The sequence below is a fragment of the Pleurodeles waltl genome, unplaced genomic scaffold, assembly GCF_031143425.1.
Source record: "Pleurodeles waltl isolate 20211129_DDA unplaced genomic scaffold, aPleWal1.hap1.20221129 scaffold_400, whole genome shotgun sequence".
Lineage (NCBI taxonomy): Eukaryota > Metazoa > Chordata > Amphibia > Caudata > Salamandridae > Pleurodeles > Pleurodeles waltl.
In genome coordinates, this window is record NW_027150108.1 from 31,838 (window position 1) to 93,000 (window position 61,163).

Genomic DNA, 61,163 nt, shown 5'->3' on the forward strand with positions numbered 1-61,163 from the left:
GACCGACGAATTTGTATCTCTTAGCCTCGAGAACGAAGAAGAAGAGATACCAATAGAAAAGAAAAGTTTTATGGACACTATTGATTGAAAGGGTGATAAATGACATTGCTTGCTATAATCTAACGTGATACAACCAGCTGAGACATTGCTAAACCGGATGAGACATTTGCTAACTTGATAAGACTTTGATAACCTGATTGACTCTTAAACCCGATTTGAGACAACGTTGCTAACTGATAAAAGACTGAGTTATTGCCGAATTGAGACAAATGCTGCTAACCGATAAGTGACTGGGCTCCTGAAGAAAACTGTGTGAACATTGCGCTCGTTCAGCTTTGTAACTAATTGCTAAATCGTTTCTTTATAAGTGCTTCTAGCTCTCTGATTCTATACAGATCATGACTAAGTACGCTACACAAAATAGTAGAGTGAAATATTGTAAATATGCGTGTATAGGCTTGATAACTGCATGTGTACTAATAATAATGGCAATAGTGCTTGCAATGCGTGGTAAGGGTGAGAATGAGAAAGGTGATGCTTCTACTTCTGCTCCTGTTACTGTCACTGAACTAACCGCATTGAAAAGACTAGAATTAGATGAGAGACACTTGCATGATAAGAAGGAACTTTCGTATAATGTTTTCTATCGCCTACTAACAGAATATGTTGAGACTATGGACGCGAAAGATTGTTATGTGTGTACACAGATACCGACATCGGTAACGGAAGGGGTGACTTATCACCACATGCCTCTTACATATGGGATTACATGTAGTTTAGTAACTTCTAGATTTTATGGTCAAACTAACATACAGTATTTTTATTCAAATTATGATGTTACCTTTGCATATGTTCCTATAATAACGCAACTAAGCCAGATTGCTAAAGATTGGGATGCTAAAATAATGAGGGAATTTTTCGAGCCAATGCAACCTTTTGAAACAGCTCCCGCTCATAGGGAAAACCTTACCTGCTCGCTTTCTGCAGTAGAAATAAGCTTTTTAGATCGCACAGATGTTAGAAGGGCACAAATGAATGTGAAATTAGAAAAAGAGCTAAGTAAGAGGACTTCAGTAGATAATTATGCTTTTGCCGCAATCAAAACACACGGAAAAACAGCTTTAGACGCTTGGCATGTAGGGAAATTTTGTATATATCGTGGTGAATCTTATTATGATAACATTTTCGTGGGAGCGAGTGAATGTAAACATACGTTTATCTTTAAGGCCAAATGGACATTCATGCTGAACGGACTTGACCCTGTCATACCTGGTGTATATTACATTTGTGGGCATAATGCCTATTATCGTCTTCCAAAGGGATGGTGGGGGAAATGTTATTTGGGTATAGTGTTCCCAAAGGTTTATCAACTGGATGACCTATTGGTGATTCCAAAGACGTCTGGATCTCATCATATCCAGAAAAGAGAGACCGCAGCTGCTGTGGTAGGAGATATATTTGGAGCCATGATTCCTTCATTGGGAGTTGTGTTGAATTCCATCAAAATAAGAAAGTTGTCTACTGTAGTGGATAACATGTTGACAAAGTTTTCAGGTGCTATAATCCTGATGGATGCTGAACTTGCAGCAGAGAGAGCTATGACTCTTCAAAACAGGCTTGCCCTAGACATTCTTTTAGCAAAGGATGGCGGCGTTTGCAAAATGCTTGGTGCGCGTCACTGTTGCACGTATATACCAGACAACAGTGTGAAGATTAAAACAATGCTTGCAAATCTAACAAAAGAGAGTGCAGACTTGAAGGAATTGAAAGAACCAGGAGTTTGGGAGAAGGTTGGAAAGGGAGTTGCTTCAGTGGGAAATTGGCTTGCTGGCATTTGGAATGGAATATTACTAAAAATAATACAGGGAATACTAATAGTACTAATTTGCATTTTTGGGATTTGGGGAATAAAGAGGGGAATACTAATGATCATGGCAAGAATTAAGAGAAGGAAGGAAGAGAAAATAATGAAAAGAATGGCAGAAGAATACAAGGCAAGAACAAGGGGAACTAAAAGGCAAAGAGAACTGACAGAATTTTAATGGAATAAAATTTGGGGGAATAGTTTTGTGTGATGACAAATAGTCATCAGAGGAGGGATTGATGACGCAGAAATGAAGGTTTTACATTTATTAGCGCATAAACGTAGTGCCGCAATAATCAAGTGTGACTTTAACCGAACTCATAAAGATTGTACGGGGACAAATGTGCCCTCAGAGTAGTTCGCCAACATTTATAAGCGTGCTTTATATAACGTGATGTATTAGAATTGTACTAATCTGACATAACCGTAAACGTGTGCCATGATTTGCTTGTTTGAAATGTTTTAACTTAGCATAACTTTAGTGGAGGCTTCGGCCTAGTTGCCTTGTCTCACGGTTTAGATGCTCGTGTTTTTCTAATGAGCTAATAAAACGTGTATTCCTGCTTGAAGCTGTACTTTTCCAGTGAGATCGGTTCACATGCTTATCTTTAAGGTTTCGTGCCAGCCTGGCATCTTCCTCTTTGCTCCAAGGTCAATCTGCAGGTGCAGACAATGGAAGCTCTGAAAGTGAGTTAATTGGTAAAATATGTTGCAACTTACGTTCCCGACTCCAAGGATAATGTATGCCTAGGTAGACGCTTGTAAATTGCTGTTTTTGATTGGACAGTTTGAAGCCAACCTATGAACCCTCCAATGGAAGACCCTACTGGATTTGAACTGTTGTTTATTTAAACCTGGTGCACAAGAAGAAAGCGGCCATTACCCGCCATTTGCAGGACATTAACCATTCCATTGCAGCCATTATGGCCCATCTTGCAGACCTCGTCATTTTGCCATCTTCTACGATGCCAATTGATGTTCGACGCCATTTTGAATGAGACTTTGATGCTTTCTCTAATCGAGAGAAAGAGACTTTAAGTAATTCTCGCCCTAGAGACTTTAACTTTGATTCGTCCCTTTACATAAAGTAGTAGTTTTGTCCTTTTATCTTGCCGCTGTGAGGCAATTGCCCTGTCCACCCTGCCCCCTTTGCCCCGTCCCATGCTGATCGAAACCGGTACCTGTGAGACGAAGACTTCCTTGAATGCTGATTGAATTTGGTAAATATGAAAGGAAAATGTACAATTGCATTGTGTTTCTTTTTAGGTAACCAACTGCTGATTTTTGATAAGAGCCCTAGTTAGGAGTTTTCCAAATCAATGTTGCTAAATTGTTTTTGCATGAAGTCCCACATGCAGATGCTAATTTGAGGTTAGATGAGGATTCATTTGTTGCACGATGCAATTTGAGACCTTGTTATGCTGACTAATGTATGCAATTAGCCCATTACAGATTATAGTTTTAGTGGTTTGCGTTGCTATTATCGAATGCATTGTTATTCAAATGCTGCATAGATTGTATCTTTTTCGCCGTTATGGACAGCTATTAATGTTCATTTACATATATCATTTGGTGTTGAGACACATTTATATCGTGCTAGCTTTGTTAATATAGGGAAATAAATTCATTAACTTTGAATGAACTGGTGTGGTTATTCATGGCCGAAAGGTCATGGTTCGCCGAAATGTTTTCTGGATTAATTGTGAAGTGTTATGTTGATCAGGGCATTGCTTATGTTCGTTATTGATTATTGATTTGATTAAATTGACTAATCTCGGGTGAAGAGAGCCCCACTTGGTCAAAAGATTCATCGACCCAAGAGCGTCCAAATACAGGTAATTTATTAGTACGGAACGCTCTATCAGTAGATGGTAGCAGAGGACGGTTTCGACTTTTGGGACCCCACTCGAGAGGACGGTTTCGACTTTTGGGACCCCACTCGGGAGAACGGTTTCGCCCTTTGGGACCCCACTCGAGAGGTAATGGTTTCGTCCTTTGGGACCCCACTCGAGAGGTAACGGTTTCGCCCTTTGGGACCCCACTCGAGAGGTATATGGTGTTGAATTAGATTTTTCTTGGGTAAAACAGATTGAGAGAATGATGATGCCCTAAGACCCCCGCGACTTTCCCGGGATCTCGGAGCTTGCGAATGGAGAGAATGGAGGTGTGAAATCGGCGTTGGCGGTACTAGTGACGGTATGAGTGAAGTCAGGGTTTTGCGCTTGCACAGCTTATTGCCGCAGATTGTTTGAAAAGGTTGCGAGGATTTTAGAGAATAGCGGAGATGCGACTCCGAGTGTGAGAGTAGGGAAGTCGTCGAACTTCATGTGCATGTGGCGCTTTGTGCAGAAAAAGGTCCACGTGGTTGTTGTTGTTGAGACGGGCCCTGCGAGGTCAAGAGACTCCGGAGTATGTTGAAAAGTGTATGAGACACTTGTTTTATGTTGTGGTCTGGTCGGTTTAATAGGTTGACCGGGCGTGGTCAACGAGTCGGTACATGTGTTAAGGGAGTGAAAGAAAACTTCGACTTCGGGCTTTGACAAATTCTAAGTGCACTAGAATAGATCATTGACAAGTTGAGAGCAGAGTCTGCGGGTCAGGATTTGCTTGCGAATGTGGGGACCGAGAAAGATGGAATAACTGCCGAGGCTAGTGAAAAATCCCTAAGGTCCTGAAGCGATTGTGTTACCCTTCCTGTAGTAAACCGACAGATCTGTTTTATTATTATTTGGTTGCTCGCGATACATGCCAGAAGTTGTTACGAGAGGAGCGGAGTGAAGGAGGACAAGCCGCGAGGCTTTGTCAGCCGCAGTGTGTGTGAGTGTGACGTCACTAGGAGCCGCGCTGGGATAGGTTGGTTGCAAAGAAGGGCCGCGCTCGGATTGGACGCAGTCCGTGGGGCTCGATTGGAAGGGGAAAGGCAAGCGAAGAGTATTCCGGGAATTAAAGTCACTTATTGATTACAAACTTTGTGAAATAAAAGACGAGAAAATGAAATTTTTTAAAGCATTAAAGAGTGCGATGAAGGGGGAGTCTTACATTAAAGCGAGCGTAGGAGAGGAGACGCCACCTGAAGGTACACCAGCTTACATTGTAATGGAGGAAAAGGGGGTAGCTCCGTGCCTTTGGCTAAAGCAATGGCACAAGCTGACAGAGAAACATGGGAGCGTAGCGTTCCCGATCCATGGGACATTCAATATAAGGATCCTAGAGAATTTGAGATTCGCGATGTACGACATGAAGGTACCTCCAAGGCCAGCACAGTTTGAGGCTCTAGCGATTTGGGAACTAATGGCTAGACAGCAACAGCAAAAGAAGTTCGAGACCAGGATAAGAAAGGTAGAAAAGGCACTAGCGGACGCTAGGTGAGATAATGCACAGAAGGTGTGGAGGTCAGATATATTGCAGGGGATAAAATTGTTTCCCGCAATTGCTAAGGAAGAAGAGGCGACAGGCAAGAAAGCTACCTGTAAGACAAACAGGAGGTGTTCCAAAGATAGAGAGGACGAGGAAAAGTTAAGGAGAGAAGAGGAGTCAGAGGATGAGGAGTTCATCATGCAATTGCTGAACGACCGTCCACCACCTTATGCAGAGAGTGAACAAGGTCCAAGTACCAGTTCTGCCCCTCCGGCACCGGTACAGAATAATGAAACTCCGAGTTCAGAAACGCCATCGGGATCTAAGGACCCGAGTTTACTGTTCACCCTGCAGATACAGCAGGTTAGGAGAATATATCCAGATGTGCCTATATTGAAAACAGCAGAAAATTATCAGCCGCAGGTCCCAAGGTACTACAGCAGTGACAACAGTACGGGAATGATTCTAGATCCAACCGTAATGGGAGTACAGAATGGTCGCAACCCAACATTGGCACAAGCTGAATCAACCCAGTTTTTGATGCCTCAAAAGCAGATGCAGGGGGGAACCGCACATGCTCAGATGACGGGGAGTCAGACGGGCATGCCGGCAATGATGACCCATAGTGTGGGAATGAACATGCCTCAGAACCTGGGGAATGGACAGAACCCAGATGCGATATCCCTACCCATTACTGTAGGTCCACCGGTACCTTTGTACATTCAGCCTAACTCAGGTATGAGCGGTCAAGGATCAATGGTACAGAGTGGGACGGAAAGGAGGTACATAGAAAACACTCCAGAGACAACTCCGATAGCGGCTCTGCCAACTGGATCTGGGTCCTTGATGGAGTTTAGCCCCATATGTGCTCAGTCAACAGTGGTGAGGTCGAGTCCCCCACTGATGATACCGCTATCATCGAACACTGAAAAGTTGCCGCAACCATCAATGGCAGTCGATGTGAATGCTACACTGATGGGGTTGAATGCGCAACAGCTGACACAGTGGTTCAACAGTCTGAATTCCACACAAAGCTCAGCCAGTGGGAAGGGAGAAGACTTATCTGAATAAGGTCAGGTTGAACATGGAAGCAGAAGAATTGGTGGAAGGGACTATGGGTTTGAATAGGTTAGAGTCCTACTCGGAAGAAGAGCTGAGGTATCTATGTCCTAGGATTACGAGAGAAGTGAACAAGGTACATAGAAGGTTGCAAGAAATAGCTGACAAAAACGGGGTTGAGATAGACAAGACAAAACACTTGAGCAGGAGCTATAGATTGGATTTCGGGACCACAGACTTTGAACACATGAGGTCAGCAGGCATGAAAACGCACCTTAGAGAATTGCTGCAGAGTGCACAAGTGTGAGGTGCTTAGACAAATGGGAAAGCAGATGGGCAAAGAAAAAGGAAAAGAGGAAAGACAGTGTCCCAGAGCATAAGGAGAAAAGACCGCAGAGTAGTGATGCAATAACCATGTTACCAATGAGGGAGACAGCAGGGGGAAAATTAATACATGTACCGTGGCACAGAAGCGACATTCAGTCTTTTACGGATGATTTTCCCAAACTGAGAGAGAAACCGATTGAATGGTATCAACAGACTGATAGGTTTGTGAAGCTTGCAAAATGTCTTTGGGAAGACCTGAACACCCTCTTTGAGATTGTGGTTCCGGCAGATTTGTGGGAAGACTGCAAAAGGGCTGTAGGTTGGCCGACAAGTGAACCAGAGAGAGACAGGGATACGGGTGCACCATCACCTATGGTAATGAGCTTGTACTATAAGGTGATTGAGCATTTGAAGACGAAGGTTGCCACGAAAAATGTGGATTGGCAGAAGATTGATCGAACTGCCCAAGAGACTAAAGAGTCGATTCATGGTTACTATGAGAGGTTGTTGAAGGCGTTCAAGAACTACAGTGGCACGGAAACAATAGAGGCGAAGGACATGCTTCATTTTGTGTTTAGATTTGTGGAAGGGCTGAGACCAGAGATAAGTCAGATGATAAAGACGCATTTGATTTGTTGGCAGTCGAAACCTATTGATGAGGTGTTGAATTATGCGAAATACTGTAGCGACGAAATTGAAGTGAAACAGAAAAGGTTGAAAGAGAAAGTGATGGTGATGCAACTTAAAGCAGCTCAGACAGGTCTGCAAGGGTTGCAAGGGTTCCAACAGCAGATACCGCAGCCGCAGGGAAATATGGTGTTTCAGCCACAGGCGAGAGGCAGAGGCAGAGGAGGCTTTGGGAGTAATGGTCCGGATTTGAACACTGTTGCAATTCCGAATGGTGTGCAGGCAATGAAAAGGGTGATGCCGTGTCACGTGTGCGGAATCGTCGGACATTGGAAACGCGAGTGCCCGATGGTGATGCAGGAAGGTGCAGGTGTTGGTCAGCAAAACAATGATGTCAATGCATTCCAGACAATGAGGGGACCGAAAATGAGAGGTCCAAACCCAAATTTTCAGACCATAAATCAGCTGCAGGGATTACAGCCCATGCAGCTGCAGCAGATGCAGATGCCCCGTATGCAGATGACGCAAATGCAGCCAATGCAACAGCAGTTTCCCATGGTACCTAATCAGCAAATGCAAATACCTTTGGCACCAGTGAGTCAGCAGCAAGTGATGGTTCCTCCACAGGTCTCGGGTCAGGTGATGAATACAAATGGCACCGTACAACAGTTCCCATTACACAGTGAGAATGGAATAAACAATGTATGGGAGAGTGAAAGTTCAGATGAGGAGGGAAATTGTGTTCTTGCAGCATCTTTAGAAGTTGATCAAAAGGGTCCATATGTGGAGGGAAGTGTTATGGGTCATCGTGTTTCATTCTTGGTTGACACAGGAGCCACACGTTCAACTGTTAGGAGCATTAAAGTACCACATTTGCCACTCTCAGGGAGAACAGTTCAAGTAGTGGGAGTAGCAAACAGGCACCTGACGAACCCAATCACAGATCCAGTACAAGTCAGAATTGGTAACTATCAAGGGTTACATAAATTTGTGGTATGTGACTCAAGCCCGATAGCACTGTTAGGGAGAGACCTATTGTGCAAATTGGGATGTTCGATTATGTGTTCGAACGATGGAATTAGAATTCAGACGAGCAGTGATGGGGAAGAAGAGGACAGTGTAGAAGGGGATGAGATGGAAACTGTCGATGAAGAATATCCTCTGATTAACCTTTTTCCGATGATAACTGAAGAAGATATTCCAGCTGAATTACGGGAAACAGTCGGAAAGGAAGTGTGGGATATGACAGGAAAAGAGGTGGGATTGGTGAAAGGAGTGGAACCAGTGAAAGTGACCGTAAAACCCAATGTAACCTTTCCCCAGACCCCACAATACCACATGGCACAAGACACCCTCATGAAAGTCGCCCAACTCATTGACGAGTTTGTAAAACAGGGAGTACTGAAAGAAGTGTTAAGCAGTCCATGTAATTCACCAATCATGGGACTAATAAAGCCGAGTGGAAAGGTCCGAATCGTGCAGGACTTGAGGAAAATAAATGACATCATAATTAAATGCTGCCCTGTAGTACCGAATCCAGCTGTGATAATGTTTCAAGTCCCTTGCGATGCCGAGTGGTTCTCAGTCATTGACTTGTCACAAGCATTCTTTTCGGTGCCTCTTCATGAGGACAGCCAATTTCTCTTTTGTTTCAAATTCTTAGACAGAGTTTACAGTTGGTGTCGAATTCCTCAAGGGTTTTCGGAGTCACCGTCAATTTTCAATCAGATTCTAAAGAAAGACTTGGAAGCGTTAGAATTGCCATTCGAGTCAACCCTAGTACAGTACATCGATGACTTACTGATTGCATCTAAGACAGAAAGTGGCTGCACAGCCGACACCATTGCTCTACTGAACCATTTGGGAAGGAATGGACACAAGGTGTCTCCTTCAAAGTTGCAGTTCTGTCAGAAGAAAGTAAAATACTTGGGTCATCAAATAGAGAAAGGGTCACGGAGAATAATGAAGGAAAGAATAACAAGTGTACTTCAAATGAGTCCACCAAAGACGAGGAGGGAGGTGAGGAAGTTTTTGGGGATGGTGAGCTACTGTCGCCAGTGGATTCCCAACTTTTCAACTCTAGCAAAGCCTTTACTGAAACTGACCCAGAAGGATGCCTTGGATGAAATTGAGCTGAAAGGAGATGAGATGGATGCTTTTATTGAATTGAAAGAATGCATGTGCAGGGCTCCAGCTTTAGGTATGCCTGATTACACAAAGCTTTCACATTGTTTTGTCATGAACGTGATGCATGTTCTTTGTCTGTCTTGACCCAAGCCCATGGTGGCATAAACAGACCAGTAGCGTATTTTTCAGCTACTTTGGATCCGGTCGCAGCAGCACTGCCAGGGTGTTTGCGCGCCGTAGCAGCAGTTGGTATCAGCCTCACTCAGAGTGAAGGAATAGTGATGGGACACCCATTAACAGTCATGGTCCCTCACTCAGTTGAGATACTTTTGACCCGCTCCCGAACGCAACACATGACTGGAGCAAGACTCACAAGGTATGAAACAATAATTCTGGGCTCACCGAATGTGCAGCTGAAAAGGTGCACTACGTTGAATCCAGCAACCTTGCTTCCCGGTGAAAATGCTGAAATTGAGAACGCTGAAGACGTCGAGCACGACTGCCTTCAGGTGACTGAATTTTGCACAAAACCCCGACCTGACATTAAGGATACTAAGCTTGATGAAAATGACCAAATTGTTTTTGTTGATGGGTCATGTTTAAGAGATGCATTGGGAATTTTGAAAGCAGGATATGCTGTATGTACTGTAACAGGTGTCTTGGAAGCATCCTGGCTTCAAGGAGTCTATTCCGCACAAGTAGCAGAGCTTGTAGCCCTTACAAGAGCATGCCAACTGTCTACATTGATGAAGGTTACCATTTACACTGACAGTCAGTACGGGTTTGGAATTGTGCACGACTTTGGGCAACTATGGTCAAAGAGAGGTTTCCTGACCTCTTCAGGGTCCCCAGTGAAAAACGGGGAGAGAATAAGGGAATTGTTACACGCCATTCAGATGCCAGCCAAAATTGCAGTGGTAAAGTGTAGTGCTCATACAAAAGGACAGGACTATGTTTCTCTGGGAAATGCATATGCGGATCAAGTCGCAAGATTTTGTGCCTTGAACTGTATATTGCTCAGGGATGAATGGAATTTGATAAGTGAACCAGAACTCGAACCAGCTGAAGCATTTGCCTTGAAGGTCGTGGATACAATGGATGAACTAAAAGCATTACAGAATAGCGTCAGGGAGGATGAAAGAGTTTCCTGGATTAAGTCACAATGTACAAGGAGACCAGATGAGTTATGGGTTTCAAATGAAGGAAAATTTGTTTTACCAAATAGTCTCTTATCGCAGCTAGCGCGGTTCTATCATGGGCAGGCTCACCTAGGGAGAGGTGCCATGATAAGATTGTTCAAAACTGATTGGTTTAACCCCAGATTCCGTCAAGTTGCAGAAGCAGTTTGCCATCGTTGTGTCATTTGTCAGCAGATGAACCCAGGAAAGGGAACGGTTGTGAACGTGAGCCACATTGGTAGGGCGGGTGGCCCGTTCAGCAGAATGCAGATGGACTTTATTGAGATGCCTGTGCATGGAGGTCTGAAGTATGTGTTAGTGATTGTGTGCATTTTTAGTCACTGGATTGAAGCATACCCCACACGTAGAAATGACAGCCTTACAGTTGCAAAACTATTGTTGAGGGAGTTGATACCACGTTTCGGATTCCCGATCTCTTTAGAATCGGATAGAGGAAGTCACTTCAATAACGAGGTGATAAAGTTACTTTGCGCAGCGCTGAACATTGAGCAAAAACTGCATTGTAGCTATCGCCCTGAAGCCTCAGGACTGGTGGAACAGATGAATGGTACACTGAAATCAAGAATGGCGAAAATATGTGCATCGACAAATTTGAAATGGCCTGACGCATTGCCTTTGGTGTTAATGTCAATGAGAAACACCCCTGACAGAAAGACTGGATTGCCCCCGCACGAAATTCTCATGGGCAGGGCCATGAGACTTCCTGCAGTTCCCGCAAACGCGCTTTTGAATATTACAGATGATATGGTGTTAGACTACTGCAAAGGTCTGGCTGACGTGGTTCGCTCTTTCTCTCACCAGGTGGAAGCAACCACCTTGTCACCGATCCAAGGTCCAGGACACACACTGAAAGCAGGTGACTGGGTCGTGATAAAGAAGCACGTGAGGAAGTCGTGTCTGGAACCCCGTTGGAAAGGCCCTTTCCAAGTGATCCTGACGACCACTACCGCTGTGAAGTGTGCGGGAGTTCCCAACTGGATTCACGCCAGTCATACAAAGAAGGTGTTGTGTCCCACAGATGAGGAAGTTGAAGCGCTGAAACTGCCAGTACCTGATAACAAAGTGCCGAGCGCTGAGACAGAGCAAAACAGAACTAGGAGCGAACAGGCAGAAATAGAAGAGAGAGAAATATTCTCTGAGGACGAAACAACCGATTCACTTGGGGAAGACCAAGGAGAAACCTCAGACAGCGACGAAGCAGCTGAAGGTAGCAAAGAGCCTGAAGCAGCTGAAGGTAGCAAAGAGCCTGAAGCAGCTGAAGGTAACAAAGAGCCTGAAGAAAGTAACGGGGACAAAGGGCTCGAAAGAGGTGAAGAAGCAGGAGAGCCTGATCAGAGGAGGGCTTTCCCAGAAGCAGACGGTACAGAAAAAGAAAAGAAAAACCTGATTGACTCCCCAGAAGGAGGGGACAAGGCAGAACAGAACGAAACTGTTCAAACTTCCTCAGAAGAGATCGCAGGTCCATCAAGTGGACACAGTGCAAAGAGAAGACCAAGTATATCACCAGTAAAACTAAGAACTAGAGAAACGTTGAACGACAGTGAAGGGCCAAGAGTGAAAGAGAAAAGAAAGGAAGTGTCTGTCGTGGTACCAACATCAAGTGAAGAAAAAGACTTGGCCAAAGAGGAAAGTACCAGTGAGGCAGAATCGAAGAGAGATGCAAAATTGAAAAGGAAAAGGATACCAAACAGGAGATATTCCGGTCCAGAATGGGCATATGTAGTCAATGACGATTGGACCGACGAATTTGTATCTCTTAGCCTCGAGAACGAAGAAGAAGAGATACCAATAGAAAAGAAAAGTTTTATGGACACTATTGATTGAAAGGGTGATAAATGACATTGCTTGCTATAATCTAACGTGATACAACCAGCTGAGACATTGCTAAACCGGATGAGACATTTGCTAACTTGATAAGACTTTGATAACCTGATTGACTCTTAAACCCGATTTGAGACAACGTTGCTAACTGATAAAAGACTGAGTTATTGCCGAATTGAGACAAATGCTGCTAACCGATAAGTGACTGGGCTCCTGAAGAAAACTGTGTGAACATTGCGCTCGTTCAGCTTTGTAACTAATTGCTAAATCGTTTCTTTATAAGTGCTTCTAGCTCTCTGATTCTATACAGATCATGACTAAGTACGCTACACAAAATAGTAGAGTGAAATATTGTAAATATGCGTGTATAGGCTTGATAACTGCATGTGTACTAATAATAATGGCAATAGTGCTTGCAATGCGTGGTAAGGGTGAGAATGAGAAAGGTGATGCTTCTACTTCTGCTCCTGTTACTGTCACTGAACTAACCGCATTGAAAAGACTAGAATTAGATGAGAGACACTTGCATGATAAGAAGGAACTTTCGTATAATGTTTTCTATCGCCTACTAACAGAATATGTTGAGACTATGGACGCGAAAGATTGTTATGTGTGTACACAGATACCGACATCGGTAACGGAAGGGGTGACTTATCACCACATGCCTCTTACATATGGGATTACATGTAGTTTAGTAACTTCTAGATTTTATGGTCAAACTAACATACAGTATTTTTATTCAAATTATGATGTTACCTTTGCATATGTTCCTATAATAACGCAACTAAGCCAGATTGCTAAAGATTGGGATGCTAAAATAATGAGGGAATTTTTCGAGCCAATGCAACCTTTTGAAACAGCTCCCGCTCATAGGGAAAACCTTACCTGCTCGCTTTCTGCAGTAGAAATAAGCTTTTTAGATCGCACAGATGTTAGAAGGGCACAAATGAATGTGAAATTAGAAAAAGAGCTAAGTAAGAGGACTTCAGTAGATAATTATGCTTTTGCCGCAATCAAAACACACGGAAAAACAGCTTTAGACGCTTGGCATGTAGGGAAATTTTGTATATATCGTGGTGAATCTTATTATGATAACATTTTCGTGGGAGCGAGTGAATGTAAACATACGTTTATCTTTAAGGCCAAATGGACATTCATGCTGAACGGACTTGACCCTGTCATACCTGGTGTATATTACATTTGTGGGCATAATGCCTATTATCGTCTTCCAAAGGGATGGTGGGGGAAATGTTATTTGGGTATAGTGTTCCCAAAGGTTTATCAACTGGATGACCTATTGGTGATTCCAAAGACGTCTGGATCTCATCATATCCAGAAAAGAGAGACCGCAGCTGCTGTGGTAGGAGATATATTTGGAGCCATGATTCCTTCATTGGGAGTTGTGTTGAATTCCATCAAAATAAGAAAGTTGTCTACTGTAGTGGATAACATGTTGACAAAGTTTTCAGGTGCTATAATCCTGATGGATGCTGAACTTGCAGCAGAGAGAGCTATGACTCTTCAAAACAGGCTTGCCCTAGACATTCTTTTAGCAAAGGATGGCGGCGTTTGCAAAATGCTTGGTGCGCGTCACTGTTGCACGTATATACCAGACAACAGTGTGAAGATTAAAACAATGCTTGCAAATCTAACAAAAGAGAGTGCAGACTTGAAGGAATTGAAAGAACCAGGAGTTTGGGAGAAGGTTGGAAAGGGAGTTGCTTCAGTGGGAAATTGGCTTGCTGGCATTTGGAATGGAATATTACTAAAAATAATACAGGGAATACTAATAGTACTAATTTGCATTTTTGGGATTTGGGGAATAAAGAGGGGAATACTAATGATCATGGCAAGAATTAAGAGAAGGAAGGAAGAGAAAATAATGAAAAGAATGGCAGAAGAATACAAGGCAAGAACAAGGGGAACTAAAAGGCAAAGAGAACTGACAGAATTTTAATGGAATAAAATTTGGGGGAATAGTTTTGTGTGATGACAAATAGTCATCAGAGGAGGGATTGATGACGCAGAAATGAAGGTTTTACATTTATTAGCGCATAAACGTAGTGCCGCAATAATCAAGTGTGACTTTAACCGAACTCATAAAGATTGTACGGGGACAAATGTGCCCTCAGAGTAGTTCGCCAACATTTATAAGCGTGCTTTATATAACGTGATGTATTAGAATTGTACTAATCTGACATAACCGTAAACGTGTGCCATGATTTGCTTGTTTGAAATGTTTTAACTTAGCATAACTTTAGTGGAGGCTTCGGCCTAGTTGCCTTGTCTCACGGTTTAGATGCTCGTGTTTTTCTAATGAGCTAATAAAACGTGTATTCCTGCTTGAAGCTGTACTTTTCCAGTGAGATCGGTTCACATGCTTATCTTTAAGGTTTCGTGCCAGCCTGGCATCTTCCTCTTTGCTCCAAGGTCAATCTGCAGGTGCAGACAATGGAAGCTCTGAAAGTGAGTTAATTGGTAAAATATGTTGCAACTTACGTTCCCGACTCCAAGGATAATGTATGCCTAGGTAGACGCTTGTAAATTGCTGTTTTTGATTGGACAGTTTGAAGCCAACCTATGAACCCTCCAATGGAAGACCCTACTGGATTTGAACTGTTGTTTATTTAAACCTGGTGCACAAGAAGAAAGCGGCCATTACCCGCCATTTGCAGGACATTAACCATTCCATTGCAGCCATTATGGCCCATCTTGCAGACCTCGTCATTTTGCCATCTTCTACGATGCCAATTGATGTTCGACGCCATTTTGAATGAGACTTTGATGCTTTCTCTAATCGAGAGAAAGAGACTTTAAGTAATTCTCGCCCTAGAGACTTTAACTTTGATTCGTCCCTTTACATAAAGTAGTAGTTTTGTCCTTTTATCTTGCCGCTGTGAGGCAATTGCCCTGTCCACCCTGCCCCCTTTGCCCCGTCCCATGCTGATCGAAACCGGTACCTGTGAGACGAAGACTTCCTTGAATGCTGATTGAATTTGGTAAATATGAAAGGAAAATGTACAATTGCATTGTGTTTCTTTTTAGGTAACCAACTGCTGATTTTTGATAAGAGCCCTAGTTAGGAGTTTTCCAAATCAATGTTGCTAAATTGTTTTTGCATGAAGTCCCACATGCAGATGCTAATTTGAGGTTAGATGAGGATTCATTTGTTGCACGATGCAATTTGAGACCTTGTTATGCTGACTAATGTATGCAATTAGCCCATTACAGATTATAGTTTTAGTGGTTTGCGTTGCTATTATCGAATGCATTGTTATTCAAATGCTGCATAGATTGCATCTTTTTCGCCGTTATGGACAGCTATTAATGTTCATTTACTTATATCATTTGGTGTTGAGACACATTTATATCGTGCTAGCTTTGTTAATATAGGGAAATAAATTCATTAACTTTGAATGAACTGGTGTGGTTATTCATGGCCGAAAGTTGATAATTTCCAAAGTTTCATATCTTATGATGTGCTTTTTTGCCGTTAATCCTCCTTTCTTCTTTTATTGAATACTCTGTTTTATGCTGCAATGGTATTTTTGGATTATTTGAAAAGAGAATGAAACTGCTTTGACAGTAGTTCAGACTTCCCATTTCTTGACTTGCTAATTTGCTCCCGAAATTAGCTTATACAAGTGACATGAACAGGGCCTTGACCTAAGCACGTACCTGAAAGCCTGTCACCACCTCTAGAAATAAAATTCACAGCAGCTAAAACAATCATTTTGAAAGAGAATATTTCAAGTGAGTCCAAGTTTAATTTCAATAAAGAAAGCTGTATAAAATGACACGCTGCACATTTGGGTAACCAGCATGACTCTTTTCAGTGAAGAAGTAGAATGGTTCTTTTGCAATATACTATCACCCTGGCAAGCTGCTACGAGGAAGAGTAAACAATATGATTAGGTTTCAGCAAAAATGTATTAGTTCAGGGTGTGCACCTCAGATAGACTTAAACTTACACACCCTGGTCTGTGAGAGTAGTGCCCTATTCATTGCGGCATTGAGAGTAATCTGCAAGACAGAGCTCCAAAATCATCCTTTCATCTCAGTTCATGGCCACATACAGTATTTCTGCAGTCATCCATTTCACTTTTCTGTCTTTAACTAAACTGACCATTTTAAACCTCTGCCAACCACCACTTCAATCTTACCATTTTTCTGCTATCATAGGGCCTTGAAACTTTTGGCAAGTGGACAGAAGCAGTCAGAGAACCACATCACAATACATACTCCTTTCCCTGATACCTTTCACAACAAACTGCTCTTGGAAAAAGACGTTAACCGGTCCTTGCTCTCAGACAGACACAGAAAGCCTATCACCACCTCTACGAACATATTTCAATCAAACCAATATATATCATTCAACAATTATGCCTCTGTATCAATATAACTACAACTCGAGACAGAAAGGAATTTAAAAAACAATCTGCCCATTTGAATAACCAGCAGAGTTTTAAGGATGTACAAATTGAATGTGACAATTTCAGAGTTCCTTAATCATAAGAAGTCTGTGAGGTAGTATCTCAGAAAGATCTCAAGTTTATAGCAAAAATGGTTGTAAGGGTAATTTATACCACACAATTGCAACTAGGTGCCTCAGTCTGCAAGAGACCAGTCCTTGACAGATTACACAATTGGGGCAACAACAAAGGCAGCAATTGTGTCAATCCTTTATGATTCTTCTCCAGTACTATACATTTTCTGAGGGACAATTTGCAGTATTCCTGGAGAAAATCATAGAGCTTCTACGCATGCATAGTTTCTGCTTTCTGCACGCACACACACTCCCGGCACTGAATCTACCCACAGTTCTGTTCAGAATGATTGTGCAATGTCATATTGTTGTATACGTATTGGATATCCGTGGCATTTATGAAGAGGTACTTTGGTATGGCAGAAAGACAGAAAAGTAGCAATGCTGAAGGTATAATGTGACTGATTGTGCAGTTTGCATTGGGCTTTCTTAATGAGTGAGAGTGAAAGGAGTATTGTAAGAGTGTGCCTCCAGTTTGTATGTAAAGATAAGTTGGGTGCTGTGAGAAAAAGACTCAACCATGAAGGGACTCGAACCCTCAATTTTGTGATCCGAAGTCAGACGCCTTATCCATTAGGCCACATGGTCACTGACTGCAATGTGTTTGGGTGTTTAGGGTTAGGTGGTATGAATGGATGTGGAACATATCAATTACAGGTGCGCAGGACAAGATCCCATAACGTTCTTCATCTTCTTTCCATCAAAGGAGTTTTTTCAAACAATATCTTGATAATTTCCAAAGTTTCATATCTTATAATGTGCTTTTCTGCCGTTAATCCTCCTTTCTTCTTTTATTGAATACTCTGTTTTATGCTGCAATGGTATTTTTTGATTATTTGAAAAGAGAATGAAACTGCTTTGACAGTAGTTCAGACTTCCCATTTCTTGACTTGCTAATTTGCTCCATGAATTAGCTTATACAAGTGACATGAACAGGGCCTTGACCTAAGCACGTACCTGAAAGCCTGTCACCACCTCTAGAAATAAAATTCACAGCAGCTCAAAACAATAATTTTGAAAGAGAATATTTCAAGTGAGTCCAAGTTTAATTTCAATAAAGAAAGCTGTATAAAATAACACGCTGCACATTTGGGTAACCAGCATGACTCTTTTCAGTGAAGAAGTGGAATGGTTCTGTTGCAATATACTATCACCCTGGCAAGCTCCTACGAGGAAGAGTAAACAATATGATTAGGTTTCAGCAAAAATGTATTAGTTCAGGGTGTGCACCTCAGATAGACTTGAACTTACACACCCTGGTCTGTGAGAGTAGTGCCCTATCCATTGCGGCATTGAGGGTAATCTGCAAGACAGAGTTCCAAAATCATCCTTTCATCTCAGTTCATGGCCACATATAGGGGCATATTTATACTCCGTTTGCGCCGGAATTGCGTAGTTTTTTTGACGCAATTTCGACGCAAAACTAACTCCATATTTATACTTTGGCGTTAGACGCGTCTAGCGCCAAAGTCCATGGAGTTTGCGTCATTTTTTTGCGTGGACACCTACTTTGCGTTAATGAGATGCAAGGTAGGCGTTCACGTCTAAAAAATCGACTCCGAGGCATGTGCGTCGGATTTATACTCCCGGGCAAAATTCACGCCCGGGAGTGGGCGGGTCAAAAAAAATGACGCACGGCCGCTTTTGCGCCGTTTTTTAGCGCCTGCAAAAGGCAGGCGTTAAGGGACCTGTGGGCTCTTAAGGAGCCCAGAGGTGCCCTCCCATTCCCCCAGGGACACCCCCTGTCACCCTTGCCCACCCCAGGAGGACACCCAAGGCTGGAGGGACCCATCCCAGGGACATTAAGGTAAGTTCAGGTAAGTGTTTTTTTTTTTTTTTTTTTGTGGCATAGGGGGGCCTGATTTGTGCCCCCCTACATGCCACTATGCCCAATGACCATGCCCAGGGGACATAAGTCCCCTGGGCATGGCCATTGGGCAAGGGGGCATGACTCCTGTCTTTGCTAAGACAGGAGTCATTTCTATGGGGGTTGGGAGTGAAAAAAAATGGCGCAAATCGGGTTGTGGCGAAAAAATTGCCTCAACCTGACTTGCCCCATTTCTTGACGCCCAAGCTCCATTTTCCCCTACGCCGGCGCTGCCTGGTGTATGTCGTTTTTTTTAACGCACACCAGACGGTGCCGGCGGCTAACGCCGCTAACGTCATTCAATGAATACGGCGCCCGCATGGCGCCTCAGAATGGCGTTAGCCGGCGCTAATTTTTTTGACGCAAAACTGCGTTAGCGCAGTTTTGCGTCAAAAAGTATAAATATGGGCCAGAGTATTTCTGCAGTCATTCGTTTCACTTTTCTGTCTTTAATTAAACTGACCATTTTAAACCTCTGCCACCCACCACTTCAATCTTACCGTTTTTATGTTATAAAAGGGCCTTGGAACTTTTGGCAAGTGGACAGAAGCAGTCAGAGAACCACATGACAATACATACTCCTTTGCCTGATACCTTCTACAACAAATTGCTCTTGGAAAAAGACGTTAACCGTTCCTTGCTCTCAGACAGACACAGAAAGCCTATCACCACCTCTACGAACATATTTCAATCAAACCAATATATATAATTCAACAATTATGCCTCTGTATCAATATAACTACAACTAGAGACAGAAAGGAATTTAAAAAAGAATCTGCCCATTTGAATAACCAGCAGAGTTTCAAGGACGTACAAATTGGAATGTGACAATTTCAGAGTTCCTCATTCATAAGAAGTCTGTGAGATAGTATCTCAGAAAGATCTCAAGTTTATAGCAAAAATGGTTGTAAGGGTGATTTTTACCACACAATTGCAACTAGGTGCCTCAATCTGCAAGAGACCAGTCCTTGACAGATTACACAACTGGGGCAACAGCAAAGGCAGCAATTGTGTCAATCCTTTATGATTCTTCTCTAGTACTATACTTTTTCTGAGGGACAATTTGCATTATTTTTGGAGAAAATCATAGAGCTTCTACCCATGCATAGTTTCTGCTTTCTGCACGCACACACTCCCTGCACTGAATCTACCCACAGTTCTGTTCAGAATGATTGTGCCATGTCATATTGTTGTATACGTATTGCATATCCGTGGCATTTATGAAGAGGTACTTTGGTATGGCAGAAAGACAGAAAAGTAGCAATGCTGAAGGCATAACGTGACTGATTGTGCAGTTTGCATTGGGCTTTCTTAATGAGTGAGAGTGAAAGGAGTATTGTAAGAGTGTGTTTCCAGTTTGCATGTAAAGATGAGTTGGGTGCTGTGAGAAAAAGACTCAACCATGAAGGGACTCGATCCTTCAATCTTCTGATCCGAAGTCAGACGCCTTATCCATTAGGCCAAATGGTCACTGACTGCACTATGTTTGGGTGTTTAGGGTTAGGAGGTATGAATGGATGTGGAACATATCAATTACAGGTGCGCAGGACAGGATCCCATACCGTTCTTCATCTTCTTTCCATCAAAGGAGTTTTTTCAAACAATATCTTGATAATTTCCAAAGTTTCATATCTTATGATGTGCCTTTTTGCCGTTAATCCTCCTTTCTTCTTTTATTGAATACTCTGTTTTATGCTGCAATGGTATTTTTGGATTATTTGAAAATAGAATGAAACTGCTTTGACAGTAGTTCAGACTTCCAACTTCTTGACTTGCTAATTTGCTCCCTGACTTAGCTTATACAAGTGACATGAACAGGGCCTTGACCTAAGCACGTACCTGAAAGCCTGTCACCACCTCTAGAAATAAAATTCACAGCAGCTCAAAACAATCATTTTGAAAGAGAATATTTCAAGTGAATCCAAGTTTAATTTCAATATAGAAAGCTGTCTAAAATGACACGCTGCACATTTGGGTAACCAGCATGACTCTTTTCAGTGAAGAAGTGGAATGGTTCTGTTGCAATATACTATCACCCTGGCAAGCTGCTATGAGGAAGAGTAAACAATATGATTAGGTTTCAGCAAAAATGTATTAGTTCAGGGTGTGCACCTCAGATAGACTTAAACTTACACACCCTGGTCTGTGAGAGTAGTGCCCTATCCATTACGGCATTGAGGATAATCTGCAAGACTGAGTTCCAAAATCATCCTTTCATCTCAGTTCATGGCCACATAGAATATTTCTGCAGTCATTCGTTTCACTTTTCTGTCTTTAATTAAACTGACCATTTTTAACCTCCACCACCCACCACTTCAATGTTACCGTTTTTATGTTATAATAGGGCCTTGGAACTTTTGGCAAGTGGACAGAAGCAATCAGAGAACCACATGACAATACATACTCCTTTGCCTGATACCTTTCACAACAAACTGCTCTTGGAAAATGACGTTAACCGGTCCTTGCTCTCAGACAGACACAGAAAGCCTATCACCACCTCTACGAACATATTTCAATTAAACCAATATATATCATTCAACAATTATGCCTCTGTATCAATATAACTACAACTCGAGACAGAAAGGAATTTAAAAAACAATCTGCCCATTTGAATGACCACCATGGTTTTAAGGACGTACAAATTGGAATGTGACAATTTCAGAGTTCCTCATTCATAAGAAGTCTGTGAGATAGTATCTCAGTAAGATCTCAAGTTTATAGCAAAAATGGTTGGAAGGGTGAGTTTTACCACACAATTGCAACTAGGTGCCTCAATCTGCAAGAGACCAGTCCTTGACAGATTACACAACTGGGGCAACAGCAAAGGCAGCAATTGTGTCAATCCTTTATGATTCTTCTCCAGTACTATACTTTTTCTGAGGGACAATTTGCATTATTCCTGGAGAAAATCATAGAGCTTCTACGCATGCATAGTTTCTGCTTTCTGCACGCACACACACTCCCTGCACTGAATTTACCCACAGTTCTGTTCAGAATGATTGTGCCATGTCATATTGTTGTATACGTATTGCATATCCGTGGTATTTATGAAGAGGTACTTTGGTATGGCAGAAAGACAGAAAAGTAGCAATGCTGAAGGCATAATGTGACTGATTGTGCAGTTTGCATTGGGCTTTCTTAATGAGTGAGAGTGAAAGGAGTATTGTAAGAGTGTGCCTCCAGTTTGTATGTAAAGATAAGTTGGGTGCTGTGAGAAAAAGACTCAACCATGAAGGGACTTGAACCCAAAATCTTCTGATTAGAAGTCAAATGCCTTATCCATTAGGCCACATGGTCACTGACTGCAATAAGTTTGGGTGTTTAGGGTTAGGTGGTATGAATGGCTGTGGAACATATCAATTACAGGTGCGCAGGACAAGATCCCATACCGTTCTTCAACTTCTTTCCATCAAAGGAGTTTTTTCAAACAATATCTTGATAATTTCCAAAATTTCATATCTTATGATGTGCTTTTATGCCGTTAATCCTGCTTTCTTTCTTTATTGAATACCCTGTTTTATGCTGCAATGGCATTTTTGGATTATTTGAAAAGAGAATGAAACTGCTTCGACAGTAGTTCAGACTTCCAACTTCTAGACTTGATAATTTGCTCCCTGACTTAGCTTATACAAGTGACATGAACAGGGCCTTGACCTAAGCACGTACCTGAAAGCCTGTCACCACCTCTAGAAATAAAATTCACAACAGCTCAAAACAATCATTTTGAAAGAGAATATTTCAAGGGAGTCCAAGTTTAATTTCAATAAAGAAAGCTGTATAAAATGACACGCTGCACATTTGGGTAACCAGCATGACTCTTTTCAGTGAAGAAGTGGAATGGTTCTGTTGCAATATACTATCACCCTGGCAAGCTGCTACGAGGAAGAGTAAACAATATGATTAGGTTTCAGCAAAAATGTATTAGTTCAGGGTGTGCACCTCAGATAGACTTAAACTTACACACCCTGGTCTGTGAGAGTAGTGTCCTATCCATTGCGGCATTGAGTGTAATCTGCAAGACAGAGTTCCAAAATCATCCTTTCATCTCAGTTCATGGCCACATAGAGTATTTCTGCAGTCATTTGTTTCACTTTTCTGTCTTTAATTAAACTGACCATTTTAAACCTCCACCACCCACCACTTCAATGTTACCGTTTTTATGTTATAAAAGGACCTTGGAACGTTTGGCAAGTGGACAGAAGCAGTCAGAGAACCACATGACAATACATACTTCTTTGCCTGATACCTTTCACAACAAACTGCTCTTGGAAAAAGACGTTAACCGGTCCTTGCTCTCAGACTGACACAGAAAGCCTATCACCACCTCTACTAACATACTTCAACCAAACCAATATATATCATTCAAACAATTATGCCTCTGTATCAATATATCTACAACTCGAGACAGAAAGGAATTTACAAAACAATCTGCCCATTTGAATAACCAGCATGGTTTTAAGGATGTACAAATTGGAATGTGACAATTTCAGAGTTCCTCATTCATAAGAAGTCTGTGAGATAGTATCTCAGAAAGATCTCAAGTTTATAGCAAAAATGGTTGTAAGGGTGATTTTTACCACACAATTGCAACTCGGTGCCTCAATCTGCAAGAGACCAGTCCTTGACAGATTACACAACTGGGGCAAAAGCAAAGGCAGCAATTGTGTCAATACTTTATGATTCTTCTCTAGTACTATACTTTTTCTGAGGGACAATTTGCATTATTCCTGGAGAAAATCATAGAGCATCCATAGTTTCTGCTTTCTGCACGCACACACACTCCCTGCACTGAATCTACCCACAGTTCTGTTCAGAATGATTGTGCCATGTCATATTGTTGCATACGTATTGCATATCCGTGGCATTTATGAAGAGGTACTTTGGTATGGCAGAAAGACAGAAAAGTAGCAATGCTGAAGGCATAATGTGACTGATTGTGCAGTTTGCATTGGGCTTTCTTAATGAGTGAGAGTGAAAGGAGTATTGTAAGAGTGTGCCTCCAGTTTGTATGTAAAGATAATTTGGGTGCTGTGAGAAAAAGGTTCAACCATAAAGGGACTCGAACCCTCAATCTTCTGATCCGAAGTCAGACGCCTTATCCATTAGGCCACATGGTCACTGAATGCAGTATGTTTGGGTGTTTAGGGTTAGGTGGTATGAATCGATGTGGAACATATCAATTACAGGTGCGCAGGACAGGATCCCATACTGTTCTTCATCTTCTTTCCATCAAAGGAGTTTTTTCAAACAATATCTTGATAATTTCCAAAGTTTCATATCTTATGATGTGCTTTTTTGCCGTTAATCCTCCTTTCTTCTTTTATTGAATACTCTGTTTTATGCTTCAATGGTATTTTTTGATTATTTGAAAAGAGAATGAAACTGCTTTGACAGTAGTTCAGACTTCCCATTTCTTGACTTGCTAATTTGCTCCAGAAATTAGCTTATACAAGTGACATGAACAGGGCCTTGACCTAAGCATGTACCTGAAAGCCTGTCACCACCTCTAGAAATAAAATTCACAGCAGCTAAAACAATCATTTTGAAAGAGAATATTTCAAGTGAGTCCAAGTTTAATTTCAATAAAGAAAGCTGTATAAAATGACACGCTGCACATTTGGGTAACCAGCATGACTCTTTTCAGTGAAGAAGTGGAATGGTTCTTTTGCAATATACTTTCACCATGGCAAGCTGCTACGAGGAAGAGTAAACAATATGATTAGGTTTCAGCAAAAATGTATTAGTTCAGGGTGTGCACCTCAGATAGACTTAAACTTACACACCCTGGTCTGTGAGAGTAGTGCCCTATTCATTGCGGCATTGAGAGTAATCTGCAAGACAGAGCTCCAAAATCATCCTTTCATCTCAGTTCATGGCCACATACAGTATTTCTGCAGTCATCCATTTCACTTTTCTGTCTTTAACTAAACTGACCATTTTAAACCTCTGCCAACCACCACTTCAATCTTACCGTTTTTCTGCTATCATAGGGCCTTGAAACTTTTGGCAAGTGGACAGAAGCAGTCAGAGAACCACATCACAATACATACTCCTTTCCCTGATACCTTTCACAACAAACTGCTCTTGGAAAAAGACGTTAACCGGTCCTTGCTCTCAGACAGACACAGAAAGCCTATCACCACCTCTACGAACATATTTCAATCAAACCAATATATATCATTCAACAATTATGCCTCTGTATCAATATAACTACAACTCGAGACAGAAAGGAATTTAAAAAACAATCTGCCCATTTGAATAACCAGCAGAGTTTTAAGGAAGTACAAACTGGAATGTGACAATTTCAGAGTTCCTCATTCATAAGAAGTCTGTGAGGTAGTATCTCAGAAAGATCTCAAGTTTATAGCAAAAATGGTTGTAAGGGTAATTTATACCACACAATTGCAACTAGGTGCCTCAGTCTGCAAGAGACCAGTCCTTGACAGATTACACAATTGGGGCAACAACAAAGGCAGCAATTGTGTCAATCCTTTATGATTCTTCTCCAGTACTATACTTTTTCTGAGGGACAATTTGCATTATTCCTGGAGAAAATCATAGAGCTTCTACGCATGCATAGTTTCTGCTTTCTGCACGCACACACACTCCCTGCACTGAATCTACCCACAGTTCTGTTCAGAATGATTGTGCAATGTCATATTGTTGTATACATATTGCATATCCGTGGCATTTATGAAGAGGTACTTTGGTATGGCAGAAAGACAGAAAAGTAGCAATGCTGAAGGCATAACGTGACTGATTGTGGAGTTTGTATTGGGATTTCTAAATGAGTTAGAGTGAAAGGAGTATTGTAAGAGTGTGCCTCGAGTTTGTATGCAAAGATAGGTTGGGTGCTGTGAGAAAAAGACTCAACTATGAAGGGACTCGAACCCTCAATCTTCTGATCCGAAGTCAGACGCCTTATCCATTAGGCCACATGGTCACTGACTACAATATGTTTGGGTGTTTAGGGTTAGGTGGTATGAATGGATGTGGAACATATCAATTACAGGTGCGCAGGACAGGATCCCATACCGTTCTTCATCTTCTTTCCATCAAAGGAGTTTTTTCAAACAATATCTTGATCATTTCCAAAGTTTCATATCTCATGATATGCTTTTTTGCTGTTAATCCTCCTTTCTTCTTTTATTGAATACTCTGTTTTATGCTGCAATGGTATTTTTGGATTATTTGAAATGAGAATGAAACTGCTTTGACAGTAGTTCAGACTTCCCATTTCTTGACTTGCTAATTTGCTCCCTGAATTAGCTTATACAAGTGACATGAACAGGGCCTTGACCTAAGTACGTACCTGAAAGCCTGTCACCACCTCTAGAAATAAAATTCACAGCAGCTCAAAACAATCATTTTGAAAGAGAATATTTCAAGTGAGTCCAAGTTTAATTTCAATAAAGAAAGCTGTATAAAATGACACGCTGCACATTTGGGTAACCAGCATGACTCTTTTCAGTGAAGAAGTGGAATGGTTCTGTTGCAATGTACTATCACCCTGGCAAGCTGCTACGAGGAAGAGTAAACAATATGATTAGGTTTCAGCAAAAATGTATTAGTTCAGGGTGTGCACCTCAGATAGACTTAAACTTACACACCCTGGTCAGTGAGAGTAGTGCCCTATCCATTGCGGCATTGGGGGTAATCTGCAAGACAGAGTTCCAAAATCATCCTTTCATCTCAGTTCATGGCCACATACAGTATTTCTGCAGTCATTCGTTTCACTTTTCTGTCTTTAATTAAACTGACCATTTTAAACCTCCGGCACCCACCACTTCAATCTTACCGTTTTTGTGCTATCATAGGGCCTTGGAACTTTTGGCAAGTGGACAGAAGCAGTCAGAGAACCACATCACAATACATACTCCTTTGCCTGATACCTTTCACAACAAACTGCTCTTGGAAAAAGACGTTAACCGGTCCTTGCTCTCAGACAGACACAGAAAGCCTATCACCACCGCTACTAACATACTTCAACCAAACCAATATATATCATTCAAACAATTATGCCTCTGTATCAATATAACTGCAACTCGAGACAGAAAGGAATTTAAAAAACAATCTGCCCATTTGACTAACCAGCATAGTTTTAAGGACGTACAAATTGGAATGTGAAAATTTCAGAGTTCCTCATTCATAAGAAGTCTGTTAGATAGTATCTCAGAAAGATCTCAAGTTTATAGCAAAAATGGTTGTAAGGGTGATTTATACCACACAATTGCAACTAGGTGCCTCAATCTGCAAGAGACCAGTCCTTGACAGATTACACAACTGGGGCAACAGCCAAGGCAGCAATTGTGTCAATCCTTTATGATTCTTCTCTAGTGCTATATTTTTTCTGAGGGACAATTTGCATTATTCCTGGAGAAAATCATAGAGCTTCTACCCATGCATAGTTTCTGCTTTCTGCACGCACACACTCCCTGCACTGAATCTACCCACAGTTCTGTTCAGAATGATTGTGCCATGTCATATTGTGGTATACGTACTGCATATCCGTGGCATTTATGAAGAGGTACTTTGGTATGGCAGAAAGACAGAAAAGTAGCAATGCTGAAGGCATAACGTGACTGATTGTGCAGTTTGTATTGGGCTTTCTTAATGAGTGAGAGTGAAAGTGAAAGGAGTATTGTAAGAGTGTGCCTCCAGTTTGTATGTAAAGATAAGTTGGGTGCTGTGAGAGATAGACTCAACCACGAAGGGGCTCGAGCCCTCAATCTTCTGATCCGAAGTCAGATGCCTTATCCATTAGGCCACATGGTCACTAACTGCAGTATGTTTGGGTGTTTAGGGTTAGGTGGTATGAATGGATGTGGAACATATCAATTACAGGTGCGCAGGACAGGATCCCATACCGTTTTTCATCTTCTTTCCATCAAAGGAGTTTTTTCAAACAATATCTAGATAATTTCCTTATGATGTGCTTTTTTGCCGTTAATCCTCCTTTCTTCTTTTATTGAATACTCTGTTTTATGCTGCAATGGTATTTTTGGATTATTTGAAAAGAGAATGAAACTGCTTTGACAGTAGTTCAGACTTCCCATTTCCTGACTTGCTAATTTGCTCCCTGAATTAGCTTATACAAGTGACATGAACAGTGCCTTGACCTAAGCACGTACCTGAAAGCCTGTCACCACCTCTAGAAATAAAATAAACAGCAGCTCAAAACATTCATTTTGAAAGAGAATATTTCAAGTGAGTCCAAGTTTAATTTCAATAAAGAAAGCTGTTGCTGCACATTTGGGTAACCAGCATGACTCTTTTCAGTGAAGAAGTGGAATGGTTCTGTTGCAATATACTATCACCCTGGCAAGCTGCTACGAGGAAGAGTAAACAATATGATTAGGTTTCAACAAAAATGTATTAGTTCAGGGTGTGCACCTCAGATAGACTTAAACTTACACACCCTGGTCTGTGAGAGTAGTGCCCTATCCATTGCGGCATTGAGGGTAATCTGCAAGACAGAGTTCCAAAATCATCCTTTGATCTCAGTTCATGGCCACATACAGTATTTCTGCAGTCATTCGTTTCACTTTTCTGTCTTTAATTAAACTGACCATTTTAAACCTCCACCACCCACCACTTCAATCTTACCGTTTTTGTGCTATCATAGGGCCTTGGAACTTTTGGCAAGTGGACAGAAGCAGTCAGAGAACCACATCACAATACATACTCCTTTGCCTGATACCTTTCACAACAAACTGCTCTTGGAAAAAGACGTTAACCGGTTCTTGCTCTCAGACAGACACAGAAAGCCTATCACCACCTCTACGAACATATTTCAATCAAACCAATATATATCATTCAACAATTATGCCTCTGTATCAATATAACTACAACTCGAGACAGAAAGGAATTTAAAAAACAATCTGCCCATTTGAATAACCAGCATAGTTTTAAGGACGTACAAATTGGAATGTGACAATTTCAGAGTTCCTCATTCATAAGAAGTCTGTGAGATAGTATCTCAGAAAGATCTCAAGTTTATAGCAAAAATGGTTGTAAGGGTGATTTTTACCACACAATTGCAACTAGGTGCCTCAATCTGCAAGAGACCAGTCCTTGACAGATTACACAACTGGGGCAACAGCAAAGGCAGCAATTGTGTCAATCCTTTATGATTCTTCTCTAGTACTATACTTTTTCTGAGGGACAATTTGCATTATTCCTGGAGAAAATCATAGAGCTTCTACCCATGCATAGTTTCTGCTTTCTGCACGCACACACTCCCTGCACTGAGTCTACCCACAGTTCTGTTCGGAATGATTGTGCCATGACATATTGTTGTATACGTATTGCATATCCGTGGCATTTATGAAGAGGTACTTTGGTATGGCAGAAAGACAGAAAAGTAGCAATGCTGAAGGCATAACATGACTGATTGTGCAGTTTGCATTGGGCTTTCTTAATGAGTGAGAGTGAAATGAGTATTGTAAGAGTGTATTTCCAGTTTGTATGTAAAGATAAGTTGGGTGCTGTGACAAAAAGACTCAACCATGAAGGGACTCGAACCCTCAATCTTCTGAGCCGAAGTCAGACGCCTTATCCATTAGGCCACATGGTCACTGACTGCAATATGTTTGGGTGTTTAGGGTTAGGTGGTATGAATGGATGTGGAACATATCAATTACAGTTGCGCAGGACAGTATCCCATACCGTTCTTCATCTTCTTTCCATCAAAGGAGTTTTTTCAAACAATATCTAGATAATTTCCAAAGTTTCATATCTTATGATGTGCTTTTTTGCCGTTAATCCTCCTTCTTCTTTTATTGAATACTCTGTTTTATGCTGCAATGGTATTTTTGGATTATTTGAAAAGAGAATGAAACTGCTTTAATAGTAGTTCAGACTTCCCATTTCTTGACTTGCTAATTTGCTCCCTGAATTAGCTTATACAAGTGACATGAACAGGGCCTTGACCTAAGCACGTACCTGAAAGGCTGTCACCACCTCTAGAAATAAAATTCACAGCAGCTCAAAACATTCATTTTGAAAGAGAATATTTCAAGTGAGTCCAAGTTTAATTTCAATAAAGAAAGCTGTATAAAATGACACGCTGCACATTTGGGTAACCAACATGACACTTTTCAGTGAAGAAGTGGAATGGTTCTGTTGCAATATACTATCACCCTGGCAAGCTGCTACGAGGAAGAGTAAACAATATGATTAGGTTTCAGCAAAAATGTATTAGTTCAGGGTATGCACCTCAGATAGACTTAAACTTACACACCCTGGTCTGTGAGAGTAGTGCCCTATCCATTGCGGCATTGAGGGTAATCTGCAAGACAGAGTTCCAAAATCATCCTTTCATCTCAGTTCATGGCCACATAGAGTATTTCTGCAGTCATTCGTTTCACTTTTCTGTCTTTAATTAAACTGACCATTTTAAACCTCCGGCACCCACCACTTCAATCTTACCGTTTTTGTGCTATCATAGGGCCTTGGAACTTTTGGCAAGTGGACAGAAACAGTCAGAGAACCACATCACAATACATACTCCTTTGCCTGATACTTTTCACAACAAATTGCTCTTGGAAAAAGACGTTAACCGGCCCTTTCTCTCAGACAGACACAGAAAGCCTATCACCACCTCTACAAACATATTTCAATCAAACCAATATATATCATTCAACAATTATGCCTCTGTATCAATATAACTACAACTCGAGACAGAAAGGAATTTAAAAAACAATCTGCCCATTTGAATAACCCGCAGAGTTTTAAGGACGTACAAATTGGAATGTGACAATTTCAGAGTTCCTCATTCATAAGAAGTCTGTGAGATAGTATCTCAGAAAGATCTCAAGTTTATAGCAAAAATGGTTGTAAGGGTGATTTTTACCACACAATTGCAACTAGGTGCCTCAATCTGTAAGAGACCAGTCCTTGACAGATTACACAACTGGGGCAACAGCAAAGGCAGCAATTGTGTCAATCCTTTATGATTCTTCTCTAGTACTATACTTTTTCTGAGGGACAATTTGCATTGTTCCTGGAGAAAATCATAGAGCTTCTACCCATGCATAGTTTCTGCTTTCTGCACGCACACACTCCATGCACTGAATCTACCCACAGTTCTATTCAGAATGATTTGGGCCATGTCATGTTATTGCATACGTATTGCATATCCATGGCATTTATGAAGAGGTACTTTGGTATGGCAGAAAGACAGAAAAGTAGCAATGCTGAAGGCATAACGTGACTGATTGTGCAGTTTGCATTGGGCTTTCTTAATGAGTGAGAGTGAAAGGAGTATTGTAAGAGTGTGCCTCGAGTTGTATGTAAAAATAGGTTGGGTGCTCTGAGAAAAAGTCTCAACTATGAAGGGACTCGAACCCTCAATCTTCTGATCCAAAGTCAGACGCCTTATCCATTATGCCACATGGCCACTGACTGCAATATGTTTGGGTGTTTAGGGTTAGGTGGTATGAATGGATGTGGAAAATATCAATTACAGGTGCGCAGGACAGGATCCCATACCGTACTTCATCTTCTTTCCATCAAAGGAGTTTTTTCAAACAATATCTAGATAATTTCCAAAGTTTCATATCTTATGATGTGCTTTTTTGCCGTTAATCCTCCTTTCTTCTTTTATTGAATACTCTGTTTTATGCTGCAATGGTATTTTTGGATTATTTGAAAAGAGAATGAAACTGCTTTGACATTAGTTCAGACTTCCCATTTCTTGACTTGCTAATTTGCTCCCTGAATTAGCTTATACAAGTGACATGAACAGGGCCTTGACCTAAGCACGTACCTGAAAGCCTGTCACCATCTTTAGAAATAAAATTCACAGCAGCTCAAAACATTCATTTTGAAGGAGAATATTTCAAGTGAGTCCAAGTTTAATTTCAATAAAGAAAGCTGTATAAAATGACACGCTGCACATTTGGGTAACCAGCATGACTCTTTTCAGTGAAGAAGTGGAATGGTTCTGTTGCAATATACTATCACCCTGTCAAGCTGCTACGAGGAAGAGTAAACAATATGATTAGGTTTCAGCAAAAATGTATTAGTTCAGGGTGTGCACCTCAGATAGACTTAACCTTACACACCCTGGTCTGTGAGAGTAGTGCCCTATCCATTGCGGCATTGAGGGTAATCTGCAAGACAGAGTTCCAAAATCATCCTTTCATCTCAGTTCTTGGCCACCTACAGTATTTCTGCAGTCATTCGTTTCACTTTTCTGTCTTTAATTAAACTGACCATTTTAAACCTCCGGCACCCACCACTTCAATCTTACCGTTTTTGTGCTATCATAGGGCCTTGGAACTTTTGGCAAGTGGACAGAAGCAGTCAGAGAACCACATGACAATACATACTCCTTTGCCTTATACGTTTCACAACAAACTGCTCTTGGAAAAAGACGTTAACCGGTCCTTGCTCTCAGACAGACACAGAAAGCCTATCACCACCTCTATGAACATATTTCAATCAACCCAATATATATCATTCAACAATTATGCCTCTGTATCAATATAACTACAACTCGAGACAGAAAGGAATTTAAAAAACAATCTGACCATTTGAATAACCAGCATAGTTTTAATGACGTACAAATTGGAATGTGACAATTTCAGAGTTCCTCATTCATAAGAAGTCTGTGAGATAGTATCTCAGAAAGATCTCAAGTTTATAGCAAAAATGGTTGTAAGGGTGATTTATACCACACAATTGCAACTAGGTGCCTCAATCTGCAAGAGACAAGTCCTTGACAGATTACACAATTGGGGCAACAGCAAAGGCAGCAATTGTGTCAATCCTTTATGATTCTTATCCAGTACTATATTTTTTCTGAGGGACAATTTGCATTATTCCTGACGAAAATCATAGAGTTTTTACACATGCCTAGTTTCTGCTTTCTTCACGCACACACTCCCTGCACTGCATCTAACCACAGTTCTGTTAAGAATGATTGTGCCGTGTCATATTGTTGCATACGTATTGCATATCCGTGGCATTTATGAAGAGGTACTTTGGTATGGCAGAAAGACAGAAAAGTAGCAATGCTGAAGGCATAACGTGACTGATTGTGCAGTTTGTATTGGGCTTTCTTAATGAGTGAGAGTGAAAGTGAAGGAAGTATTGTAAAAGTGTGCCTCCAGTTTGTATGTAAAGATAAGTTGGGTGCTGTGAGAAATAGACTCAACCACAAAGGGGCTCGAGCCCTCAATCTTCTGATATAAAGTCAGACGCCTTATCCATTAGGGCACATGGTCACTGACTGCAATATGTTTGTGTGTTTAGGGTTAGGTGGTATTATTGGATGTGGAACATATCAATTACAGGTGCGCAGGACAGGATCCCATACCGTTCTTCATCTTCTTTCCATCAAAGGAGTTTTTTCAAACAATATCTAGATAATTTCCAAAGTTTCATATCTTATGATGTGCTTTTTTGCCGTTAATCCTCCTTTCTTCTTTTATTGAATACTCTGTTTTATGCTGCAATGGTTTTTTTGGATTATTTGAAAAGAGAATGAAACTGCTTTGACAGTAGTTCAGACTTCCCATTTCTTGACTTGCTAATTTGCTCCCTGAATTAGCTTATACAAGTGACATGAACAGGGCCTTGACCTAATCACGTACCTGAAAGCCTGTCACCACCTCTAGAAATAAAATTCACAGCAGCTCAAAACATTCATTTTGAAAGAGAATATTTCAAGTGAGTCCAAGTTTAATTTCAATAAAGAAAGCTGCATAAAATGACACGCTGCACATTTGGGTAACCAGCATGACTCTTTTCAGTGAAGAAGTGGAATGGTTCTGTTGCAATATACTATCACCCTGGCAAGCTGCTACGAGGAAGAGTAAACAATATGATTAGGTTTCAGCAAAAATGTACTAGTTCAGGGTGTGCACCTCAGATAGACTTAAACGTACACACCCTGGTCTGGGAGAGTAGTGCCCTATCCATTGCGGCATTGAGGGTAATCTGCAAGACAGAGTTCCAAAATCATCATTTCATCTCAGTTCATGGCCACATACAGTATTTCTGCAGTCATTCGTTTCACTTTTCTGTCTTAAATTAAACTGACCATTTTAAACCTCCGGCACCCACCACTTCAATCTTACCGTTTTTGTGCTATCATAGGGCCTTGGAACTTTTGGCAAGTGGACAGAAGCAGTCAGAGAACCACATGACAATACATACTCCTTTGCCTTATACGTTTCACAACAAACTGCTCTTGGAAAAAGACGTTAACCGGTCCTTGCTCTCAGACAGACACAGAAAGCCTATCACCACCTCTACGAACATATTTCAATCAACCCAATATATATCATTCAACAATTATGCCTCTGTATCAATATAACTACAACTCGAGACAGAAAGGAATTTAAAAAACAATCTGACCATTTGAATAACCAGCATAGTTTTAATGACGTACAAATTGGAATGTGACAATTTCAGAGTTCCTCATTCATAAGAAGTCTGTGAGATAGTATCTCAGAAAGATCTCAAGTTTATAGCAAAAATGGTTGTAAGGGTGATTTATACCACACAATTGCAACTAGGTGCCTCAATCTGCAAGAGACCAGTCCTAGACAGATTACACAATTGGGGCAACAGCAAAGGCAGCAATTGTGTCAATCGTTTATGATTCTTCTCTAGTACTATACTTTTTCTGAGGGACAATTTGCATTATTCCTGGAGAAAATCATAGAGCTTCTACGCATGCATAGTTTCTGCTTTCTGCACGCACACACTCCCTGCACTGAGTCTACCCACAGTTCTGTTCGGAATGATCGTGCCATGACATATTGTTGCATACGTATTGCATATCCATGGCATTTATGAAGAGGTACTTTGGTATGGCAGAAAGACAGAAAAGTAGCAATGCTGAAGGCATAACATGACTGATTGTGCAGTTTGCATTGGGCTTTCTTAATGAGTGAGAGTGAAATGAGTATTGTAAGAGTGTATTTCCAGTTTATATGTAAAGATAAGTTGGGTGCTGTGACAAAAAGACTCAACCACGAAGGGACTCGAACCCTCAACCTTCTGATCCGAAGTCAGCCGCCTTATCCATTAGGCCACAAGGTCACTGACTGCAATATGTTTGGGTGTTTAGGGTTAGGTGGTATGAATGGATGTGGAACATATCAATTACAGGTGCGCAGGAGAGGATCCCATACCGTTCTTCATCTTCTTTCCATCAAAGGAGTTTTTTCAAACAATATCTAGATAATTTCCAAAGTTTCATATCTTATGATGTGCTTTTTTGCCGTTAATCCTCCTTCTTCTTTTATTGAATACTCTGTTTTATGCTGCAATGGTATTTTTGGATTATTTGAAAAGAGAATGAAACTGCTTTGACAGTAGTTCAGACTTCCCATTTATTGATTTGCTAATTTGCTCCCTGAATTAGCTTATACAAGTGACATGAACAGGGCCTTGACCTAAGCACGTACCTGAAAGCCTGTCACCACCTCTAGAAATAAAATTCACAGCAGCTCAAAACATTCATTTTGAAAGAGAATATTTCAAGTGAGTCCAAGTTTAATTTCAATAAAGAAAGTTGTATAAAATGACACGCTGCACATTTGGGTAACCAGCATGACTCTTTTCAGTGAAGAAGTGGAATGGTTCTGTTGCAATATACTATCACCCTGGCAAGCTGCTACGAGGAAGAGTAAACAATATGATTAGGTTTCAGCAAAAATGTATTAGTTCAGGGTGTGCACCTCAGATAGACTTAAACTTACACACCCTGGTCTGTGAGAGTAGTGCCCTATCCATTGCGGCATTGAGGGTAATCTGCAAGACAGAGTTCCAAAATCATCCTTTCATCTCAGTTCATGGCCACATACAGTATTTCTGCAGTCATTCGTTTCACTTTTCTGTCTTTAATTAAACTGACCATTTTAAACCTCCGGCACCCACCACTTCAATCTTACCGTTTTTGTGCTATCATAGGGCCTTGGAACTTTTGGCAAGTGGACAGAAGCAGTCAGAGAACCACATCACAATACATACTCCTTTGCCTGATTCCTTTCACAACAAATTGCTCTTGGAAAAAGACGTTAACCGGTCCTTGCTCTCAGACAGACACAGAAAGCCTATCACCACCTCTACGAACATATTTCAATCAAACCAATATATTTCATTCAACAATTATGCCTCTGTATCAATATAACTACAACTCGAGACAGAAAGGAATTTAAAAAACAATCTGCCCATTTGAATAACCAGCAGAGTTTTAAGGACGTACAAATTGGAATGTGACAATTTCAGAGTTCCTCATTCATTAGAAGTCTGTGAGATAGTATCTCAGAAAGATCTCAAGTTTATAGCAAAAATGGTTGTAAGGGTGATTTATACCACACAATCGCAACTATGTGCCTCAATCTGCAAGAGACCAGTCCTTGACAGATTACACAACTGGGGCAACAGCAAAGGCAGCAATTGTGTCAATCCTTTATGATTCTTCTCTAGTACTATACTTTTTCTGAGGGACAATTTGCATTATTCCTGGAGAAAATCATAGAGCTTCTACCCATGCATAGTTTTTGCTTTCTGCACGCACACACTCCCTGCAATGAATATACCCACAGTTCTGCTCAGAGTGATTGCGCCATGTCATATTGTTGTATACGTATTGCATATCCGTGGCATTTATGAAGAGGTACTTTGGTATGGCAGAAAGACAGAAAAGTAGCAATGCTGAATGCATAACGTGACTGATTGTGCAGTTTGCATTGGGCTTTCTTAATGAGTGAGACTGAAAGGAGTATTGTAAGAGTGTGTTTCCAGTTTGTATGTAAAGATAAGTTGGGTGCTGTGTGAAAAAGACTCAACCATGAAGGGACTCGAACCCTCATTCTTCTGATCCGAAGTCAGGCGCCTTATCCATTAGGCCACATGGTCACTGACTGCAATATGTTTGGGTGTTTAGGGTTAGGTGGTATGAATGGATGTGGAACATATCAATTACAGGTGCGCAGGACAGGATCCCATACCGTTCTTCATCTTCTTTCCATCAAAGGAGTTTTTTCAAACAATATCTAGATAATTTCCAAAGTTTCATATCTTATGCTGTGCTTTTTTGCCATTAATCCTCCTTTCTTCTTTTATTGAATACGCTGTTTTATGCTGCAATGGTATTTTTGGATTATTTGAAAAGAGAATGAAACTGCTTTGACAGTAGTTCAGACTTCCCATTTTTTGACTTGCTAATTTGCTCCCTGAATTAGCTTATACAAGTGACATGAACAGGGCCTTGACCTAATCACGTACCTGAAAGCCTGTCACCACCTCTAGAAATAAAATTCACAGCAGCTCAAAACATTCATTTTGAAAGAGAATATTTGAAGTGAGTCCAAGTTTAATTTCAATAAAGAAAGCTGTATAAAATGACACGCTGCACATTTGGGTAACCAGCATGACTCTTTTCAGTGAAGAAGTGGATTGGTTCTGTTGCAATATACTATCACCCTGGCAAGCTGCTACGAGGAAGAGTAAACAATATGATTAGGTTTCAGCAAAAATGTATTAGTTCAGGGTGTGCACCTCAGATAGACTTAAACTTACACACCCTGGTCTGTGAGAGTAGTGCCCTATCGATTGCGGCATTGAGGGTAATCTGCAAGACAGAGTTCCAAAATCATCCTTTCATCTCAGTTCATGGCCACATACAGTATTTCTGCAGTCATTCGTTTCACTTTTCTGTCTTTAATTAAACTGACCATTTTAAACCTCCGGCACCCACCACTTCAATCTTACCATTTTTGTGCTATCATAGGGCCTTGGAACTTTTGGCAAGTGGACAGAAGCAGTCAGAGAACCACATCACAATACATACTCCTTTGCCTGATACCTTTCACAACAAACTGCTCTTGGAAAAAGACGTTAACCGGTTCTTGCTCTCAGACAGACACAGAAAGCCTATCACCACCTCTACGAACATATTTCAATCAAACCAATATATATCATTCAACAATTATGCCTCTGTATCAATATAACTACAACTCGAGACAGAAAGGAATTTAAAAAACAATCTGCCCATTTGAATAACCAGCATAGTTTTAAGGATGTGCAAATTGGAATGTGACAATTTCAGAGTTCCTCATTCATAAGAAGTCTGTGAGATAGTATCTCAGAAAGATCTCAAGTTTATAGCAAAAATGGTTGCAAGGGTGATTTTTACCACACAATTGCAACTAGGTGCCTCAATCTGCAAGAGACCAGTCCTTGACAGATTACACAACTGGGGCAACAGCAAAGGCAGCAATTGTGTCAATCGTTTATGATTCTTCTCTAGTACTATACTTTTTCTGAGGGACAATTTGCATTATTCCTTGAGAAAATCATAGAGCTTCTACCCATGCATAGTTTCTGCTTTCTGCACGCACACACTCCCTGCACTGAGTCTACCCACAGTTCTGTTCGGAATGATTGTGCCATGACATATTGTTGTATACGTATTGCATATCCGTGGCATTTATGAAGAGGTACTTTGGTATGGCAGAAAGACAGAAAAGTAGCAATGCTGAAGGCATAACGTGACTGATTGTGCAGTTTGCAGTGGGCTTTCTTAATGAGTGAGAGTGAAAGGAGTATTTTAAGAGTGTGTTTCCAGTTTGTATGTAAAGATAAGTTGGGTGCTGTGAGAAAAAGACTCAACCATGAAGGGACTCGAATCCTCAATCCTCTGATCCGAAGTCAGAAGCATTATCCATTAGGCCACATGGTCACTGACTTCAATTTGTTTGGGTGTTTAGGGTTAGGTGGTATGAATGGATGTGGAACATATCAATTACAGGTGCGCAGGACAGGATCCCATACCGTTCTTCATCTTCTTTCCATCAAAGGAGTTTTTTCAAACAATATCTAGATAATTTCCAAAGTTTCATATCGTATGCTGTGCTTTTTTGCCGTTAATCCTCCTTTCTTCTTTTATTGAATACTCTGTTTCATGCTGCAATGGTATTTTTGGATTATTTGAAAAGAGAATGAAACTGCTTTGACAGTAGTTCAGACTTCCCATTTCTTGACTTGCTAATTTGCTCCCTGAATTAGCTTATACAAGTGACATGAACAGGGCCTTGACCTAAGCACATACCTGAAAGCCTGTCACCACCTCTAGAAATAAAATTCACAGCAGCTCAAAACATTCATTTTGAAAGAGAATATTTCAAGTGAGTCCAAGTTTAATTTCAATAAAGAAAGCTGTATAAAATGACACGCTGCACATTTGGGTAACCAGCATGACTCTTTTCAGTGAAGAAGTGGAATGGTTCTGTTGCAATATACTATCACCCTGGCAAGCTGCTACGAGGAAGAGTAAACAATATGATTAGGTTTCAACAAAAATGTATTAGTTCAGGGTGTGCACCTCAGATAGACTTAAACTTACACGACCTGGTCTGTGAGAGTAGTGCCCTATCCATTGCGGCATTGAGGGTAATCTGCAAGACAGAGTTCCAAAATCATCCTTTCATCTCAGTTCATGGCCACATACAGTATTTCTGCAGTCATTCGTTTCACTTTTCTGTCTTTAATTAAACTGACCATTTTAAACCTCCGGCACCCACCACTTCAATCTTACAGTTTTTGTGCTATCATAGGGCCTTGGAACTTTTGGCAAGTGGACAGAAGCAGTCAGAGAACCACATCACAATACATACTCCTTTGCCTGATACCTTTCACAACAAACTGCTCTTGGAAAAAGACGTTAACCGGTTCTTGCTCTCAGACAGACACAGAAAGCCTATCACCACCTCTACGAACATATTTCAATCAAACCAATATATATCATTCAACAATTATGCCTCTGTATCAATATAACTACAACTCGAGACAGAAAGGAATTTAAAAAACAATCTGCCCATTTGAATAACCAGCATAGTTTTAAGGACGTACAAATTGGAATGTGACAATTTCAGAGTTCCTCATTCATAAGAAGTCTGTGAGATAGTATCTCAGAAAGATCTCAAGTTTATAGCAAAAATGGTAGTAAGGGTGATTTTTACCACACAATTGCAACTAGGTGCCTCAATCTGCAAGAGGCCAGTCCTTGACAGATTACACAACTGGGGCAACAGCAAAGGCAGCAATTGTGTCAATCGTTTATGATTCCTCTCTAGGACTATACTTTTTCTGAGGGACAATTTGCATTATTCCTGGAGAAAATCATAGAGCTTCTACCCATGCATAGTTTCTGCTTTCTGCACGCACACACTCCCTGCACTGAGTCTACCCACAGTTCTGTTCGGAATGATTGTGCCATGACATATTGTTGTATGCGTATTGCATATCCGTGGCATTTATGAAGAGGTACTTTGGTATGGCAGAAAGACAGAAAAGTAGCAATGCTGAAGGCATAACATGACTGATTGTGCAGTTTGCATTGGGCTTTCTTAATGAGTGAGAGTGAAATGAGTATTGTAAGAGTGTATTTCCAGTTTGTATGTAAAGATAAGTTGGGTGCTGTGACAAAAAGACTCAACCATGAAGGGACTCGAACCCTCAATCTTCTGATCCGAAGTCAGACGCCTTATCCATTAGGCCACATGGTCACTGACTGCAATATGTTTGGGTGTTTAGGGTTAGGTGGTATGAATGGATGTGGAACATATCAATTACAGGTGCGCAGGACAGGATCCCATACCGTTCTTCATCTTCTTTCCATCAAAGGAGTTTTTTCAAACAATATCTAGATAATTTCCAAAGTTTCATATCTTATGATGTGCTTTTTTGCCGTTAGTCCTCCTTCTTCTTTTATTGAATACTCTGTTTTATGCTGCAATGGTATTTTTGGATTATTTGAAAAGAGAATGAAACTGCTTTGACAGTAGTTCAGACTTCCCATTTATTGACTTGCTAATTTGCTCCCTGAATTAGCTTATACAAGTGACATGAACAGGGCCTTGACCTAAGCACGTACCTGAAAGCCTGTCACCACCTCTAGAAATAAAATTCACAGCAGCTCAAAACATTCATTTTGAAAGAGAATATTTCAAGTGAGTCCAAGTTTCATTTCAATAAAGAAAGCTGTATAAAATGACACGCTGCACATTTGGGTAACCAGCATGACTCTTTTCAGTGAAGAAGTGGAATGGTTCTGTTGCAATATACTATCACCCTGGCAAGCTGCTACGAGGAAGAGTAAACAATATGATTAGGTTTCAGCAAAAATGTATTAGTTCAGGGTGTGCACCTCAGATAGACTTAAACTTACACACCCTGGTCTGTGAGAGTAGTGCCCTATCCATTGCGGCATTGAGGGTAATCTGCAAGACAGAGTTCCAAAATCATCCTTTCATCTCAGTTCATGGCCACATACAGTATTTCTGCAGTCATTCGTTTCACTTTTCTGTCTTTAATTAAACTGACCATTTTAAACCTCCGGCACCCACCACTTCAATCTTACCGTTTTTGTGCTATCATAGGGCCTTGGAACTTTTGGCAAGTGCACAGAAGCAGTCAGAGAACCACATCACAATACATACTCCTTTGCCTGATACCTTTCACAACAAACTGATCTTGGAAAAAGACTTTAACCGGTCCTTGCTCTCAGACAGACACAGAAAGCCTATGACCACCTCTACGAACATATTTCAATCAAACCAATATATATCATTCAACAATTATGCCTCTGTATCAATATAACTACAACTCGAGACAGAAAGGAATTTAAAAAACAATCTGTCCATTTGAATAACCAGCATAGTTTTAAGGACGTACAAATTGGAATGTGACAATTTCAGAGTTCCTCATTCATAAGAAGTCTGTGGGATAGTATCTCAGAAAGATCTCAAGTTTATAGCAAAAATGGTTGTAAGGGTGATTTATACCACACAATTGCAACTAGGTGCCTCAATCTGCAAGAGACCAGTCCTTGACAGATTACACAATTGGGGCAACAGCAAAGGCAGCAATTGTGTCAATCCTTTATGATTCTTCTCCAGTACTATATTTTTTCTGAGGGACAATTAGCATTATTCCGGGAGAAAATCATAGAGCTTCTACGCATGCATAGTTTCTGCTTTCTGCACGCACACACTCCCTGCACTGCATCTACCCACAGTTCTGTTAAGAATGATTGTGCCATGTCATATTGTTGCATACGTATTGCATATCCGTGGCATTTATAAAGAGGTACTTTGGTATGGCAGAAAGACAGAAAAGTAGCAATGCTGAAGGCATAACGTGACTGATTGTGCAGTTTGCATTGGGCTTTCTTAATGAGTGAGAGTGAAAGGAGTATTGTAAGAGTGTGTTTCCAGTTTGTATGTAAAGATAAGTTGGGTGCTGTGAGAAAAAGACTCAACCACGAAGGGACTCGAACCCTCAATCTTCTGATCCAAAGTCAGACACCTTATCCATTAGGCCACATGGTGACTGACTGCAATATGTTTGGGTGTTTAGGGTTAGATGTATGATTGGATGTGGAACATATCAATTACAGGTGCGCAGGACAGGATCCCATACCGTTCTTCATCTTCTTTCCATCAAAGGAGTTTTTTCAAATAATATCTAGATAATTTCCAAAGTTTCATATCTTATGATGTGCTTTTTTTTCGTTAATCATCCTTTCTTCTTTTATTGAATACTCTGTTTTATGCTGCAATGGTATTTTTGGATTATTTGAAAAGAGAATGAAACTGCTTTGACATTAGTTCAGACTTCCCATTTCTTGACTTGCTAATTTGCTCCCTGAATTAGCTTATACAAGTGACATGAACAGGGCCATAACCTAAGCACGTACCTGAAAGCCTGTCACCATCTTTAGAAATAAAATTCACAGCAGCTCAAAACATTCATTTTGAAAGAGAATATTTCAAGTGAGTCCAAGTTTAATTTCAATAAAGAAAGCTGTATAAAATGACACGCTGCACATTTGGGTAACCAGCATGACTCTTTTCAGTGAAGAAGTGGAATGGTTCTGTTGCAATATACTATCACCCTGTCAAGCTGCTACGAGGAAGAGTAAACAATATGATTAGGTTTCAGCAAAAATGTATTAGTTCAGGGTGTGCACCTCAGATAGACTTAAACTTACACACCCTGGTCTGTGAGAGTAGTGCCCTATCCATTGCGGCATTGAGGGTAATCTGCAAGACAGAGTTCCAAAATCATCCTTTCATCTCAGTTCTTGGCCACATACAGTATTTCTGCAGTCATTCGTTTCACTTTTCTGTCTTTAATTAAACTGACCATTTTAAACCTCCGGCACCCACCACTTCAATCTTACCGTTTTTGTGCTATCATAGGGCCTTGGAACTTTTGGCAAGTGGACAGAAACAGTCAGAGAACCACATCACAATACATACTCCTTTGCCTGATACCTTTCACAACAAACTGCTCTTGGAAAAAGACGTTAACCGGTCCTTGCTCTCAGAAAGACACAGAAAGCCTATCACCACCTCTACGAACATATTTCAATCAAACCAATATATATCATTCAACAATTATGCCTCTGTATCAATATAACTACAACTCGAGACAGAAAGGAATTTAAAAAACAATCTGCCCATTTGAATAACCAGCATAGTTTTAAGGACGTACAAATTGGAATGTGACAATTTCAGAGTTCCTCATTCATAAGAAGTCTGTGAGATAGTATCTCAGAAAGATCTCAAGTTTATAGCAAAAATGGTTGTAAGGGTGATTTTTACCACACAATTGCAACTAGGTGCCTCAATCTGCAAGAGACCAGTCCTTGACAGATTACACAACTGGGGCAACAGCAAAGGCATCAATTGTGTCAATCCTTTATGATTCTTCTCTAGTACTATCCTTTTTCTGAGGGACAATTTGCATTATTGCTGGAGAAAATCATAGAGTTACTACGCATGCATAGTTTCTGCTTTCTGCACGCACACACTCCCTGCACTGAATCTACCCACAGTTCTGTTAAGAATGATTGTGCCATGTCATATTGTTGTATACGTATTGCATATCCGTGGCATTTATGAAGAGGTACTTTGGTATGGCAGAAAGACAGAAAAGTAGCAATGCTGAAGGCATAACGTGACTGATTGTGCAGTTTGCATTGGGCTTTCTTAATGAGTGAGAGTGAAAGGAGTATTGTAAGAGTGTGTTTCCAGTTTGTATGTAAAGATAAGTTGGGTGCTGTGAGAAAAAGACTCAACCACGAAGGGACTCGAACCCTCAATCTTCTGATCCAAAGTCAGACACCTTATCCATTAGGCCACATGGTGACTGACTGCAATATGTTTGGGTGTTTAGGGTTAGATGTATGATTGGATGTGGAACATATCAATTACAGGTGCGCAGGACAGGATCCCATACAGTTCTTCATCTTCATTCCATCAAAGGAGTTTTTTCAAACAATATCTAGATAATTTCCAAAGTTTCATATCTTATGATGTGCTTTTTTGCCGTTAATCCTCCTTTCTTCTTTGATAGAATACTCTGTTTTATGCTGCAATGGTATTTTTGGATTATTTGAAAAGAGAATGAAACTGCTTTGACAGTAGTTCAGACTTCCCATTTCTTGACTTGCTAATTTGCTCCCTGAATTAGCTTATACAAGTGACATGAACAGGGCCTTGACCTAAGCACGTACCTGAAAGCCTGTCACCACCTCTAGAAATAAAATTCACAGCAGCTCAAAACATTCATTTTGAAAGAGAAAATTTCAAGTGAGTCCAAGTTTAATTTCAATAAAGAAAGCTGCATAAAATGACACGCTGCACATTTGGGTAACCAGCATGACTCTTTTCAGTGAAGAAGTGGAATGGTTCTGTTGCAATATACTATCACCCTGGTAAGCTGCTACGAGGAAGAGTAAACAATATGATTAGGTTTCAGCAAAAATGTATTAGTTCAGGGTGTGCACCTCAGATAGACTTAAACTTACACACCCTGGTCTGTGAGAGTAGTGCCCTATCCATTGCGGCATTGAGGGTAATCTGCAAGACAGAGTTCCAAAATCATCCTTTCATCTCAGTTCATGGCCACATACAGTATTTCTGCAGTCATTCGTTTCACTTTTCTGTCTTTAATTAAACTGACCATTTTAAACCTCCGGCACCCACCACTTCAATCTCACCGTTTTTGTGCTATCATAGGGCCTTGGAACTTTTGGCAAGTGGACAGAAGCAGTCAGAGAACCACACCACAATGCATACCCCTTTGCCTGATACCTTTCACAACAACTGCTCTTGGAAAAAGACGTTAACCGGTCCTTGCTCTCAGACAGACACAGAAAGCCTATCACCACCTCTACGAACATATTTCAATCAAACCAATATCTATCATTGAACAATTATGCCTCTGTATCAATATAACTACAACTCGAGACAGAAAGGAATTTAAAAAACAATCTGCCCATTTGAATAACCAGCATAGTTTTAAGGATGTACAAATTGGAATGTGACAATTTCAGAGTTCCTCATTCATAAGAAGTCTGTGAGATAGTATCTCAGAAAGATCTCAAGTTTATAACAAAAATGGTTGTAAGGGTGATTTTTACCACACAATTGCAACTAGGTGCCTCAATCTGCAAGAGACCACTCCTTGACAGATTACACAACTGGGGAAACAGCAAAGGCAGCAATTGTGTCAATCCTTTATGATTCTTCTCTAGTACTATCCTTTTTCTGAGGGACAATTTGCATTATTCCTGGAGAAAATCATAGAGCTTCTACGCATGCATAGTTTCTGCTTTCTGCACGCACACACTCCCTGCACTGAATCTACCCACAGTTCTGTTAAGAATGATTGTGCCATGTCATATTGTTGTATACGTATTGCATATCCGTGGCATTTATGAAGAGGTACTTTGGTATGGCAGAAAGACAGAAAAGTAGCATTGCTGAAGGCATAACGTGACTGATTGTGCAGTTTGCATTGGGCTTTCTTAATGAGTGAGAGTGAAAGGAGTATTGTAAGAGTGTTTTTCCAGTTTGTATGTAAAGATAAGTTGGGTGCTGTGAGAAAAAGACTCAACCACGAAAGGACTCGAACCCTCAACCTTCTGATCCGAAGTCAGACGACTTATCCATTAGGCCACATGGTGACTGACTGCAACATGTTTGGGTGTTTAGGGTTAGGTGTATGATTGGATGTGGAACATATCAATTACAGGTGCGCAGGACAGGATCCCATACCGTTCTTCATCTTCTTTCCATCAAAGGAGTTTTTTCAAACAATATCTAGATAATTTCCAAAGTTTCATATCTTATGATGTGCTTTTTTGCCGTTAATCCTCCTTTCTTCTTTGATAGAATACTCTGTTTTATGCTTCAATGGTATTTTTGGATTATTTGAAAAGAGAATGAAACTGCTTTGACAGTAGTTCAGACTTCCCATTTCTTGACTTGCTAATTTGCTCCCTGAATTAGCTTATACAAGTGACATGAACAGGGCCTTGACCTAAGCACGTACCTGAAAGCCTGTCACCACCTCTAGAAATAAAATTCACAGCAGCTCAAAACATTCAGTTTGAAAGAGAATATTTCAAGTGAGTCCAAGTTGAATTTCAATAAAGAAAGCTGTATAAAATGACATGCTGCACCTTTGGGTAACCAGCATGACTCTTTTCAGTGAAGAAGTGGAATGGTTCTGTTGCAATATACTATCACCCTGTCAAGCTGCTACGAGGAAGAGTAAACAATATGATTAGGTTTCAGCAAAAATGTATTAGTTCAGGGTGTGCACCTCAGATAGACTTAAACTTACACACCCTGGTCTGTGAGAGTAGTGCCCTATCCATTGCGGCATTGAGGGTAATCTGCAAGACAGAGTTCCAAAATCATCCTTTCATCTCAGTTCATGGCCACATACAGTATTTCTGCAGTCATTCGTTTCACTTTTCTGTCTTTAATTAAACTGACCATTTTAAACCTCCGGCACCCACCACTTCAATCTTACCGTTTTTCTGCTATCATAGGGCCTTGGAACTTTTGGCAAGTGGACAGAAGCAGTCAGAGAACCACATCACAATACATACTCCTTTGCCTGATACCTTTCACAACAAACTGCTCTTGGAAAAAGACGTTAACCGGTCCTTGCTCTCAGAAAGACACAGAAAGCCTATCACCACCTCTACGAACATATTTCAATCAAACCAATATATATCATTGAACAATTATGCCTCTGTATCAATATAACTACAACTCGAGACAGAAAGGAATTTAAAAAACAATCTGCCCATTTGAATAACCAGCATAGTTTTAAGGACGTACGAATTGGAATGTGACAATTTCAGAGTTCCTCATTCATAAGAAGTCTGTGAGATAGTATCTCAGAAAGATCTCAAGTTTATAGCAAAAATGGTTGTAAGGGTGATTTTTACCACACAATTGCAACTAGGTGCCTCAATCTGCAAGAGACCAGTCCTTGACAGATTACACAACTGGGGCAACAGCAAAGGCATCAATTGTGTCAATCCTTTATGATTCTTCTCTAGTACTATCCTTTTTCTGAGGGACAATTTGCATTATTCCTGGAGAAAATCATAGAGTTTCTACGCATGCATAGTTTCTGATTTCTGCACGCACACTCCCTGCACTGCATCTACCCACAGTGCTGTTAAGAATGATTGTGCCGTGTCATATTGTTGCATACGTATTGCATATCCGTGGCATTTATGAAGAGGTACTTTGGTATGGCAGAAAGACAGAAAAGTAGCAATGCTGAAGGCATAACGTGACTGATTGTGCAGTTTGCATTGGGCTTTCTTAATGAGTGAGAGTGAAAGGAGTATTGTAAGAGTGTGCCTCCAGTTTGTATGTAAAGATAAGTTGGGTGCTGTGAGAAAAAGACTCAACCACGAAGGGACTCGAACCCTCAATCTTCTGATCCGAAGTGAGATGCCTTATCCAGTAGGCCACATGGTCACTGACTGCAATATGTTTGGCTGTTTAGGGTTAGGTGGTATGATTGGATGTGGAACATATCAATTACAGGTGCGCAGGACTGAATCCCATACCGTTCTTCATCTTCTTTCCATCAAAGGAGTTTTTTCAAACAATATCTAGATAATTTCCAAAGTTTCATATCTTATGATGTCCTTTTTTGCCGTTAATCCTCCTTTCTTCTTTTATTGAATACTCTGTTTTATGCTGCAATGGTATTTTTGGATTATTTGAAAAGAGAATGAAACTGCTTTGACATTAGTTCAGACTTCCCATTTCTTGACTTGCTAATTTGCTCCCTGAATTAGCTTATACAAGTGACATGAACAGGGCCTTGACCTAAGCACGTACCTGAAAGCCTGTCACCATCTTTAGAAATAAAATTCACAGCAGCTCAAGACATTCATTTTGAAAGAGAATATTTCAAGTGAGTCCAAGTTTAATTTCAATAAAGAAAGCTGTATAAAATGACACGCTGCACATTTGGGTAACCAGCATGACTCTTTTCAGTGAAGAAGTGGAAAGGTTCTGTTGCAATATACTATCACCCTGTCAAGCTGCTACGAGGAAGAGTAAACAATATGATTAGGTTTCAGCAAAAATGTATTAGTTCAGGGTGTGCACCTCAGATAGACTTAAACTTACACACCCTGGTCTGTGAGAGTAGTGCCCTATCCATTGCGGCATTGAGGGTAATCTGCAAGACAGAGTTCCAAAATCATCCTTTCATCTCAGTTCTTGGCCACATACAGTATTTCTGCAGTCATTCGTTTCACTTTTCTGTCTTTAATTAAACTGACCATTTTAAACCTCCGGCACCCACCACTTCAATCTTACCGTTTTTGTGCTATCATAGGGCCTTGGAACTTTTGGCAAGTGGACAGAAACAGTCAGAGAACCACATCACAATACATACTCCTTTGCCTGATACCTTTCACAACAAACTGCTCTTGGAAAAAGACGTTAACCGGTCCTTGCTCTCAGAAAGACACAGAAAGCCTATCACCACCTCTACGAACATATTTCAATCAAACCAATATATATCATTCAACAATTATGCCTCTGTATCAATATAACTACAACTCGAGACAGAAAGGAATTTAAAAAACAATCTGCCCATTTGAATAACCAGCATAGTTTTAAGGACGTACAAATTGGAATGTGACAATTTCAGAGTTCCTCATTCATAAGAAGTCTGTGAGATAGTATCTCAGAAAGATCTCAAGTTTATAGCAAAAATGGTTGTAAGGGTGATTTTTACCACACAATTGCAACTAGGTGCCTCAATCTGCAAGAGACCAGTCCTTGACAGATTACACAACTGGGGCAACAGCAAAGGCATCAATTGTGTCAATCCTTTATGATTCTTCTCTAGTACTATCCTTTTTCTGAGGGACAATTTGCATTATTCCTGGAGAAAATCATAGAGTTTCTACGCATGCATAGTTTCTGATTTCTGCACGCACACTCCCTGCACTGCATCTACCCACAGTGCTGTTAAGAATGATTGTGCCGTGTCATATTGTTGCATACGTATTGCATATCTGTGGCATTTATGAAGAGGTACTTTGGTATGGCAGAAAGACAGAAAAGTAGCAATGCTGAAGGCATAACGTGACTGATTGTGCAGTTTGCATTGGGCTTTCTTAATGAGTGAGAGTGAAAGGAGTATTGTAAGAGTGTGCCTCCAGTTTGTATGTAAAGATAAGTTGGGTGCTGTGAGAAAAAGACTCAACCACGAAGGGACTCGAACCCTCAATCTTCTGACCCGAAGTGAGATGCCTTATCCAGTAGGCCACATGGTCACTGACTGCAATATGTTTGGCTGTTTAGGGTTAGGTGGTATGATTGGATGTGGAACATATCAATTACAGGTGCGCAGGACTGAATCCCATACCGTTCTTCATCTTCTTTCCATCAAAGGAGTTTTTTCAAACAATATCTAGATAATTTCCAAAGTTTCATATCTTATGATGTCCTTTTTTGCCGTTAATCCTCCTTTCTTCTTTTATTGAATACTCTGTTTTATGCTGCAATGGTATTTTTGGATTATTTAAAAAGAGAATGAAACTGCTTTGACATTAGTTCAGACTTCCCATTTCTTGACTTGCTAATTTGCTCCCTGAATTAGCTTATACAAGTGACACGAACAGGGCCTTGACCTAAGCACGTACCTGAAAGCCTGTCACCACCTTTAGAAATAAAATTCACAGCAGCTCAAAACATTCATTTTGAAAGAGAATATTTCAAGTGAGTCCAAGTTTAATTTCAATAAAGAAAGCTGTATAAAATGACATGGTGCACATTTGGGTAACCAGCATGACTCTTTTCAGTGAAGAAGTGGAATGGTTCTGTTGCAATATACTATCACCCTGGCAAGCTGCTACGAGGAAGAGTAAACAATATGATTAGGTTTCAGCAAAAATGTATTAGTTCAGGGTGTGCACCTCAGATAGACTTAAACTTACACACCCTGGTCTATGAGAGTAGTGCCCTATCCATTGCGGCATTGAGGGAAATCTGCAAGACAGAGTTCCAAAATCATCCTTTCATCTCAGTTCATGGCCACATACAGTATTTCTGCAGTCATTCGTTTCACTTTTCTGTCTTTAATTAAACTGACCATTTTAAACCTCCGGCACCCACCACTTCAATCTTACGATTTTTGTGCTATCATAGGGCCTTGGAACTTTTGGCAAGTGGACAGAAGCAGTCAGAGAACCACATCACAATACATACTCCTTTGCCTGATACCTTTCACAACAAACTGCTCTTGGAAAAAGACGTTAACCGGTCCTTGCTCTCAGACAGACACAGAAAGCCTATCACCACCTCTACGAACATATTTCAATCAAGCCAATATCTATCATTCAACAATTATGCCTCTGTATCAATATAACTACAACTAGAGACAGAAAGGAATTTAAAAAACAATCTGCCCATTTGAATAACCAGCATAGTTTTAAGGACGTACAAATTGGAATGTGACAATTTCAGAGTTCCTCATTCATAAGAAGTCTGTGAGATAGTATCTCAGAAAGATCTCAAGTTTATAGCAAAAATGGTTGTAAGGGTGATTTTTACCACACAATTGCAACTAGGTGCCTCAATCTGCAAGAGACCAGTCCTTGACAGATTACACAACTGGGGCAACAGCAAAGGCATCAATTGTGTCAATCCTTTATGATTCTTCTCTAGTACTATACTTTTTCTGAGGGACAATTTGCATTATTGCTGGAGAAAATCATAGAGTTACTACGCATGCATAGTTTCTGCTTTCTGCACGCACACACTCCCTGCACTGAATCTACCCACAGTTCTGTTAAGAATGATTGTGCCATGTCATATTGTTGTATACGTATTGCATATCCGTGGCATTTATGAAGAGGTACTTTGGTATGACAGAAAGACAGAAAAGTAGCAATGCTGAAGGCATAACGTGACTGATTGTGCAGTTTGCATTGGGCTTTCTTAATGAGTGAGAGTGAAAGGAGTATTGTAAGAGTGTGTTTCCAGTTTGTATGTAAAGATAAGTTGGGTGCTGTGAGAAAAAGACTCAACCACGAAGGGACTTGAACCCTCAATCTTCTGATCCAAAGTCAGACACCTTATCCATTAGGCCACATGGTGACTGACTGCAATATGTTTGGGTGTTTAGGGTTAGATGTATGATTGGATGTGGAACATATCAATTACAGGTGCGCAGGACAGGATCCCATACCGTTCTTTATCTTCTTTCCATCAAAGGAGTTTTTTCAAACAATATCTAGATAATTTCCAAAGTTTCATATCTTATGATGTGCTTTTTGCCGTTAATCCTCCTTTCTTCTTTGATAGAATACTCTGTTTTATGCTGCAATGGTATTTTTGGATTATTTGAAAAGAGAATGAAACTGCTTTGACAGTAGTTCAGACTTCCCATTTCTTGACTTGCTAATTTGCTCCCTGAATTAGCTTATACAAGTGACATGAACAGGGCCTTGACCTAAGCACGTACCTGAAAGCCTGTCACCACCTCTAGAAATAAAATTCACAGCAGCTCAAAACATTCATTTTGAAAGAGAATATTTCAAGTGAGTCCAAGTTTAATTTCAATAAAGAAAGCTGCATAAAATGACACGCTGCAAATTTGGGTAACCAGCATGACTCTTTTCAGTGAAGAAGTGGAATGGTTCTGTTGCAATATACTATCACCCTGGTAAGCTGCTACGAGGAAGAGTAAACAATATGATTAGGTTTCAGCAAAAATGTATTAGTTCAGGGTGTGCACCTCAGATAGACTTAAACTTACACACCCTGGTCTGTGAGAGTAGTGCCCTATCCATTGCGGCATTGAGGGTAATCTGCAAGACAGAGTTCCAAAATCATCCTTTCATCTCAGTTCATGGCTACATACAGTATTTCTGCAGTCATTCGTTTCACTTTTCTGTCTTTAATTAAACTGACCATTTTAAACCTCCGGCACCCACCACTTCAATCTTACCGTTTTTGTGCTATCATAGGGCCTTGGAACTTTTGGCAAGTGGACAGAAGCAGTCAGAGAACCACATCACAATACATACTCCTTTGCCTGATACCTTTCACAACAAACTGCTCTTGGAAAAAGACGTTAACCGGTCCTTGCTCTCAGACAGACACAGAAAGCCTATCACCACCTCTACGAACATATTTCAATCAAACCAATATATATCATTCAACAATTATGCCTCTGTATCAATATAACTACAACTCGAGACAGAAAGGAATTTAAAAAACAATCTGCCCATTTGAATAACCAGCAGAGTTTTAAGGACGTACAAATTGGAATGTGACAATTTCAGAGTTCCTCATTCATAAGAAGTCTGTGAGATAGTATCTCAGAAAGATCTCAAGTTTATAGCAAAAATGGTTGTAAGGGTGATTTTTACCACACAATTGCAAGTAGGTGCCTCAATCTGCAAGAGACCAGTCCTTGACAGATTACACAACTGGGGCAACAGCAAAGGCATCAATTGTGTCAATCCTTTATGATTCTTCTCTAGTACTATCCTTTTTCTGAGGGACAATTTGCATTATTGCTGGAGAAAATCATAGAGTTACTACGCATGCATAGTTTCTGCTTTCTGCACGCACACACTCCCTGCACTGAATCTACCCACAGTTCTGTTAAGAATGATTGTGCCATGTCATATTGTTGTATACGTATTGCATATCCGTGGCATTTATGAAGAGGTACTTTGGTATGGCAGAAAGACAGAAAAGTAGCAATGCTGAAGGCATAACGTGACTGATTGTGCAGTTTGCATTGGGCTTTCTTAATGAGTGAGAGTGAAAGGAGTATTGTAAGAGTGTGTTTCCAGTTTGTATGTAAAGATAAGTTGGGTGCTGTGAGAAAAAGACTCAACCACGAAGGGACTCGAACCCTCAATCTTCTGATCCAAAGTCAGACACCTTATCCATTAGGCCACATGGTGACTGACTGGAATATGTTTGGGTGTTTAGGGTTAGATGTATGATTGGATGTGGAACATATCAATTACAGGTGCGCAGGACAGGATCCCATACCGTTCTTCATCTTCTTTCCATCAAAGGAGTTTTTTCAAACAATATCTAGATAATTTCCAAAGTTTCATATCTTATGCTGTGCTTTTTTGCCGTTAATCCTCCTTTCTTCTTTTATTGAATACTCTGTTTCATGCTGCAATGGTATTTTTGGATTATTTGAAAAGAGAATGAAACTGCTTTGACAGTAGTTCAGACTTCCCATTTCTTGACTTGCTAATTTGCTCCCTGAATTAGCTTATACAAGTGACATGAACAGGGCCTTGACCTAAGCACGTACCTGAAAGCCTGTCACCACCTCTAGAAATAAAATTCACAGCAGCTCAAAACATTCATTTTGAAAGAGAATATTTGAAGTGAGTCCAAGTTTAATTTCAATAAAGAAAGCTGTATAAAATGACACGCTGCACATTTGGGTAACCAGCATGACTCTTTTCAGTGAAGAAGTGGAATGGTTCTGTTGCAATATCCTATCACCCTGGCAAGCTGCTACGAGGAAGAGTAAACAATATGATTAGGTTTCAACAAAAATGTATTAGTTCAGGGTGTGCACCTCAGATAGACTTAAACTTACACACCCTGGTCTGTGAGAGTAGTTGTGAGAAAACAGGGCTGATTGCAGAGGCCCCATAACTTTTTGCCCCCATTTTCCACTTTTTGCTGGTGTTTTCCTGACTTTAAAGGTGCCCTGGGTACTGCTAACCAGTCCCAGGGTCTGTGCTCTGTGTAAAATGGATATGCAAATTAGGCTAATTATAATTGGCTAAGTTAACCTACCTATAAGTCCCTAGTATATGGTAGGGCATGTAGGTTTAGGGACCACAGCATAGGTGGTGCACACCTAGGTGCATTGCTGAGGTGCCCAGTGTCATTTTAAAAGCAAGCCTGCCTTGCTGGCTGCTTTTAAATTAAAGTTATATGCAAATTCGACTTTGGAATTAAAGGTACTTCCAAAGTCTTAAACTACCTTATTTTTACATATAAGTCACCCCTAAGGTGTGCCCTATGTGCCCCTAGGGCTGGGTGCCATGTAACTATAAGCAGGGACTTTATAAAAATAGATTTATAAGCCCTGGTGAGGTAAAAACAGCCAAATTCGTTTTTCCCTCATTGAAGTAAATGGCCTTCATAGGCTAGAATGGGCAGACTTTATTTTAAATTTTAAAGTCTCCTTAAATGTTACATACCAAGAATTTGGTATCAAATTGATTGTTGTAATAAATCCCACAACTTCCAGTTGTTGGATTTAATATAACTTGTCCAGGTAAAAAGTTTAGACTTTACCTAAAAAGTTGCCAATTTCAGCTCTGCATTGTTTTTGCTGCTGTGCTCTGATTGGCCAGCCTGCAGCAGCTTCTGCCAGGCTGCCTTGATGAGGTGTGAAGTGGCCTAGCTTCACACAAAGGAATGTGCTTGGGGGAGAGAATCTCCCCTCAGCAGATGGTGAGGCAGGAAGGGGGAGGGCTGCCAAACTGGTCTTCAAAGGCAGAGAAGGACATCTGGAGCACCCAGCAACACCCCCACATCCTGCAACCCCAGACAGCTAGGTGCCACCTTGATTAGATTAGGAGAGGGCAGGAGAGGGGTGTGTTTATGATTTTTAGCCACACCAGTGGGTGGGCTCAGCCAGATGTAACCTCCAAAAATCAGATTCAGCCATGTTGGATTTTTAGAGACTGTTGCCTTTTGGGATGGATTTTTGCCACACTTCCCAGAAAGTGGTCATCACAGGGGGACGACCCTGTACCTGATTGGAGAACCAGGGCCCCCCTGCTTTTCACCCAGGAGCAAGAATAAAACTGGCAGACCTGCCCCCACACCTCAGATCCCCTCCAGAATTCAACAAGAAAGGAACTAAAGAAGAAGAAGGACTGCCCTGCTGGACCCCTGGCCTGCACCTGGACCCTGCACTCAGAAGGACTGCACCAGCTGCACACTTGGGCTTCACCACAAGAAGGACTTTGCCTGGCTTCAACTGGTTCAAGGAGGGACTCCCTGTTTGCTACAGGTGAAAAATTGCTAAACCAGAGTCCCCTGCACCAACTCCTGAAGAAAGCGACCAGCTGACCACTGTCCAGTGGCCAAAAAGGAGTTTGCGCCAGGTGCATTCTGGGAGTTGAAGTCCGCACCCCCCAAGGACCATCACAGAACTTCTGGACCCTTGGGGTGAGCTGTGGACCCCAAAATAACCTTAAAAGAACATCTGGGTGAAGCCCCAGAAGTTTGGAAAAGATTTGAGAATTTTTGGAAAAAAGCTCCAGAGAGGGACCGACCCGCCGCGGAAATTCTAGCCGGCTTGCCTCAACCGCGACCCGGCCTGACTTCGTGGTTCGTCCCGGTAAAGAAAAACATCCAAAAAAGAGACTAAGTCCGAACGTAAAAAGTTGACCGGGACCTCCCAGCCATCGTATCCGAGAAGGGCTCCACGGACGTCGGATCAAGATCCAGGTTTACCCCGGTAGAAGGATTTTCATCTCGAAAAAACGACTAAGTCCGAAGGTAAAAGTCTCCACCGAGGAAACCCACATCGCGTATCCGGACAAGGGCTCCAGGAGGTCGGATTCAACTGGCAGGTTCGTCCCGGTGAAGAAAAACTTCAAAATAAAGACTAAGTCAGAAGGTAACTTTTTAACCGAGGCCTCCCGCGACCTGTAGCCGAGCAGGGCTCCATCGCGGTCGGCCTGAAAGTTTGACTTTGCCCCGGTCGAGGTGCAACCAGATGACCCGATTGGCGCTTTTTGTTTCTAAGCGCTAGAAAAGTAATAATTCTTTAAAAATTCATATCCCCGGTTCCCCTGAACCGATTTTAATCGTTTTTGTGTCATTTTAAAGATAAAAATATAAACTATTTTTATAAATTGGTTTTGGATTTTTATACTGTTTCCTGTGTTTTATTTAATTACTGTTTTGTGATATTTGAATGCTTTACACTTTGTCTCCTAAGTTAAGCCTTGACGCTCGTTGCCAAGCTACCAAGGGTTGAGCTGGGATTAATTTACTGAGACCTAACTGAACCTATGTGGAGGTTAGTGGCTTGTTGCTAGGTGTAGGTACCTACCTGCCCTACCAATAACCCATTTTCCAACATAATTGGTGGCAGCGGTGGGATCCTGTACTTGTGTTCAATATCACGTTACAGTTTTGGGTAAAACAAATTAAAAATCCTTTAAATTGTCCTAGTGCAAAAATTGTTTTTAATTTTTAATTTGGATTAATTTCAATTATTGAATTTTTGTAATTTTTCTAAATTCTTGTTTCCAATTTTTGCAAAAAGTTTTTGTTGACACAAAACTAGGGAACCATGGAGCTTGATCTGGCTAGCCTACCCACACTGACAGTAGTCCAGCTTAGGGGGTTGTGTATTGAAAGAGGGTTGCCTGCAACCACTGATCTCAGGAAGCAAATCCTGATCACATCCCTGACAGCATGGGCTGAGGCCCAAGAGGTAGAGTCAGAAGAAGCTCCAGAGGAGGGAGAAAGAAGGGAGGATGCAAGCTCTAACCACTCAGGGGAGGGAAGGCATCTGAGCCTAAGTGAGGATGAGGAAGAACGGTCCTCAGTAAATACAGTCACTAGGGGCAGACCCAAAGCTAGTGGTGGGAAGGGGGTTCTTTCAGGAGGAGAGAACCCATCCATCAGAGAAAGAGAGCTGGAGGCCCAGCTAGCATACATAGCTTTGGAAGCAGAGAAGCTGGCCCTAGAAAAGAAAAAGTGGGCATACAAAGAGAAAAGAGATGGAAGCAGCGATAAAGAAGCTGAGGTGTCCATGGGTGGGGGAGTTTGCCCCAGATTACCCAAAGGGGTGGTTCCTGCCTATGTAGAGGGGGATGACATAGATAAGTGGCTGGGGGCCTTTGAGAGGGCACTCCAAATGAGAAGGGTTAGGCCTCAATACTGGGGTTCCCTTTTGTGGGAGTTGGTCCCCAACTCAGGGAGGCATAGGCTTCTGACCTTAAGGGGGGAGGAGGCAGATTCATACCCTAGTATGAAGAGGTGCTTAGCCAAGAAGTTTGGTCTGACCCCAGAGCAATATAGAATGAAGTTCAGGGACACCCAGAAGGTCAGTACCCAGTCTTGGGTTGACTTTGTGGACATTTCACTAAAGGCACTAGAGGGCTGGATTATTGGTAACAAAGTAGATACTTATGAGGGGTTATACAATCTGATCATGAGAGAGCACATCTTGACCAATTGTACCCAAGAAAGGTTACGCCAGCATCTAGTGGACTCTAAGCAGACCAACCCTAGAGAGCTAGGGGAGGCAGCTGATGAGTGGTTGAGAACCAGGGTGGTTGTCAAGTTCCAGGGGGGAGACTCCAAGAAGGGAGGGACAGGTCCCCAAAAACCTAAGGAGGGAGGTGGTAAGCCCACCACAGAGACTCCCTCTGTACCCCAGAACCCTAAGAAGGAGGAGAGTAAATCCCACTCCCACTCTGACAAGCAGAGACAGGGAGACCCAGGGTTAAAAAAACTCTTGGACAGTAGGGCTTGCTTTGACTGTCAGCAGACAGGTCACTTCAGAGGAGATGCAGCCTGTCCAAGGAAGGTGGTTAGCACTGGGCTGTCCAGTGTAGCCATAGAGGAGGATTCCTCAGATGATGAAGTCCTCCTAGCATTGTGCTGGGAGACAGGACCAGATGGTAAGCTGGTGATCCCTGAGGGTAGGAGTAGGCACTTCCACCACATTCAAGTGAATGGGATCCCTACCACTGGCCTGAGGGACACCTGTGCCAGTCACACTATAGTGAGTGACCGGTTAGTGACGCCAGACATGTATGTCCCAGGAAAGACAAAGAAAGTCAGGATAGCCACAGGGGAGGTCACCTCCAAACCTGTAGCCATAGTGCCCCTAGAGAGGGAGGGTATCCTTGACTGGATTAGGGTGGTAGTCAGTGCTGACCTCCCCCTAGATTGTATCCTGGGCAATGACCTCCCAGAGGTGAGTCTGGTCCCAGATGGGGTGGTCGCCCAGGGCGCCCCCCCAACCCAAAGTCCTGGGGAGTCAGTCCCTACAGTTAGGAGACAGGGGTCCCCAAGAAAAGGAAAGAAGAAAAGGAAGGGTAGGCCACTCTTAAAGAGAGTTCCAGGGAGCCAAAGGCCTTCTGCCCCAGTAGGGGGGGAGCCCAGAGTTGGCACTGGTGAGGCCTCACCTGACCCCAAGGAAGTCCTGAGTAGTCAGGCAGCTGTCCAGATGCAAGGTGTTGCCCCTGCACTGACAGAAGAGAGAGTGGAAGGAGGGTGTCTGCCACAGGAGGTGGTAGTCCCCCACTCTAGACAGCAAGAGGGGTGCCAGGACCCCAAAGATGCCCCTAAAGCAGCTCAGCCACCTGTCAGTGGAGAGCTTAGGGTGTGGTTCTGGGTACTGACAGCTGTCAGTAGCCTCTGCTGGGTGCTAGCCTTCCTGGCAGCAATGTACTTGGCCTGGGAGGCAGACCCCAAGGCCAATAGCAAAGTAGGCCCCCTGACCCTATTGGTCATGGTGGGGTTGCTCAAGTGTTGGGTGACCTCTTTGGGTAAGCTAGGTGTTGCCCTAGCAAAGTTTGGAGTAGGGGAGGTGGGCACCTCACTACCCAAGTTGGAGAGAAAGGAGGAAGACCCCCCTAGAGGGAAGTTTCAGTTTGAGTTGGGTCCTTTTACTGTTGGGATGGCTTCACTACCCAGAGGGAGTGACCCTGACAGGAGGATGTAAGGCAGAGTAGGCCCTGCAAAGGGACAGCCAGTTTTCTTCACTGTCTTCCTCGCCTAACAAGCCAGGAAGACTCTCCCAGGGTTGGGCTGAGTCTCCTGGGCGTGTGGGCTGGGGGGGGGGTTGTGTGAGAAAACAGGGCTGATTGCAGAGGCCCCATAACTTTTTGCCCCCATTTTCCACTTTTTGCTGGTGTTTTCCTGACTTTAAAGGTGCCCTGGGTACTGCTAACCAGTCCCAGGGCCTGTGCTCTGTGTAAAATGGATATGCAAATTAGGCTAATTATAATTGGCTAAGTTAACCTACCTATAAGTCCCTAGTATATGGTAGGGCATGTAGGTTTAGGGACCACAGCATAGGTGGTGCACACCTAGGTGCATTGCTGAGGTGCCCAGTGTCATTTTAAAAGCAAGCCTGCCTTGCTGGCTGCTTTTAAATTAAAGTTATATGCAAATTCGACTTTGGAATTTAAGGTACTTCCAAAGTCTTAAACTACCTTATTTTTACATATAAGTCACCCCTAAGGTGTGCCCTATGTGCCCCTAGGGCTGGGTGCCATGTAACTATAAGCAGGGACTTTATAAAAATAGATTTATAAGCCCTGGTGAGGTAAAAACAGCCAAATTTGTTTTTCCCTCATTGAAGTAAATGGCCTTCATAGGCTAGAATGGGCAGACTTTATTTTAAATTTTAAAGTCTCCTTAAATGTTACATACCAAGAATTTGGTATCAAATTGATTGTTGTAATAAATCCCACAACTTCCAGTTGTTGGATTTAATATAACTTGTCCAGGTAAAAAGTTTAGACTTTACCTAAAAAGTTGCCAATTTCAGCTCTGCATTGTTTTTGCTGCTGTGCTCTGATTGGCCAGCCTGCAGCAGCTTCTGCCAGGCTGCCTTGATGAGGTGTGAAGTGGCCTAGCTTCACACAAAGGAATGTGCTTGGGGGAGAGAATCTCCCCTCAGCAGATGGTGAGGCAGGAAGGGGGAGGGCTGCCAAACTGGTCTTCAAAGGCAGAGAAGGACATCTGGAGCACCCAGCAACACACCCACATCCTGCAACCCCAGACAGCTAGGTGCCCCCTTGATTAGATTAGGAGAGGGCAGGAGAGGGGTGTGTTTATGATTTTTAGCCACACCAGTGGGTGGGCTCAGCCAGATGTAACCTCCAAAAATCAGATTCAGCCATGTTGGATTTTTAGAGACTGTTGCCTTTTGGGATGGATTTTTGCCACACTTCCCAGGAAGTGGTCATCACAGGGGGACGACCCTGTACCTGATTGGAGAACCAGGGCCCCCCTGCTTTTCACCCAGGAGCAAGAATAAAACTGGCAGACCTGCCCCCACACCTCAGATCCCCTCCAGAATTCAACAAGAAAGGAACTAAAGAAGAAGAAGGACTGCCCTGCTGGACCCCTGGCCTGCACCTGGACCCTGCACTCAGAAGGACTGCACCAGCTGCACACTTGGGCTTCACCACAAGAAGGACTTTGCCTGGCTTCAACTGGTTCAAGGAGGGACTCCCTGTTTGCTACAGGTGAAAAATTGCTAAACCAGAGTCCCCTGCACCAACTCCTGAAGAAAGCGACCAGCTGACCACTGTCCAGTGGCCAAAAAGGAGTTTGCGCCAGGTGCATTCTGGGAGTTGAAGTCCGCACCCCCCAAGGACCATCACAGAACTTCTGGACCCTTGGGGTGAGCTGTGGACCCCAAAATAACCTTAAAAGAACATCTGGGTGAAGCCCCAGAAGTTTGGAAAAGATTTGAGAATTTTTGGAAAAAAGCTCCAGAGAGGGACCGACCCGCCGAGGAAATTCTAGCCGGCTTGCCTCAACCGCGACCCGGCCTGACTTCGTGGTTCGTCCCGGTAAAGAAAAACATCCAAAAAAGAGACTAAGTCCGAACGTAAAAAGTTGACCGGGACCTCCCAGCCATCGTATCCGAGAAGGGCTCCATGGACGTCGGATCAAGATCCAGGTTTACCCCGGTAGAAGGATTTTCATCTCAAAAAAACTACTAAGTCCGAAGGTAAAAGTCTCCACCGAGGAAACCCACATCGCGTATCCGGACAAGGGCTCCAGGAGGTCGGATTCAACTGGCAGGTTCGTCCCGGTGAAGAAAAACTTCAAAATAAAGACTAAGTCAGAAGGTAACTTTTTAACCGAGGCCTCCCGCGACCTGTAGCCGAGCAGGGCTCCATCGCGGTCGGCCTGAAAGTTTGACTTTGCCCCGGTCGAGGTGCAACCAGATGACCCGATTGGCGCTTTTTGTTTCTAGGCGCTAGAAAAGTAATAATACTTT

The 61,163-nt window shown here is 41.6% G+C and overlaps 5 non-coding genes across 5 annotated transcripts; all 5 read right to left on the minus strand.

Annotated features, from left to right (window-relative positions):
* Positions 1-23,838: 23,838 nt before the first annotated feature.
* On the minus strand, positions 23,839-23,911 carry TRNAR-UCG (transfer RNA arginine (anticodon UCG)). Its single transcript has one exon. It is a non-coding gene; the product is annotated as a tRNA-Arg (tRNA).
* A 1,753-nt stretch (positions 23,912-25,664) lies between these two features.
* On the minus strand, positions 25,665-25,737 carry TRNAR-UCG (transfer RNA arginine (anticodon UCG)). The gene has a single exon. It is a non-coding gene; the product is annotated as a tRNA-Arg (tRNA).
* A 3,560-nt stretch (positions 25,738-29,297) lies between these two features.
* Positions 29,298-29,370, minus strand: TRNAR-UCG (transfer RNA arginine (anticodon UCG)). Its single transcript has one exon. It is a non-coding gene; the product is annotated as a tRNA-Arg (tRNA).
* Positions 29,371-36,601: 7,231 nt separating this feature from the next.
* TRNAR-UCG (transfer RNA arginine (anticodon UCG)) lies at positions 36,602-36,674 on the minus strand. Its single transcript has one exon. It is a non-coding gene; the product is annotated as a tRNA-Arg (tRNA).
* Positions 36,675-40,251: 3,577 nt separating this feature from the next.
* On the minus strand, positions 40,252-40,324 carry TRNAR-UCG (transfer RNA arginine (anticodon UCG)). Its single transcript has one exon. It is a non-coding gene; the product is annotated as a tRNA-Arg (tRNA).
* Positions 40,325-61,163: the final 20,839 nt, after the last annotated feature.